Source organism: Phyllopteryx taeniolatus, chromosome 7 (genome assembly GCF_024500385.1).
Source record: "Phyllopteryx taeniolatus isolate TA_2022b chromosome 7, UOR_Ptae_1.2, whole genome shotgun sequence".
NCBI lineage: Eukaryota > Metazoa > Chordata > Actinopteri > Syngnathiformes > Syngnathidae > Phyllopteryx > Phyllopteryx taeniolatus.
In genome coordinates this window covers 19,897,982-19,970,070 of record NC_084508.1, presented here as the reverse complement: position 1 = coordinate 19,970,070, position 72,089 = coordinate 19,897,982, and the positions used below count along the sequence as shown (strand labels likewise).

General features: G+C 40.8%; 1 long non-coding RNA gene across 1 annotated transcript; it reads right to left on the bottom strand.

Moving 5' to 3' along the window:
* Window positions 1-24,952: 24,952 nt before the first annotated feature.
* LOC133480971 (uncharacterized) lies at window positions 24,953-67,559 on the bottom strand. Its single transcript, XR_009789410.1, has 6 exons — window positions 65,998-67,559; window positions 65,512-65,569; window positions 62,263-62,327; window positions 31,277-31,396; window positions 30,842-30,936; window positions 24,953-25,389 (listed from the first exon to the last, which is right to left on the bottom strand). It is a non-coding gene; the product is annotated as an uncharacterized LOC133480971 (long non-coding RNA).
* Between the last annotated feature and the right edge of the window lie 4,530 nt (window positions 67,560-72,089).

The window sequence follows — 72,089 nt, the reverse complement described above, 5'->3', positions numbered from 1 at the left end:
GGAATTTCCAGTATATGAGAGAGTAGTTCTGTTTGAAAAAGGAATGAGAGAAGTATTGGAAATTTATAGCACTTTGGGGTCAGAGAACACAACATTTGAGAGCAGCTCCTCTGACTCCTCATTGTACTTTACAGTCTGATAGCATGTGTCATCCCTTCACTGGTACACACAAGGACCAAGATAGACACATACACCCAGTCACATAATATTGCCGGGTAAAGGGCAAATACATAAATATAGACATAATACAATGTACAAGAGCAGCTTTTAACTTTACGACCAGGGCATTCATTGCCAGAGGAACCTCAGAAGTTATCATATCAATTCGACCTTTCTTATATAGCACTTTCACAACAACCACAGCTGTAACAAAGCACTGTACATGAAACATAAAATAAAATAAATAAAACAATAATACAATCATAAATACCGGTAACTAAATAAAATATTATTTTCTGATTAAAATATACAAGAGCTCCCTTTACATTGGCATTTAGCAAACATGAGGTGAAAAATTGTCTCTTGTTGTTTGTGTGAAGAAAATGTTACTCTAACCTAAGTGAAATAAAAAATATGGAGTCAGAAACTGCAAAAAGATAGAGACGAGATGGTTCATCATAAGCTACTGCTCCCCCCCCTTACTCCCACTGCAGTCCGACGTGACTCACTAATATTTTACCCACGATTATGGGTAAAATGGCTTAAGGGATATATTCTAGAAGTGTCTTGATGGCAGCTTTTTACAGAGGCAAAAGCGGTTGCTAATATATATATATATATATATATATATATATACACACTGCCTCACAGTTCTGAGGACCGGGGTTCAAATCCCGGCCCTGGCTGTGTGGAGTTTGCATGTTCTCCCCGTGCCTGCGGGGGTTTTCTCTGGGTACTCCGGTTTCCTCCCACATCCCCAAAACATGCGTGGTAGGTTAATTGAAGACCCTAAATTGCCCGTAGTTGTGAATGTGAGTGCGAATGGTTGTTTGTTTATATGTGCCCTGCGATTGGTTGGCGACCATTTCAGGGTGTACTCCACCTCTCGCCCAAAGATAGCTGGGATAGGCTCTAGCATGCCTACGACTCTAGTGAGGGTAAGCGGTATGGAAAATGGATGAATGTACGGGTGTGTGTGTATATATATATATATATATATATATATATACACACACACGCACGCACGCACGCATGCACACACACACACACACACACACACACTGGCAAATCCCCGCCTGTGTGGAGTTTGCATGTTCTCCCTGTGCCTGGGTGGGTTTTTTCCGGACACTCCGGTTTCCTCCCACATCCCAAAAACATGCGTGGTAGGTTGATTGAGGACTCTACATTGCCCGTAGATGTGAATGTGAGTTTTTTTATACGTGCCCTGCGATTAGCTGGCGACCAGTTCAGGGTGTACCCCGCCTCTTGCCCGAAGATAGTTGGGATAGGAGAGCAGACAGAGTTTACTGAAGGAGCCTTTTGTCCGGCGACCAAAGACAAGTTCATACAAAGTAGTGGGAGGGCAAAGAACAGACAGTGGCTGTCCTCTGTCATTAGACACACTCACAGACACACAAGACTTGCCCAGCGCTGTATTGCATGTCACAACACTTTCCTTTCAAACACCCATATTTCCTCCTATGACAGCTGTTATACCACTCACTCATACATGCACACGAACACGCACACACACACACACACACACGCACGCACACACATCAGTGTGAATATTACATAGGGGAACTAAAGAAGTTAATGACCAAGGAAAAAGGTAGATAAGAACTTTCCCAGGTGTACATCTGTAAACTGTCAAAACTTAATTTCCCACTTAAAGTAACTGTAAAAATAGCAAGCCTTGGTCAGACACTGTTGCATAGAACAAAAGGTGTACAATTTCACATTGTGGAAAAAAATTTTTTTTAAACATACATGATAATTGATTTTCATATGTTGGAACAAAGTTGGAATCAGATTAAGATCCCCCTCTCCATTACATCCTGTGAGTGAGACAGTTCCCTGGAGACAAGCTCTCTCATAGCTCTTGCTGCTCTTCATACTGTAGCATCCCAGGAATTTTAATCTCCCCTCTTGCCTGGTAATGCAGTGTCCTGGCACCTCATCTCTCCAGAGAAAAGCACACATAGCGATCGAAATACTTCAGGATGGCTTCACTAGCCCCCGTCCTTCGCTTTCTTTCTCACGTTTTACTACCGTGCTTTTTTTTTCAATTTACCACTGTGTTATATCTTTTTAGCTACTCTGTAACACTATATTTCCTTCAATGTGGGCACACACAGTGTACGAGTGTTGTTTTATAATTCAAACTCAAATTATACTGCAAGAGATTATTACCCATAGCCTGAGTTTTCACACAAAAATCCTGTATGTAGGAATGCATGACGCGCATTTGCACCAAGAATTTGTTAGAAGACCTTTGCATTATTAGCCACCTTTGATTGAGTTTATGCTTCATCTAAAATGAATGATACCTTCATTGAGTTTGCTAGCAAACGTTGCGAGAACGGAGGCACTGATGCATCTGTCTGTTGAAGTGAAAAGTCTAGTCCTGAAGGTGGAGTATGCATTTATTTTTATTTTTTTTTATTTAAGAATCCACTACCCCCGAGGAAGAACAACCTATCAGAGACAGAATAAGTGATGCAGCCGTGCAGCCGTGCAACCCACACACCCGCAGTCTCACACTTGTTTAATTGGGCTTCAGAAGCTTTGTTTAAATTATCACAGATTATTCACCTCCAGGTAGCAACACAATGTAAAAGAATGTACTGGACAGATCTCAAGACAAAAACAAGGGTAAATGTAAACATATGTGACAGTAGTGTACTACGGGGTTCAGACATCGCTGGGCTTCAAACACGCACCACCACCGTCCTTACCAGTTGGTAGCCAAGTGCGCTAACCGCTAGGCTAAAAGCCCAAGGTGTCAGCCTACAGGCCAATACCCTCTGTTTAAGACATTCGGGAGCATTTCTGCTCAACGGGTACGTTTATTACCTCTTTTTGATTTTTAAATGATCGCACATTACAGAAAAATAAAACTTTTAACCGATAACATTTAGTGTTTTGCAACACTCTATCATGTTTGTCTTGCTATCAATGTAGCAGCCGTCACTAACATCGGCTTTTTTCCACTGCATGTTCATACAGTGGACGTTTCGTGCATATTCACATTCGTGTCAGTGAGGGTTATGACTTTGGTTAGAGATTAGTGTGGGGGTGGGTGTGGGCGGAGTAATTAAGTTTTGATATGGGCGACGGCGGCAGTCACCCGGGTTGGTAATCTCCAAGGGGCGCACCACCAACACCCCCACCCCGTTAACAGTTTTTTTGCCCGTTAAGAAGATGTCCACCCCCGTTGATTTGTGATTGTACAATGAATGACTGTTTGCATTGCAAAAATTTTTCGTCAGCTACCTTCACTACCCCTCCCGCCCCCGTCCGTCGAGGAGAAACCTGGGGGCCGATTTATGGCCATCACACAGGGCGGCATTCAAGCAAGCACCGTTACTGAATGACATATTGAGAAAGCCGTGCAATCCTGGTCTTTAAGGCCACTAAGTGATCGGGAGCTATAATGGGTGTTTGGTGACTGTTTAGTGAACTTGTATACCAATACTGAGCTTTGAATAGTTTTTGCCTTTATGTCAGCAATGGGAGCAGTAAAAATTCTGAATCACAACTTTTAAATTAGATATAGTCCAATAAAAACAATACAACAACATTGCATTTGGCCTCAGCCCACATCTGTTGAAAATGTCACCTCTTTAAAAGCTCAAATTAAAGCCCTCTTTCCAGTTTGGTTCGGCACAGTTAAACTTGGAACTACCCACCTCCATTTGACATAGCTGTTTCCCCATTACAAAAGAGGACGGCTTCAATCGTGCGGGAAATTGGTCTGGCATCACTCGTGAAAATGCAGTTAACGCATCATGAGGGCTTTTTTATACTTTAGCTCAACTGTATGTTCTAAACATATTCTTATAATATGAAAAATATTGCAATCGCGTTCCAATAAATGAAACGCAAGCTCACTTTACTACAAGTTACGGCAGCAGACAGCACACTGTGCAGATCATCGACTCTTAATTTGAAACTTGCATAATATAACAATATAACGCATTGACATACACTGCTAATGTGGTGTTTTTAAACTGCCGAATACAAGTAAAAACATTACGTTCCACACACACAAATGACAATCGGCTATTTGGTCTGATTTAAACAAATCCTGTATTCCAGTTATATAAGTATCTGCATCGCCGTGTAAACTACGCTCATTGTAGACTGGCCTTTGGTCTATTTACATCTTTATGTAAATTGGTATAAGAAAATGAATGTCTCTGCGTAAGTCTGTTGGCCACAGCAAGGAGACACATTTCATTTGAGAAAAGGCTCCTGTCAGCAACAAAACAGATTGCCATTCTAAAGTGGAGACTGTGAAGCAGCAATGACGAATCTGCTCAACAAATGAGCGGCCAGGAGTGGTTTTTGTTACCCATACTGTATCAGTACAGCCCCCTTGGAATCCCAGCTGTGTGGGTACCAGAAATCATACCTTGTGTCTGTATTTGAATGGGGAAACATGTCTGTGTAGTGAAAAAAGGGCACACTATCGTTGTGAGCATTGTTTTTTCCAGTGCCATCTTGAGTTTAGGATCTACATAAGGTTAGTTTGGATAATTGATTTTTTTTAAGGGCCATGGATGCCTGTGCTTCATTTTGGATGGATTAAAAAAATATTTAATTTCACTATGTGAATTCCATACCTGTTTTAAATCTATTTGACAAGCACATAATTGTGGCACAACAAGGAGTGAGACGTGGGAATTTTACTTGTGAAGGCCAATACATTCATGCTAAACTGTCATTGCACATGTAAACACAAAGATACCAAAGTCAGATCAAATCACACAATCGCCCTGCAGCCGACCTTCATACATCGAGTCACGCACTTGGCTTCAGAAGCACATCCACATTGCATCTATTCAACAGACACAGTCAACATTAATTTCTCTAACACATACAGGTAAATTGAATCCCTCATATTATTAGTATTAAATTGTAATAAAGAGATGTGAGTGATTGTCTTAGCATGGAGAAATTTATAATCACAAAAAGTAAATTAAACGGGATGATTAATAATTGCATGAATGTGTGTGTGTATGATGTCACTTGGTTCCTCAACAAATGAATCCTTGCAGCAAGATAGACTCAGAGCTGTAAGGGATGAACATGTACTCTTAGAATTAGGGTATTGGTTCATAATTAATTTTCTGTCTTTAGGGGCATGAAAATATTGATCGCTATTTCTCACGGTATAGTATTGATTCACCAACACCAGACATAGATATCGTCGTCGACTTGTCTGCCCTCGTACGTATTTGCGATGGAGCACTTAATGACAATTTTTGTTTATTGTGTTGTGCGTTTCAGTATTTTCCTCCATGTAGTATCAACACTGCACCACCAATCTACATTTGGCTTATCCCACTACTAGCTACTCTGTTTCAGTGTAAAATATGAAAATATTTCATTGATAACATTATGACTTTGTGAAAAGTGCAAGTTTTACTAAACAATGATTGAAAGGTACGTGAAAAATAAAACGGAGACACACGCCTTACACGTCCTCTACATCCATCCTCTTTTAAGTTCATCTTTGCTGAAACGTTTTGAAATATTATATTTGTTTGCATGCTTAATGTGCTTCCTCAGTTACATAGATACAGTGTAACCTCGATTTAACGGATATCAGAAGTAACCAACTGTCTTGAATGAACCATGTGTCCAAAAATAGTTTCCAGATGTCACTTAAACTGCCGTTGATGAAGTCTGTTAGAATTGGTCGAAGTTTACTGGCGCTGTGGCGCAATATAGGCAGAGACTGAGCACACGTATTTCCGGGTCTCAGATACAGTATGCGGTACAAATTGACTAGATTCAACCAATAGACGTGCCTCCCCGTGTCAACATGGTGGCCATGTTGAATGTGGCGACATTTCATCAAAGGCCTTACATTGACATTTGGCGTCCATGTTGAATGTGGCACATTTCCAAGCATGTATTGATGTGGCGACCATGATGGCAGAAGTTCTATCTATTGTTGCATAGAGGTCTGCGCGGAGAGAGAGAGAGTGGTATGGAGGTGGTGTTAACTTTTAGAAGAATACAAAACACTCGTCTCTGGAGTCTGGAACATGCTATTTTCGATACAGTGTCAGTTTTTTTTTTTTTTTTGTCAAGCTGTTCGTCTATGGCCACTGATTTGGAAATAGAAAGCACACTAATTTCTTGACTGCGCCTCGACTCGCCTATGGGTACATCAACTAGGCCGCCAAGTCAAAACGTATTACAGTAATTGGTGGATGTCTGGTTAGCACATCGGCCTCACAGTTCTGATGAACTGAGGTTCAATCCCTCTCCCGGCCTGTGTGGAGTTTGCATGTTATCCCCGTGCCTGCGTGGGTTTTCTCCAGGCACTCCGGTTTTCTTCCACATCCCCAAAACATGCATGGTAGGTTTATTGAAGACTCTAAATTGCCCGTAGGTGTGAATGTGAGTGCAAATGATTGTTTGTTCATATGTGCCCTGCAATTGGCTGGCGACCAGTTCAGGGTGTACCCCGCCTCTCGCCCGAAGAGAGCTGGGATAGGCTCCAGCACGCCCGCGACCATAGAGAGGATAAGCGTTAAAGAAAATAGATGGATGGACGTTTTGACTGCGTTAAAATGCATCTTTGTGTTATTATGGTACAGACAGGGATTAATAGTTAAAGTGATGTCGTTTGTAGTCGTTTATAGTTAAATTGGTGTCGGTTTTAGTCGTGCGTCTGCTGCTGCTCTTGGTGGCTTACTCAGAATAGTTAATGTGTTGTAGCATACTAATACCACTTGAGGGCAGTAGTAGTGGGATTGAGGTCAGTAGTTGTGTGAATACCAGCAGATCCATGTGATGGATATACTGCGTAAAATGCGCAATGATGTCATCAATTCAAATAGAATCGAGCCGGTTCCCACTGATTCTTGAAAGCCCATTCCTAATGTCAATAATGTCTAAATCAAAGTTTGGATGAAACTTTTCAAAAGTTTTCAAGCTTTTTTCTATATTTAATTACGATAACCTTGTACTATACTGGGCATTTTAGGCCATGACAAAATTAGAAAACAATAATTTTGTACTGTACAATTATATAGTTGCATATCGCCACAAAAAAATAATAAAATAAACAGTGCTTCAACATAACTGACAATTGGCAATAACAGACAACCATCCTCCTCTATTAGTTCCATTGTACTGTGATGCCACGTACATTCCTTGCAATATGCTGTATCTAATGTCACATAACAGCTGTATTGCAATCATTTGGATTGGTGAAAATAAAATAAAAATCATAATTTTGTATCACAAGTTACTGTGTGTAGATGTCTTCATTTGGCCATCGTTAAATATTGTAGCAATGTGATGTCGAAATTTAACTGCAGCTTCAGTTCATATGAAATGAATTCTATTGTTTCTGTTTATATATTGGTTTTTGTTCTGTTGCTGCCCCCTATCCACCTGAAGGTTTGACTATGAAGCGGGTGTTAACTTATTACTAATTAATTGTTGCTTTTAATTCAGTTTGTCTTGCCTTTTTTTTAAAAAAATAGTGCTTGAGAAGACTTAGGCATGTTGCTGTCAAAAGACAAATTCAGAGACAAAGTCGAATTGTACAATGTAATCGTGAATAACTTTTGAAGATGTATTTTGGGGAGTTTTGCACAATGTTAACTACCGTAAATACGTTGTTGGAGCATGTACTTGTCTTCTAAACTCCAAAACCTGAAGGTACATACAAGAGTACGAGACCAAATTGCAAACTTATTGAGTTCACAGAAAAGCTGATGACATAGTGCCACTATGTCCTGCCAACAGAAAAAAATAAGTCAAGATAAGACTGCCCTTAGCTTCAGGAAGGAGGGCATCTTGCACATGCATAACCTCAGGCTTAAGAGCACTCTTCCTCAACGATTGCTGTTTAATCCATCTTGAGAGCAGTTCCTGGGCCAGAGCTGGCATTTAGGGTTAACAAGGAATATGGCACTTATGTGTGTACAAAGGTTTTAGTTCAATCTTAGAGTTTGTGGTGTGTGGAAAAGGTAATCACAGTATAAATCGATTGGTCCAAATACAAGACTGAGACATTTGTAGCAAGTTGCTGATTTATTTATTGGTTTCTGTATTCTGAATACATTTTGTTGTGTTAACTATTCACATTGAGCAACCCAATCATTGTGAGAATGAGTATTGAGTGTGGGAAGACTCCAAATGGTCTATCACAAAGATATGCACAAAAGACTCCCCCGTTCATCTTATCTCAACGAGAGGCTGGAAATAGAAAAGCAATGTGATTCCCCTTGTGTGCTCTCAGCTCGATGACACATCAACACTCGTCAAACACTGAAGCAAGCGGCTCTTCTTGAGGCTTGCTCGTTTCCCACCTCCTTCATTAGTATGCATCCAACTAATGTTTATTATATTTTTCTACTTCTTTTTAGTAGGGAGGAGTGAAAGCTCAAACATATTCCCATTGGGTAGTGTATCAGTGCATTAAATTTTAATACTGTGAGGAGAAAATGGCACTAAAACTATACTTGAAAGTTGAGCAACAAAATTACTTAAACATTTCAGATAATTACATTTTGTCTCAGAAGAACTAGTGCATGTCTCTGTATTTTGGCATGAATTGTTTGAAATTTTATCCAGGGGAAAGAAAATGTCCTCCACTTCTTGAATGACCCTGTTATGGCCCTTGAATTCTTCTACAAACCCCAATTCCAATGAAGTTGGGACGTTGTATAAAACGTATAAAAAAAAAAGAATACAATGATTTAAAATAACTTTTCAAATTTATATTCAATTGAATACACTGCAAAAACAAGATATTTAATTGATGCACGGTATTGTGTTTTTGTTTTTTTTTTGCAAATATTCTGTCGTTTTGAATTTGATGCCTGCAACACATTCCAAAGAAACTGGGACAGGTGCAACAAAAGACTGGGAAAGTTGAGGAATACTCAAAAAACACCCCTTTGGAATATTCCACAGGTGTACAGGGTAATTAGAAACAGGTGATTGTCATGATTTTGTATAAAGTTCTAGATGTCCCGCGACCCTTGTGGGGATAAGCGGCTCAGAAAATGGATGGATGGATGAGTTCTAGATGACAGAGGCTTGCATAAACTCACACACAAAACACAACCACGAGTGGAATTTTATAGAATATTTAATGAAATCTACGAGGGATCGATAGGGAAGCACACAAAGGGGTCTAAATAAATAAAGAAAATAACACTAATAATGATGCAAAGAAGAAAAATAGGCATACGAAAAGGGAAATAGAAAACCGTGTGTTGGACTAAAGTTGAAAAGAGAGAGAGAGCACAAAGTTAGGATTTGGTGTGAAGCTAGTAATTTCCCCCAAATTATTAGGCACTAAGATTGGACACTCTGGCAAACACTGGTGTGTTACTCACAAACGTAGAGCAGCTGGTGGGTGGTGGGGGTCTGTCTCAGCCGTCTTGGGAAGCACGGAGACAGGTTTGGTGGAATGAGAAAAAGGACACAGAAAAATGGAACAAAACAAGAGAGGCGGAAGAAGAAGAATTGTTGTTCGTCACGCCTCGTTGGGAGAATATGACAGTCTCTCTTCCTGCCTTTTCAGGGACTCGCTAGCAATTTCAGAGCGATCACGCTTGGCTGGAAGCATACCTGGTACTTTAGTAGCACCTGCTCTGATCGCCTAGCGGTGGCCGATGGAGGGGCTGGGAAGCCGAGTCTCCATCCCCAAGGCCCGCGGTTACCGAGCCGTGTGCCCAAACAAAGAAAGGAGAGGGGGGAGGGGTGGCTGAGGCCAGTCCGTGGCTGGCGAGGTAAGCCAGCCAAGACACGAAGAGAGAAAAAAACACAAGAGAGAGCAAGAAGCCGGGAGTCAGGAGTTAAATACCCCGGGGTCGTGTCGGAGAGGACTGATGACCAGACAAGACCACACCCATCATCTTGAATCTACTCTACAATTTTGACCCATAATTAAAAACAGTTATTAATAGAAAATACCCTCAACTTTGTACTCTCTTTACTCATAGGTCAAGCATATCGGATGACTGTTTATACTTTAGTCTTGGCAAATCAACTGCTTATGGTTCAAATCACATTTCATGCTGCTTGGAGTCAAAATCAAGACAAACAGTTCTGAAGAGTTCACAGCTGCGCTTGTAAAGTTGACACACTGACACAGACATCAAGGCATACATTTGGAATATTTCTGCAGAGTTCGTAAAATATCAAAACAGACATTTATCCTTGGTTAACAAACAACGGAATGGAAGTTCATGGGTTGCAGTACTCTCAAACGCCAGTGGGTGGAGCCTTGCATGCACGTTTGAATATTAAGCAAATAGTTTGTTGCTGTATTTGCATTCCATCGTTGATCGGTTCCTTTTGGGCTGCTGTCAGTTCAAACGAAGACAAGGACTCTGATGACTGCAAACCAAGATTTCGAGGGGACCTGCTAATTACTTTCGGCTCCAGTAGGCGTCTTCTTGTGGTAGTCTCACAGCACGGCCGCTCCGAAGAATGCAGTTTATCAAGGTGGGGGGAGTTTCTGGCAACTGGGTCAGAGTCACTCTACACAGTTTGTCGCTACATCTACAAGCGCTGCATATTTTCCATCTCAGACATGGTGTGCACACAATTAAATTATGAAATCCATTGTTCTCAATAATCTGTCAACAAAGTTCAATAGACCACTGCAACGCGCTACTGTAGTTTTGACGTCACTTCCGGTCTGCAACTCATAATTAGTTCACCCAACATGGTGTCCCCCTTACGGTGATTAATTATTCTGTTTAATTCTTATTCCACGAACGCAAAGGTATTAATCAAAGTACCGTGTTTTGTCTAGTACCGGCACATGCAGTGTATTCTTGCATTCAATTTTGGGGGGGGTTTAGTTCTCCTTTATCGATACAGACAGATGGAAAAGATGGATCTGCACCAAATAGTGTTGATTTTATACAAACAAATTTATGTTTATTATATGGGACAAACTGCTACATTAGCGAGTGGCTAACAATTTCACAAACAAACCGCCACTAATTTGGGTTGTTTTTGTTGTGATGGCCAAGAGTAAAGGGTTTTTTTGTGTCTGTGCGGCTTGGGTTAAATCAGGGGGAATAAAATCATCAGTGGTCACAATCTTCAGTCGGTGATGAGTACCTATTAATGTGAATAATCAGGACTACTACTGAAGGGTAGGCCTACGTATGTTTATCTTTCCAATACTTTCACTTTGAGATGCAGATTTGGAGGCATTTTCTCCACCCTCTCATACCGCCTACAGTGGTATCCTGCTTCGAAATGCCCCTAAGGGGCATGCTATGAATATAAATGTAAAATTACTAAAAGGCTGACAGGGTGGTATGCCTTAGATTTATGCAGATCATTCTCACGTAGCTTATTAAATAAGCATAGCAGCAGGTTGACTTCAAGTAGACTGTTTCCACGTTATAGTCTAGTAATGTGTCAGTCGCGAACAATCCGGTTCTTAGAGCCAACTATTTGGAGTGAACAATGATAGCCAGATTTGTTGTTATTTCTTGTTTCTTTTCTGTTAAAGCTGTATGTGATTGGGCAAGATGTATGGCCACACTAAGCAGAAGGGGGAAATGGGAGGTGACAGGCATGCAGCAAAGTAAGCACACAAACTGGGGGCAGAATGTAGACTTTGCAAAATTCAAATTTCATAACGAGCAGGTTTCACAAACAACCTACATTAGGCAGACAAGAACTGTTCACCCATTACTTCAGTGACAGGAGAAAAGGTAAGCAGGGCCAATGAACATGCAAGTGTGTCAACTGTTGCTGATCCTACAACAGTTCAACAAAACAAAAAAATATTACATCTTTTTGAGGGTACTTTTGTGTTTGTATTTGTTTTTTACAGTTTATTTTGTGCAACACTAGGATTACAGTATGTGAATTAATAAAGCAATATGAATAACACACATTTGATATAATGTATTTTTTTAATTTAGTAACTATGTACACGTAATTTGCTAATATAATAAATTAAATCAAACAAAAAAAGTTGAGGAACCACTTGGGACTCGAAAAAGCGGGTCTTTTAGGGAGCTGAGCTAAAGAACAGCTCTTGAAATAGTGCAGAAGTTCTGTTCACTACAGTATTATGCAGGACTGACTTGGACTCAAAATAAAATGTATTTATACTCTTCTTTAAAAAAACATATTCACTGATTCATTCCAAGAAAATGTTAATGGCTTCTGTGTACTGAAAAGGTTGATTCATTTGCTTGTTTTATTGTTTTTGTATTGGCCCCTTACAAGTATGGAATTATCTACAAAAGTACAAACAATTTAAGGTTTTGTTAGTTCATGGATTGTTATGCATGTAAAAAAAAGTCACTACTATGCATAATTTTTTCCACAGTGGCATTCAAATGATACTTACACATACAAATAATAGACTGTATGACACTCAAAAGTGTAACATTTTGCTCAGTATTTTTGCATTTGATATTCAAAATGGATTTTACTGAGGGGTTTTAGTTACATAAAAAACATCACCGTCATACAAACTACCATTCTTTCTGGCTTTACTCATCTCAAAGATGTGACATATTTACCTTGTGTTCTAATGATTTTTAAACTGAGAAACTATACCTTAGCAGAAACCTTACAAAGGGTTGTTATTATTGAAGAGTGCATTAAACAGCCTCTGTCGGTAATGTTGATTAAAATGTGTCTCGAAATTTTAACATTTGCCATAAATTTAGAATGTTTGCAGACATTACTCAACATTGTGTCCACTAAATGAATATTTTTCTTGATGTAGCTATTTTAACTATATGGAAAGTGAGATGTTTTTGAATGATATAAAGTTACATTTGTGTATAAAACTTCACCACAAAGGTTATAAAACTGCTCATTTGACAGCAAATTGGTTATTAATGGGCCTCAATTCAAGAAAGAGAAACATTATGTGAGAAGTATATTTGAATGTAAAACTAAGATTACTTTCTTAAATTAATCAAATAGAAACGTTAGAACTGATGAGAAAAACAAAACACATGGGTGAATTCCAATAATGATGAATAATTGAGCTGGAAATGACATTTTAAAACTTGAATTGCATCCACTTTGTCTGCAGATTGCTTAACAAGGATTACTTAAAGCCTGAAATCAACCCTATTTCTGTAATAATGATATTAAATTTTTTTGGATATGGGACAAATTCCTGGTATTGAGACTCAAGACTTTAAATATATTGTGTGGAAAGAATCATTAATCCATAAAGCAAGAAACAAGTGTGTCAGATTGAATACTTTCAAAACTCTCAGTGCTTTATAACAGTAGGCAGCAGACATTAAAACACTGGGCAACCAGGTGTAGAGAAGTGGACTCAACAAGTAAATTATGATGAATGGCTCACATTTTTCAGTTCAGTTATTTATTTCATTTTTTTCATTTTCAACACTGCTTATCCTGGTCAGGGTCACAGGGCGCTGGAGCCTATCCCAGCAGACTTCGGGCGAAAGGCGGACTACACCCTGAACTGGTCGCCAGTCAGTCATAGGGCACATATAGACACGGACAACCATTCGCACCCACATTCACACCGTCACTGAGTGGGAACTGAACCCACACTGCCCGCACCAAAGTCAGGCGAGTGTACCACTACACCATCAGTGACTAGTTATTTATTTACAGTGGAAAATGTCTGGTATGTCTTTTGGAGTATTGGAGAAAGACCCATGCAAGCATTTATCAAGGAGGATAATCCCGCAATGGATATTAAGTTTTTTTATCCAGCTTCAGTATACATTTATAAAAAACAAGTATATTAAAAGAATATTCACATTTAAATGATTCTCGTTTATATATTGTATGCTGTGACTGTTTGGGTATACAAATGAACGTTATACACAACGTACTAAAACATGACATTTTCTGCGCATGCCATTATTCTGTATAATTTAGACACAAGGCAGGTTTTGTTTTTGATTAGGGGGTATAGCTGCAAAAGTTGTTTGTAGAAAACAGTTTGATAATTAAGTTTATATTTAGGTACTTTTACAATATGAAGTCACACTGAACTATTTACCTCATGCAATGACACATACTGTATATTCCGAATACTTTTTTTTTTTCTTCAGAAAATGGAACTATAGATTCCAAAGCCAACTCATGCACTGACTTGATGAGAGTTGAGCTGGAACAATTCAGTTGTTGATCCTCCTCCTTGAGCTGGCATTTACTCTATGGAGAGGTTGTCCTGCATGGTGGTGGTGTGTGGGGTGTGTGTGTGTGGGGGGGGGGAGTGTCAGCAAAAGGGGGATTAGCTGGAATACCATCCCGCCCGTCTATCCTCCACATGAGGACCAGACCTGAAGGTCCGAAGATCCTGCCAATTAACCTGTCACTCACTGCGCTGTCTTTTTTTCTCCCTTCCAGAGACAGAATGGCTTTCATTGGTGAAAGGACATAAACCCCCATTGCCTCCCCTCCCAAACAGTCTAGCATGTCTTTGCATATATCCAGAATTCTTTCACATATACATTCCATGATCCTGTTGTAGAAATGATCACAACGTCATGTGGTTTTACTTGTTTTTAGGCGGCAGACACAAAGTCATAATCACTCTCAAAAATTCTGTGAGTTTACTCATCGATTTAAAACAGCATATTGGTCCAGACAACATTAGTGGTATGTGTTCAGTATCCACATTAACAACTACATCACAACGCTCAAGCGAATTGTAAATTTACTGTACTGCCACTGTGTACCGGAGCGATGCATTCCTTTTGTACATTAAATTAGTGAGCAAGACTTATACTGCCGAAAGATGGCTTTGACCTGGGAAGACACACTTTTGGAGTGTATTTGAGGCCATTTTTGCAGGTGTGTGTGAACAGCAAACATTTTGCTCACATTTAATAACACTACACACCATAGGTTTACATTCTATTCGCCAATTTCAGGTGTGAGATGATGGAGAGGGAAAACAAATCAATTAAGAACTTTCTTCTAGAACTATGGCTTGTAATTAATTCTGAATTAATTCACTTTGTAATTAACCGCCTATCATCAAGGTCTTCCACAGCAGCTCAGTGCTACTTAATATCCCATACAATGATAAGCAATATAAATCATCTGCCAAGCTATGTGTTTTTCACAACACTTTTCTGTTTGCTCAGATGCCAACTAAACCTGCCTCCCACAGTTAACAGCATAAGCTTTGATGACTCTCGTTAGTGCTTTCTTTCGTCTCTCATTTGCATAAACTTGACTTGCTTACGATACTACTTTGGCAGAACCTTTTGAGCGCACCAGTGATTTCTGTTTTACTCATCGCTTTTAATGTGTTGATTTTTTTGGCCATTTTCTGTTCATTAAGCATTACTTAACCCCATCCACTGTATCGTGATCAAACATAATATGAGAAATGGGATATTATGGTACTGTATGCTATGTAGGGTCTCATTTGTTTCGTCAGTAATGCTGAATGGCACTGTGCAGCACCAGTACACTCTTCTGTAGTATACAGTATACTTTATGAAGTAGTCATCAATGTAATATTTTGTTAGACCACCTCTAGCTTTGGTTGTATTGTATTGTAAATGCACATTTTCAATAAATGTATGCCATGCCATTGCTCCACCCCCGTTTTTTTAGAAGCATAGGATGGAAGTAACTATATGAACTGGGACAAATGTCAGTAGTAGGCAAAAGGCATGATGTGCCTATCCAATATCCTTTCTCACTACAATGAGACATTCATTCATCTAGTAAATCTGAAGTAATCAGACCACATGACCCTTTTTGTCTCTATGGAATAGAACCCTTTACTCCCAGTTAGCCCCACCTTAAGTGTCTTTCTTTCTGGTCACAGTCCTTTAAGTTTTCCCAATTGTTTATGTGTTGAAATGGTCTTTCTCTAATAAACATAGAAGTGAGCTCTTGTGATTACCATATGATTGGCAGAATTTTTAATAGACCTCTAATCAGTTACAAATCATTTGAGATGTTTTTTCTCACCAGACTAGATCAAGCAGTACATATATAAAACAACAACAACAATCTTCTTCTTTTCCTTTCGGCTTGTCCCGTTAGGGGTCGCCACAGCGCGTCATCCTTTTCCATGAGAGCCTATCTCCTGCATCCTCCTCTCGAACACCAACTGCCATCATGTCTTCCCTCACGACATCCATCAACCTTCTCTTTGGTCTTCCTCTAGCTCTCTTGCCTGGCAGCTCCATCCTCATCATCCTTCTACCAATATACTCACTCTCTCTCCTCTGGACGTGTCCAAACCATTGAAGTCTGCTCTCTCTAACTTTGTCTCCAAAACATCGAACCTTGGCTGTCCCTCTGATGAGCTCATTTCTAATTTTATCCAACCTGGTCACTCCGAGAGCGAACCTCAACATCTTCATTTCCGCCACCTCCAGCTCTGCTTCCTGTTTTCTCTTCAGTGCCACTGTCTCTAATCCATACATCATGGCTGGCCTCACCACTGTTTTATAAACTTTGCCCTTCATCCTAGCAGAGACTCTTCTGTCACATAACACACCAGACACCTTCCTCCACCCGTTCCAACCTGCTTGGACCCGTTTCTTCACTTCCTGACCACACTCACCATTGCTCTGGACGGTTGACCCCAAGTATTTAAAGTCCTCTACCCTTGCCATCTCTTCTCCCTGTAGCCTCATTTTCCCCCCACCACCCCTCTCATTCATGCACATATATTCTGTTTTACTTCGGCTAATCTTCATTCCTCTTCTTTCCAGTGCATGCCTCCATCTTTCTAACTGTTCCTCCAGCTGCTCCCTGCTTTCACTGCAGATCACAATGTCATCTGCAAACATCATGGTCCACGGGGATTCCAGTCTAACCTCATCTGTCAGCCTATCCATCACCACTGCAAAAAGGAAGGGGCTCAGGGCTGATCCCTGATGCAGTCCCACGTCCACCTTAAATTCTTCTGTCACACCGACAGCACACCTCACCGCTGTTCTGCTGCCCTCGTACATGTCCTGTATTATTCTAACATACTTCTCTGCCACTCCAGACTTCCGCATGCAGTACCACAGTTCCTCTCTGGGTACTCTGTCATAGGCTTTCTCTAGATCTACAAAGACACAATGTAGCTCCTTCTGACCTTCTCTGTACTTTTCCATCAACATCCTCAAGGCAAATAATGCATCTGTGGTACTCTTTCTAGGCATGAAACCATACTGTTGCTCGCAAATACTCACTTCTGTCCTGAGTCTAGCCTCCACTACTCTTTCCCATAACTTCATTGTGTGGCTCATCAACTTTATTCCTCTATAGTTGCCACAGCTCTGCACATCACCTTTGTTCTTAAAAATGGGCACCAGTACACTTTTCCTCCATTCCTCAGGCATCTTCTCACGCACTAGAATTCTATTGAACAAGCTGGTCAAAACCTCCACAGCCACCTCTCCTAGATGCTTCCATACCTCCACAGGAATGTCATCAGGACCAACTGCCTTTCCATTTTTCATTCTCTTTAATGCCTTTCTAACTTCCCCCTTACTAATCATTGCCACTTCCTGGTCCACCACACTTGCCTCTTCTACTCTCCCTTCTCTATCATTTTCCTCATTCATCAACTCCTCGAAGTATTCTTTCCATCTACCTAGCACACTGCTGGCACCAGTCAACATATTTCCATCTCTATCCTTAATCACCCTAACCTGCTGCACATCCTTCCCATCTCTATCCCTCTGTCTGGCCAGCCTGTATAGATCCTTTTCTCCTTCTTTAGTGTCCAACCTGCCATACATGTCATCATATGCCTCTTGTTTTGCCTTTGCCACCTCTACCTTTGCCCTGTGTCGCATCTCAATGTATTCCTTTCGCCTCTCCTCGGTCCTCTCAGTGTCCCACTTCTTCTTAGCTAACCGTTTTCCTTGTATGATTTCCTGTACTGTGAGGTTCCACCACCAAGTCTCCTTCTCTCCTTTCCTGCCAGAAGATACACCAAGTACTCTCCTGCCTGCTTCTCTGATCACCTTGGCTGCAGTGGTCCAGTCTTCTGGAAGCTCTTCCCGTCCACCGAGAGCCTGTATCACCTCTTCCCGAAAAGCTGCACAACACTCGTCCTGTCTCAGCTTCCACCACATGGTTCTCTTCTCTGCCTTTGTCTTCCTAATTTTCCTCCCCACCACCAGAGTCATCTTACACACCACCATCCTATGCTGTCTAGCCACACTCTCCCCTACCACTACCTTACAGTTGGTAACCTCCTTCAGATTACATCGTCTGCACAAGATGTAATCCACCTGTGTGCTTCTACCTCCGCTCTTGTAGGTCACCCTATGTTCGTGCCTCTTCTGGAAAAAAGTGTTCACTACAGCCATTTGCATCGTTGTTGCAAAGTCTACCACCATCTGTCCCTCCAAGTTCCTTTCCTGGATACCGTACTTACCCATCACTTCTTCATCACCCTTATTACCTTCACCAACATGTCCATTACAAACTGCACCAATTACGACTCTCTCTCTGTCTGGGATGCTCAGAACTACATCATCTAGCTCCTTCCAGAATTTCTCTTTCACCTCTAGGTCACATCCTACCTGTGGGGCATAGCCACTAATCACATTACACATAACACCCTCAATTTCAAATTTCAGCCTCATCACTCGATCTGATACTCTTTTCACCTCCAAGACATTCTTAGCCAACTCTTCTTTTAAAATAACCCCGACTCCATTTCTCTTCCCATCTACACCATGGTAAAATAATTTAAACCCTGCCCCTAAACTTCTAGCCTTACTGCCTTTCCACCTGGTCTCCTGGACACACAATATATCAACCTTTCTCCTAATCATCATGTCAACCAAGTCCCGGGATTTTCCTGTCATAGTCCCAACATTCAAAGTCCCCACATTCAGTTCTAGGCTCTGTGTTTTCCTCTTCTCTTTCTGCCGAAGAACCCGCTTTCCACCTCTTCTTCTTCTTCTTCTTTGACTTCGACTTCGACCCACAGTAGCTGAATTTCCAACAGCGCCCTGCAGGTTGACGGCGCCAGTGGCGGACGTTGTTAACCCGGGCCACGACCGATCCGGTATGGAATTATTTGGATGAACGCTCATATTTGTTTGGCAAGGTTTTAAGCCGGATGCCCTTCCTGACGCAACCCTCTGCATTTATCCGGGCTTGGGACCGGCCTACAGTTTGCACTGACTTGTGCCCCCCATAGGGCTGCATTAAAACAACAACAACAATGTGCCTCCTTTTTGTTGTTCTGTTAAAAACCTGATGTATGGACCGTTTAATTGCACGTTGCATGCATTTTGTTAAGCAATTTTCTTCACATTACAAGGCCCTAGTTGACCTTTAGTTCTCTTCAAACATCAGCCTCGTTTCACTCTCACAGGAAGTCCTACAGGAGAACTCCTTCCCAACCAGTCAGGCGTTTGCACTGTTTGCTGTGTGTATGCTGACCTCACCTAAGCAAGTTGAAGCTGTAATATAATTTCATATTGATTTCTTGTTGACCTCCCATGAAGCAGTCATCATTCTGTAATGTGCGCCAACATCGTCCTAATGAAATCAATAGCCCTCCTGCCAAGGAGAGGTCCAATAAGACTCTCTGGGAACTCAATGCTATTACTAGACAATTATCGGGAACAATTTAGGGTGACTAACAGGACCACCATGGCCTTGGCTGGTAATGAACCATATAAACAGATAAAGTCTACTATATTCCAGGAAGCCTAGCCAATGATTGTTTGGCATGCTTTACAGCTGTTTTACTTTGTTACTTAAAGAAAAAGAAAAAGAAAAAGAAAAAGAAAATCATCTTTATTTGCCAAGTATGTCCAAAAAAAAACACACAAGGAGACAAATTCCTTGTGTGTTTTTTGGACATACTTGGTAAATAAAAATTATTCTGTTTATGATTCTGAAATTGTTTAACGGTTTAGCAGACGGATGTATAATTCATACCTTCATACCCACTTATAGAGTTTACATATTTAGAGTTTTGGCACAATTCATTTCGTGAATATGGGATGTTTGAACACAGATTAATGTTTTTACCGAACATTCAGAGGGTTTGGATATACTGTACGCAAATATCTGTCAAATCTGATTTGAGAACTTTTACAAGGGAGAAATAAAATGCACATTTAAATGATATAATGCTATTGGTGAGCGTCACTAAATCTGTTTGTATGACTTGTTTATTGCTTTCCAATAATATGGGTGAGACATCCCCTATAGGTGCATGTAAGGACAGGTGGTGGAAGGGACTTGATGTGTTTAGGTGAAAACCAATATTGTTCAATCTCTCCTTACACTTAATATATTGCTGAATAAATAAGGGTTCTATTTTGCCTGAGTACATAAATGAGAAACCGCAAATGTAGCCTACAACTGCACTCCACTGCTTAATGTGATGATATTGCCCACAGTTATTGCAATATCTGGCAAAACACTGTCACCTCTTCTTCACTTGCTCTGTTTCAACATTTACAGTGGCGCCCCAGGACTGTGTGCGATGTCCTTTAACACGCTTAACACCCACCATCTATTTGGACAGTATCGCTGGCCACCAATAACAACACTGTAGCCAAACTTGTCAAGGTGACTTTTGTTCATTGGACCTGATTAGCCCTGTAGTACCAGCTAAGCCAATGTTGACTGTTGGGCTTGATTTTCTCTTCGCAGTTCAATAATGAAGAGGGAGTTTGGAGGTTCGTACAACATTGAAAAACATGTTTAAACTGTATAGAACATGTGACTTTAATGATGCAGCTTGGTTTAGTCACATTATTAGTCATATTATATATAATATTCAGTATATAGTAGGCAATACATATTGATATTTTAATGTATATTATTGATATTGTGATAGAGCATTGGGGCCATAATTGGAATAAAGAAAAAAACAAAAACAAAGTATAATACATGAAAAAGAAAGAAAACCCATTGACAATTTGGAAAGTATAACTTAGAGTTTATATAAATGAAATGGGAATAAATGCAAGGCGGCCCGGTGCATAACTAGTGAGCACATCTGCCTCACAGTTCAGAGGACTGGGGTTCAAATCCCGGCCTCGCCTGTGTGGAGTTACCATGTTCTCCCCCGTGCCTGCGTGGGTTTTCTCCGGGTACTCCGGTTTTCTCCCACATTCCAAAAACATGCATACAGGCAGGTCATTTAACAATACTCATAGGCATATAGTCTTCCTAATCTGTGAAAAACAAGTGTAATAAAGTTCTATCCCGATGTTCTTCTCTTTTTTCAAACTTACAGAAACATGTAGCTCCATGCATCGCACCACACTGACCCGAAGAGGCCAAGGGAAACTTCTAATCGCAGTTTCTGGCAGGGGGTATTTTAGCATAACACCTGGAAAATTTGTATGCGCTCTTTCCCAGAATTTATTGCTATAGTTAAAATTACTGTAATACGTTTCGGCTTGGCGGCATGGTGGACGTCTGGTTAGCACATCTGCCTCACAGTTCTGAGGACCGGGGTTTAAATCCCAGCCTCTCCTGTGTGGAGTTTGCATGTTCTCCCCGTGCCTGCGTGGGTTTTCTCCGGGCACGCCGGTTTCCTCCCACATCCCCAAAACATGCATGATAGGTTGATTGGAAACTCTAAATTGTCCGGAGGTGTGAATGTGAGTGTGAATGATTGTTTGTTTCTGTGTGCTCTGCAATTGGCTGGTGACCAGTTCAGGGTGTACCCCACCTCTCGCCCGAGTGGGCTGGGATTGGCTCCAGCACGCCCGCGACCCTAGTGAGGATAAGTGGTACAGGAAATGGATGGATGGATCGATGGGAAAAAAATGCAGGCTAAATTGTTTCTTTGGTACTATTCTGTCTGGTGTAGTGTTCAATGATAAATATCTCAACATATCTCAAAGCTACATTACAACCTCCACAATTCCTTATTTAGTTTGTAGTAACATATTTTCAATGTTACGATACAGTAGTTTAGCTTCCAGGCTTTGCAAAAAGACAAATTTAAAGCACCCAGTCTCTCCTACTTAAGGATGCACTGCACTATTTGTAAGAACTAAAGTCAAACATGTCTTTACTGTCATTTGAATGTAAGTCGGTTCAGTCGAAAGTCTTTTAAAAGTGAGACACAGTGTCTCATCAGATATCAGCAGGATAGCATGATGTGACCTCAAAGGCTATAAGATGTCTTCAGCAGGAGCTCAGGGAGGAAGTAGGGGAAAAAATCTTATGGGTCTCATTATGAGATAAAGACAGACTTTGAGCCCCCAAGGGTTTGGAGTGCTGGAATCTATGCAAACAATAGGAAGAAAAATGTGGCTTACCAGCAGCACACATGATGTAGTTAATATACACTACAAAGCATATAGAATAAAAAAATTGTATGGCAGTATATATTAAAGCATATGTTAATTGTTTTGTATTAGAATGTACTTTGTATGCGTGTGCAGTCGTGTCAACACCTCACGGTATAGACAAAGTGGGGCGCCATGTTGCAGCAGCCTGACGAATTAAATGGCTTTAAAATGAACAATAGCAGAGAACTGGCATGGCTGACCAAGTCTGATAACATATTTTACATGTCGGTCACAGTCACGGGTGCTTTAAACATAACCCGACGCAGGTTCACAATTCACAGCCATTGCACCAGAATACTCCAGATTTGCAATGGAGGGTGGTGATAGAAAACATGAGACAGCGAGGACACAGGACAAAGAGGGAATGGAAAGCAAGCACTTGAGTGGGGAGGGCGGGGGGCTTGGGGGGCGGTGTTGAGGGTGGAGGGACGCGGGTGAAAGAGCTGGTGTGAAAAATGAAAAGCACAACTCGTGGTGACAGTGGAAGCACTAAGGAGGAAGAGGTAAACATCTGCACTCTTGATGAGTTCCCTCTAAAGACAGAAAGACTATCTGTGGTAAATTCCTGTCTACATTACAATGCAGTCAATGCAAAAACAGCTACAGGCAAAACCCAAGCTTGTCCATGTGCATTTGTGACGTGTATTAAATTTATATGTACATGCACATTCAGGATTGCAATTCTAAGCATGTTTTAATGTATATGCTGTACAATATACTGTATTATATAACACCAGCTGCTATCTCTTTCTCCTGCACAGCAACATATTAGTACACATATTCCTACAATGAATTTCAGAATTTTAAGTAAATAACCTTCAAAAGTAAGTAGTTCTGTTGTTGTGTTGAGTATCCATCCATCCATCCATTTTCTGAGCCGCTTCTCCTCACTAGGGTCGCGGGCGTGCTAGAGCCTATCCCAGCTGTCATCGGGCAGGAGGCGGGGTACACCCTGAACTGGTTGCCAGCCAATCGCAGGGCACATAGAAACTAACAACCATTCGCACTCACAGTCATGCCTACGGGCAATTTAGAGTCTCCAATTAATGCATGTTTTTGGGATGTGGGAGGAAACCGGAGTGCCCGGAGAAAACCCACGCAGGCACGGGGAGAACATGCAAACTCCACACAGGCGGGGACGGGGATTGAACCCCGCACCTCAGAACTGTGAGGCTGACGCTCTAACCAGTCGGCCACCGTGCCGCCGTGTTGAGTATCTTGAGTGCCCAATCCTAAATTACACATAGTGTTAGAGCACACCATCAATTAAAATGTTGTTGTCCAATTGAATAGTTACATGTTACTAAAAGTGATGCATATTAATAAATCAGAGTTGATCATATGGAAAGCGACAGTCAACCATGAGAGAGACAGACATTTACAAGGCCACGTGTATAGAACACCATTTAAAATGGGCCAGATAGGAGATAAACCCGTCGCTCTCTCCCATGGTAATGAGCCACCACTCCATTGTCTGAATGCACACATACATATACAATATACACACACACACGCACACACACACACGCGCGCGCACACACACACACACACACGTGCACACACAGACACACACACGCACGCGCAAACACGCACACAAACCACCTTCGCGAACACAGAGGGGCTGGACTGCCTTTTGGCGTTATTTTTCCATTTTAGAGTTTAAAACCAGTGGAATAAAATATTAATTATTGGATTTAAGATAACAAGACCATTTCCTCACCTTGCATTGTTCCACGCTCATCCTTTTTCATACCTGTAATGAATGTTTAAAATGTTGTGTGGTGTGGAGAACATTACTATTTTCCATGTGACATTTGTGGTGTGGGGTGAAACATATCTGGTTCAGTTAACAACAGATTTGATGTTAGACATTCAAGTTTGCAGCAATACAGTCAGTAGTGGCGTTCATGTAAAGTTCTTAAAATATTAACTCCCAGTTGAGTCACAGACTGTCTTATGAACCCATGTCTGTAGTGTCGTTCCGTCGCCCGTGGGTGTCGCTTTTGCCTGTTCCAACTCCCAAGTGGTGGAACTCAACAGGGTGGAGGCGCCTTTGTTGGTGGAATCCTTCGACTGGTAGGGAGTTAATTAACTTAGTGTCCGGGGGCGAACTCGGCATCCTTGGGTCTCCGCTTTGAAGCGCCAGGCAGCTGTGACTCACTTAGCGTCGGCATGGCAAAGCAAATGTCTTGTTTTTGATAGTTTATGTCGGCTGATTCGTTTAATGTCTGCGTGTGACGCTGCGTCTTGCTAGCAGTTATCGTCTACCTCAGCGGGGAGCGGCGGTAGTGCGAGGCTGGGGTGCCGGGTGGCATCTTTTGCATGGTATGTCCGCTACACAAGTAAGTGGAAGAGTTGGGAAATATAGTAGCTCATGGTCTGAAAACAGATCCAAATTCTGTATGTACGTCTAAGACAAAGAAGTATCACAATATCCTATTCAGTTAAAAATTGTATTTTATATAGTTATATACTTTATACAAAATGTGTTGTACAGAGGAAACTAAAAGGTCCAACATTACCCATTTTGGGACACAAGTCCTATTGGTTTGGATGTTTAAACATTGTTTACTATATGATATAATAGAAAGACAAATTGGTGACGAGGTCAACCTGTTGCTGTCATAAAATGGTTATTAACGACAAAAGCAATTTTTACACAAGTATGATTTTTATCATTCTTAGTAGTAAAGTGTAAAAGTAACCACTGTGAATTGTCACGATACAAAGTCAGATGGGAGATGGATTGGACCCAAGAGCAGAGTGAGGCAGAGGGTGTAGATTTAGAATGGTTGGTTGCAGGTTGGCTCTGGGTAAGGATATCCAAGGCGAGGTGGTGGATCGTCGGCAACAAGGAGCGACCAGAAAGCGGGAACGGGAGCAGGTGAGGCAGCTTGGCGGTGTGGCTGGTGTAGTCAGCAAGACGAGGAAAGTACGTAAGGAAGACTGGAGACTGAGAAAAACACAATCGGGTGAGTACAGATGCCGGTCGTGGGATAGTTACTTTCATTCTACAAAATCTGGAAGTACGAGAGTCGGCCAGTGAGTCACAAACAAATGTCAATACTCAGGTGTAGGCTGCAGGATTTGACAGGCTTTAAATGCAGGCAGTAATTAGCGATGCTTGAAGACAGGTGTGCGGCCCAGGTGATGCTGATCGGTGGGGAGAGAGAGAGAGGGAGAGAGAGCGAGAGAGAGAGACAAAGGGCAAGGCGCCACCCAAGCTCCAAAGGAGGAACTGCTGGGCATGGATCATCACAGTGAATAATAAAAATAAAAAAACATGTTCTTACAGGTGACGTGTCTGAATTTTTTCATGTCAATATGAAACGTACAATTCCGATTTTTTTTTTCATATCCGACCGAAGCCTCTTTTGTATGTGGATATACTGTAAATCAGAACTGCATCAAATATGGGTACAGTCTGGATGCTCAGGTCGTGCGCATCCGACCTGTATGTCTTCAAAAGGCAACAAATGTCACAATTGTTCTCCAGAACAGATAACTGCAAAAAGCAATGTCGGACAAAGGAGCAGGAAACTGGTAAATATCAGAAAATATTGGCCGCGGTTGCACAAAATCCTTGAAATTTCGACCACAAATGCATCAGGACTGACACCTACACGAGGGCAAATAATTACTTCCGTAAAACACACTGTGTCTCCTGTTTTTGCGACGTCTTATTTTATGGGCATGTGTGTCACTTCACGGACTCATTCCATCCGCATTAGAAGTCGCTTTTGTTTTTGTATTGTGAACGATTACTGGTACATAAAAAGATTGGTTTGAACAAAATATCCAAATTGAGCATCATTCCCTCCAGTACTCTAATACACTGTATAAGGGGAATATGGAAACCTTTTGAGATCTGTAACATGAACTAGGGAAAAAGTTGTAGTCATTATAGATTTAAAAACATTTAAGGACACCAGTTCCTTGTAAGTACTTTTGCAACAGATTCCAGGCTGTGGGTGCAGATTACCCAAAAGCCATTCTCCCAATTTCTGTCTGAGCTTTGGGAACAGAGAGCATACAGAGGTCCTGAGAATGCAACGAATACTTTCTGTCTGATAAAAACACACAGATAGGGGCGAAGCAGATCAAGAATCACCTTATAAATAAAGGTCTACCAGTGAGTGAGAGATAACATAGTTGATGTCTTTGCCCTGCAGCTCAAAAGAGGTCAGAGCAATGTTGTATTCTCAACAGCATAGAGCAGTATGTAGTTAGTTGCACACTTAAACATTGTCTGTATCCAGTGGTCACTTGGTGAGAAAAGGGTTGGGGGGGGGTTAAACAGATACATCCTCTTTTGTTTTTCAAGTGGGTTCTCATGAAACTGCTCAGTCAGCAGCGGGAAAGTCTTGTGCATTCATGAATTATATTACATATTTATGTTTGAAGACCGCTGCATAAACTCTAACTAAATAAGTCTTTGACTGAAGCTGTAAAGGAATATCCAATTGCAGTGGTTAGCATAGAAAATGTTTTTTTTATTGTAAATTGAAAAAAAAGTAATTTGATAACTGAATATTTATGACAAACATTTTAGTGTCTACATACCATTTAAAAGAGATACATTAAAGGTGACATTGATATACATGATTCAGCCACAGTGGACCACGTTACAAACCCCCCCCCCAAAAAAAAACTCAAAAACAAAACACAATTACTGAGTGCATATTGCTACATGACAGTTCATCCACATTAAAGTAAAGATACACTGTGCGTGTCATCAAACTTTATTCTATTTCCAGTGTATTCTCAGCTGTACTCATAAGTTGTTTTTAAACTGAGCACATGAAGCAGAGACTTGATCACTGTGTTTGAAAGAAAACAGGGCCACTGGAACGTGAGGCCATGGCTCCCCCTATAGTTCACCGAAAGCAGGCTACAGTAAGTTGTGTAGCACCGGAGTAGGCCTCCCTCCTGGGCCTTGCTTCCTCTGTGTGTTGTGCTCCCTTATAGGAATGCCTTATCTGTCATGCTTGCTCCAGACATCAGCACTTTGTAAACTCAAGTTTTGGCACGCATGAAAGGTACACAAATACATCTCACCATACTAGATAGAGCTTACATTTTGAGCTGAGCACAAACATGCACACAAGGAATACACGAGGGCATTTGAGGAATGGATTGTTTGATCCTCTGTCAGCAACAATCTGGCTGCAGAAAAAAAAGGTGCAAAAGTGTTGTGGGAAGGAGATCAGAGTCTATTTCTGTTTCGAACAAGAAGCAACTTTTACCGCCCCCCTGACCACCTTAGATTGGTCATACAGTAGAACCTCAACTCTTGAATGCCTTAAAGTTCACAAAATGAGCAAACAGTGATTTGAAGAGTAGATTCACATGAATCTTCCGTGAAGTAAGCAGACTCGCATTCAAAACAGTAGACTCCGGTGCAGTTGAAGAACTTTTGTCCAGTATTACCGAGTACCAGTTGGAGACGATCGCCATTAACCATGTAGACTACTGAGCATAATTGTCACTTCTATTAAGTGATGTTAAGGTTATATTTAGTTTTGTCTACTTCCTGTTTTGGGTTCCCATTCTTAATTGGATTCTCATACAAAATCAGGTTATATTTAGTGTTGTCTACTTCCTGTTTTGGGTTCCCATTCTTTATTGGATTCTCATACAAAATCAACCTGCTTTTTATGAACAGATATTTGCATTTGAACGAAGTCTGTCCTCTCATTTGACAAGGAGTAGCAAGTTCATCTTTAAACTGCAACGTTAGCATCTCGTGCTAACCAGTAGCTAGCCAGGTGTCAACTGACCACCGTATTTTATTTTATACTTATGTGGAAGTTAAGGTTTATCTTTTTATATCACCATCTTCATGAACGTATCATTTTTGGAATGGTTAATTACCCAGAGCCAACCTGCAACCAACAGTTAATATTAAAATGTAACAACAAACATATTGCATGTAACATTTATAAGATGACAATTTTGATGCTGGAACAAAATGATTCCAAATCGTATTTATTTCAGGGAACAGATTGTGTTTGACTTTGGAGGTTCTACTGTAGATACGACTAAATATATAGGGTGTTGGCTTGAGCTCTTAGGAGATAGTCAGAGCTGTCATCATGAATTTGCTGATCGTGATACTGGAAATTTGGTGCTCAAAATTCAAATATTCCCTCACCAGACCCTTGGTAATACAATGTAAAAAGAGGTTATTCAAACCTGAGTGGAATTTGAACCATATGTTGGAAAGCTTGGGGCTTTTATCTTATCCCTACTCAGGTATTCCCCCATCCACAAAATCAGGTCAAAAGGTTAGGTCGATTGCCGTCAAGACCCGCGCCCCCTCCCGATAATTCTTTTACAGAGCTACCTCCTTTCACAATTAAAGAAAAGGCGAACCCGGTTTTGTGCTTACTTCATCAGCTCCATGCATCCCTCCTAAAAATATCGTAAGAGAAATTATAGTTTTAACTGGCTGGAGGAATTGGAGGGCTCTAAACCTACCTTTGGCACCTGATTAAAACTCAACAGGCATTTTTTAGAGGCATATTTAGGGGGAGGTGCGACATGGAAATGAAATGTATTCATAAATTACTGGTTAAAGTCATTAGATTAGACCGTGTGTCTTGTGCGGCAACAGGCCTATGCATAACGCACCAGCCTGACTTTTTTTTTTCCCAGTCAGGCCGTGATTCGATGTTGCAGATTAGGTTCCACGTAATCATAATAATCACACCATTCTTTCTTCATATTTTAAATGTCTTAGTGATAAATAAACCTTCCATCCATCTATTTTCTGTACCGCTTTATCCTCACTAGGGTCACGGGTGTGCTGGAGCCTATCCCAGCTATCTTCGGGAGAGAGGTGGGCTACACCATGAACTGGTCGCCAGCCAATCCCAGGGCGATAAATAACCTAATATTAGTATTTCTTAACACAAACATAGCTACTATGATAAAATGAAATGCAAATACAACAAAATCTTTGTTTTTAGAGATCCGTTTCTCAAGTGGGATGGCACAAGCATCTTGATTGGTGGCCACGGCCACCTTTGGCCTGCCCATGGTGACGGGTGTGTCCAAAACCAGGAAGATGATATGCATCTGTGAGCTAGTAGCTTTGGTAGCTACACCGGCGGCAGTTTTTGCGAGAGGCACAGGCACAACTTTCATCTCCTCTATTTGGCAACCTGCTGTTGCTGAAGCATTGCTGTCGCAGAGGATGTGGAGGCTACAGCAGCCCCTCCAGAGAACATGGCTGTGATTTTTTAAATTGTATTTATTTTTTTTGCAGCATTTACAATGAAATTCTCAAATCTCTTTGCTTGCAACGGTTGTGCACCCAGTTTCTTTTGCCCGCGGTTATCACCAACAGATCCTGTATTTAATCACATCTTTTGCCACACCAGCCAAGTGACGATGATCCATACAGTCACGCGTGGATCACTCTACATGCATGCAAAACTGTCATTGCACCTCACTTAAAGGGAATGAGTGAAATAAGCCACTTTTGGCAGAGAATAAAGTCGGCTGTGTTTACGCCCACTGGCGCAGACAGGCCCTTTTGTTAAATACACCTGTGGCGCGTGTCTGCGAGATTATGACAACCTGTTCTAACCCACCCAGAGTTAAACGACGCGCTGCACCGGATTTGCACTAGTCAGGAAAATAGAGCCCGTAGAGTTGTTCCCTGTGGTGCAGCTATAACAGCTTCTATACACTGCTGTGAATATGGCTCTTAGCTTGTCCATCCACCCAGAAGAATAATTGTGAGGTCATGCCTTTATGGACCTTGTTGTGTGCACTGGAACAGTCATACTAGAACAGAAATTTAAGGCATATGATTGTCCAAAATGTCTAAGGGGTAAGGGACAGCAAGGAATATTGTGGTTAGTAAGTCTGCCTCACATTCAGGAAATCTGGGTCAAAGTGCTGTTGGAACATAGCGTATGCAAGTCCTCCCCGTGCTCGGGTGGGTTTACACATGGTTTAAAAATGGTTGTCTGTCTGTAAGTGCCCTGCGATTGACTGGCGACCAGTTCATGGTTTACTCTTGTCCAAAGTCAGCTGGGAAAGGCTCCTGCTCACCAGTGTCCCTGATGAGGACCATTGGCAGCCTATAGAAAATGGATGGCACCTGCTTATTAATTAATATTTTTTCCACATACTCTGCTATATTACCTAAGACACAATTCAAAAGTGCACACACTTTTTCACAGATGTGTTCCTTTTTTTAGTAACCAGGCACATAAAGAGTGGGAAAGACCAAACAGAAATATGAACATGAAAAGAACAAGATCAGGCATCCGCTATTTTTTCCAGACCGAAAAACCAGAACGAGCAAGGAATTAATTCAACAGTTATATCAATACATGAGCGAGATAGAGAGCAGAGTTTCCTATGAGTGGAGCAGAATTTACCGCTCTTACGCTTCATCAGTGTGCTGCAGGGCTGGCTGTAAATCTGCAGATTGATCAAACTGTAGAGCCAAGGGGATCCAAAGCCTTATCTCCCAGTAAGGGTTCTGCAAAGTCGAAAAGTGTGAGTGTGAGTGATGGCGGTAGCTATTGAGCTTCCGCTTGGAAACCTTCGCCATACAACACTAGTACACACGGCTTGCTTATTTCACATGTTTCAGCATGGTATAATTCCGAAAAGTGGAAATGTAAAATTGTCAGTACAGAGTTAGTTGGTTTTGAACACTTGAAGGATATATTCAAAAGGCATTTTTTGTCTTCTTACCTGCAGTGAAAAAATGACCTCATCCTGTTCAAATCCATACCATTATGTCCACCACACCTGACACTTGTGCCAAAAAAGATATAAACCATCTACTACAACGTGAGTCGCTGAGGGAGGATTACCTTTATTGGCTATCTGAAGCCTGAAGGCTCAGCATACAGGGAATCTACTGTATCTGTATGGGAGGGTGTCTCCCTAGTTAACAGCAGTCTTTGCCTTCAGTATCACACAGGGAGGTGGATCTAGAAGGAGGGAAGGAGGTCACAGGTTGGAAGAATAGAAACCTGCAGTCTGCTCCCCCAAGGCTATGCTACTGCAAACCGTACTTGTTAGTGGAGAAGAGTTCCATTTTAAGAACCCAAAATAGCTCAGACCAATGGAAGTAAGATAAGGTGTGTGTGGGGGGGGGGGGGGGGGGGGGGGGGAGAGAAAAGGGCGCATTCGGGGCATGTGTGAGTGTGTTATCAAGACTACTGTAAATCCATAACTTAATAAAAACTATATATAACACATTATCCATAACTGAAAATGCGGTAATAGAAACCGCACTCGAGGCCAGGCATCACAGTATATGATGATAATCTGTTTTAATTTCTCATGTCAAGCCAATCTGTTTCTTCACTCAATTTTGCAACTTCTATTTTGTTTCGCTATATGCATTAAATGGGAAAATTTAGTAGTATAAAAGCAATTTATATAATTTTATACCTCCAGCAAAGTTGCACTAAGAAAACAATTACCCTAAAATACAGTAACACTACAGCCAATATACATTAATAATTCCAGAATTTTTTCTGGAACGTTCAGTAGTCTTTACTTTCTTTAGTGCTGGTTACAATCAAACATGGCATGAAACCATAACATCCTGATCTGAGTTATATTTAGTTTTATATGGACAGATACTATATCATTGGTTTCTATAGTAACTGTATAGTAAATCTGCATTTTTCTCACAATTCTTACCTGAATAGTACACTTTTCACTATTCACTATTTTATAATGTAAATAATGTCTCATGGGGTTTAAAAAGCTTAAGTCTTCTTGGCCATCATTTTGAATATTTTGATATTGTTTTTGCATTTCCTGTGTTTGCGATGATTATTAAATGTATTGCTAAAAGTAATGAATAATGTCTATAAAATCAGTGTCGTTTATACAGTATACGGATACAGTATGTACCTTTTTTCATTACCCTTCTTTCTTTGGATTTCTAGTCATCTATTGTGCTGTACACTATTAAGGGGATTCTGTGATCTAGTGATCACTGGCTATAAAACAAAAAAATGAGCAGAACACCCTGTTGAAGAATATTCCAATTGAAGGCAATTGTCAAACCCATCAAATATGGATTGCTACTTGTGGGCAATGAACATTATCTCATAGCCACCCACTGTTGTTCTCATTGCTAACATCTTCCCCAAATCAGCATGCTTCTAATGGACTGATGTTTCCTTCTTGTGGTTGAAAGGTGACTGTAACTCTTTCCAGATGTATCACTGTAAATAATGGATTGTTGCATAGTGTGAGGAAAACTGAACAAGGAGAAACAAAGAGCTGGAAGATGAGCTCACTTTTCAATTTGTTGGCTATAAATAAAAAACACATGCAGGGAAACTGTAGGATTCTCTTTCTATATCGTTGCCATAAATCAACAATTCTGAGGACAGATGCATAGATGTACTGTATTTCCTAAGCAGAGGGAGCAGGAGGGAGACTGGAACTTGAGAAGAGAAAACCCAGGCCAGGATTTTCTAATGGATAAGATTCTCCAACATCATGCTTCTCTGCTTCCCCACTCCTCCTCCCTCCCTTAAAGAGGACCTGCCAGGAGTCTGCTGACTCCTTATACAGTATCTTCTCAAATATCTTAGTCTAAATCGCTAGCCTGTTTCCTGCACAGCACATGATGAAACATGTCACAGTTGGACTTGTGCTTGATTTAAAAGTTGTGGGATTTTCTTGACCATTGAGATAAATGAGCGTGTCATTCACATAAAAGCAAGCAATTTTCTCACAAATTGTCTCCCAAACTTTCTCAGGGCCCATACCCCACACTTATGATATGCAGACATCCACCGGTCTGAGGGTAATCTCAGTTTGAGGTCTCAGATGTCTGGGCCATCTGCTAGAAAAGGGAGTAATTCGTGTCAGAATGAAGTATGAAATCATTGAGAGGGAGGGGGACAGAACTAAAGTATTGCAGACTTTGGTGGAGATCTGTAGACAAATTTGCACGTGCTGTCCGGGCTTGACAGGCTTCCTATAATCTTTGGCCTGATAAAGTGATTGTACATACGTCACTTTTTCCTATCTGTTATGTCCTCTATAGTCTGTATCTCATAATATTCCTGTTTTCAAAGAAATATTGCAGAAAACCATTTGTCAAAGAAGAAACTCTGGGCATTCACTGGCAGCACATCAGAGGGAAGAAAAGACATGACACAACGATAAACAGAAGAGGTTAAATATTATGACTGATGGCTTTTTTGGCTGTGTGCATGCGTCAGTTGGCACCCCATGTTACCCTTTACTGGATTTCAGGCAATTTAGGACCTGTTATTTTGTCACACCGCATTGCTTAGCTCCAGTATTTTAGATTTTGTCTGTTTTCGTCGGTTTGGTTTGTGGGAGAAAGAGAATGTTTCTGTTTGGTGGAGTTCAAATACTTTTTCTTTCTCTACAGAAAAGAACGTCGCAGCTAAGGACCGCAGACGTGTGCGCTCAAGGAAAACATGGGGGCAGTTGAAAAGAAAACGTAATCTTTCACACCGTTGTGGGGGAAAATGCAGTAATTTTCAATTCCCAACATGTATTGTTCAAAAACACATGGCTTGTGGGAGCAGTACAAGTAATCAGAGAACAAATCCTGAATTAGAGTGGTAACCCACAATAATAAAGAGTTAATGTCAGTATTCATCTTCTCAAAATACGTTTTCCACTACCTCAATGGTTCTCAAACTTCTTTTCACCGAGTAACACCTAAAAATAGCGCTTGGCACTCCAAGTATCACCATAATAACAAACATTAAGATGTAATAGCGCAGCAGGCGCAACTGTTCATCAAAAACCAGGCTGAGGTTTTATTCCTGAAAAGTATATTTTATAGTTTTTACAGTTTGCAGATTAAGATTCAGCTAAAATACAAGAAAATGAAAACCTGTACTTAAATAATGATTCAATTAAAATTGATTCCATGTTTAAGTTACATAAGAATTAGAACTAAATAAATGTTTGAAAACATTGCTTGTAAATGATTAAATGCAAATGAATTGCACTTATAAGTTAAATACAACTGAAGTGTACAAAAAATATACTGCACTGGATTAAATAAATAAATAAATAAATAAATAAGCCACTGTTACGTTATGCAGTGTTTTAACATCCATCCATCCATCCATTTTCTGAGCCTCTTCTTCTCACTAGGGTCGTGGGCGTGCTGGAGCCTATCCCAGCTGTCATCGGGCAGGAGGCGGGGTACACCCTGAACTGGTTGCCAGCCAATCGCAGGGCACATACAAACAAACAACCAGTCGCACTCACAGTCACACCTACGGGCAATTTAGAGTCTGTGTTTTAACATTTAATTCAGTAATTTGTTTACATACCACTTGAGGAAGTTGGCGTACCACTGTGGGTACTCGGACCACACTTTGAGAATCACTGTCCTCGCGCTTAAATCATAGCCTGGCAGCTAAGACAATCGTTATTTGAAGTAGAAAAAATTTAATGATATGCAGTACACGATGATAGGAAATTTAGTTGGACGATAGATTGTCCCACATATTGGGCATCGAGAATCAATTGGAAGCGGGAAGCGGGACTAACATTAAAATTAAAACAATTCGGTTTCTAGTTTCGATGCCTGCAGTTCGCCGAGCCGAAAAAGAACACATCAACGAAACCAACGAAGAAGTGGCAAAAAACAACAAAGTGCCGAAAACCAACGAAGAAGCGTGCCACCGCAATCAAAAGTGTGTCTTTCACTTTGTTAGAATAAATGACAAGTCACCTCAGTGCTACACTTGCAATTATATTATATTGTGCAAAGGAGGCTTCATCATGTGTCGAAGTAATAGCGTGCTGTTTTTGACGTGCTCTGAAACAGCACGCTGAACATAAGTGAAGTCGTGATCGGATGAGTGAAAAAAAATGTCTACAGTAATGCTAACACTGAGGCAGCTCAGTTAAACTGTGATGTTATGTAAACTGTTATGTTTTGTTTTTTGTATAAATGGACATGCAAGTTTGTTGTGTTGCCTGACTTGCCACCACTTGGGAACAAATTTGACATACTTACTCGTCCGTATTGATGCGCTCACCTTGCTCATTCAGTTTACGGGCGAAATATACCCACAGCGGGTTTGATTTTTGGCTGTGTAATGGTCCTCTTTTTCCTCTTAATTTTGCCTACATTACCATGTGTTGGCCCTCACGAGGCTCACATGCTGCATGTCTGTGTATGAAATGAGCAGATCAAAAGAGACTAGATTACTGACAAGAGGGAACAAACGCGCCCAGGTGCTTACCGATGCACAGAGTGAACCCTACAGTCATCTATTCTCTTTGGAAGCAGGAGAGGTGGAAAACAAACACACGTGCTGCTTATGGCAAAATAGCAAGGTTGGCAAATTATTAAGTTCATTTTCATTTGTCATGCGATTAAGTGATTTAGTATCATCCCAGGCTTATTAGTCGTAGTTGTCGTAGATATCAGCGGTATAGCAGCAATCAGAATCAAAATCAGAATCATCTTTATTTGCCAAGTATGTCCAAAAAACACACAAGGAATTTGTCTCCGGTAGTTGGAGCCGCTCTAGTACGAAAACAGACGGGGGATGTTGGTGTTAAAATCGGGTTGCGGGTTGAGTCAAATGTTATTTTTAGTATATGCCACGAGCAGTCATAAAGTGGATGGTGGCCTGCAAATAGCTGGCGGGCCTGACTTTAGACACCCCTGTGCAACAGTTTATAGTAAGTTTACACACAGTCAGGGCAGCACGGTGACCGACTGGTTAGCACATCTGCCTCACAGTTCTGAGGATCGTGGTTCAAATCCTGGCCCCGCCTGTGTGGAGTTTGCATGTTCTCCCCGTGGCTGCGTGGGTTTTCTCCGGGCACTCCAGTTTCCTCCCACATCCCAAAAAAATGCAGGGTAGGTTAATTGAAGACTCTAAATTGCCCGTAGGGGTGAATGTGAGTGCGAATGGTTGTTTGTTTGTATGTGCGCTGCGATTGGCTGGCGACCAATTTAGGGTGTACCCCACCTCTCGACCGAAGATCGCTGGGATAGGCTCCAGCACGCCCGCGACCCTAGTGAGGATAAGCGGAACAGAAGACGAATGAATGACACACAGTCAGTTTACACATAGTCAATGAATTACTCGACCAGTTGGACTACTTAATACTTAATCTTACCAAAGGGGCGACGGTTAGATCAGGGTAATAAATTATGGCAGCTATAAATCATCAAAAGGAAAACGAAACATTACAGTAGTTGTAGTAGAAGTAGTAGTGATCAAAATGTAAAGTGTCTGTTTTATGCAAATTATTTGACTGAAACCGAGCACTGGTAACCCACACTACCTCACTGTTCAGGTGTAACAATACTTTGCGCCAATGAATGCAGTGCATCTTTTTTGGCAGTCATTCTCTGCCATTAAACATAAAGTATCCCCAAAAAGAAAAGCTACTGGCATGCCTTAAGCAGTTATGATTATGGTTAAGTGAGTAGAGAAACAAAAAGGTTTTACAAACACAACATCTAAATTTACACTGCCCATTCATTTGAGGGATGATCAAAGCTTGCACATTTTTAATAGGTGTGGAAGGTAAGTGACAAGCTCGCGGAAGCACACACTGTCACAGTGTAGCCTTAGGTAGTTTTACAGTTTTTTTTCTACTTATGATGTGAATCTCTTCATGATTTTGGAAACATTTCCACCTCACACAAAAGGAAAAAAGAAGCAAAATATAACATGCTGCAATCACTGAGAAGTCTTTGTTCTGGTGTGATCCAATTTCTTTTTCATTTATTTTTTTACCTCCATCGAAGAGGAAAATCGCTTTTATCCGTAATGATTCAACTGTAAGTCTCTTATCAGCATTAAGCTAAACAAATGTTCCCTGAGTGGTTCTGAAGGTTGCTGTTGACCGGACCATTGTAAAATGGCAATTTCATCAAAAAGGACTTGCTATGGAAAATACTTCTTGCAGTCTGGGGAACCCAATTTTCTACACACACACAATGTTTTTTTTTTTTTCTTTTCTTTGTTTTTTTTTTTTAACGGCCGTTTCCTTGTTCCTGAGTCATGGTGCTGCGTTTGGAACCCTTTCAATGACTTAAAAGTTACTTGTCCACAGGATCACCTTTTAGGATAATCTTATTAAACATAAGATGGTCTGGTGTTTGACGTCCTTGGTAGGGAAGGGTCAAAATCGGGATTGGCTTTATATTAGCATCGGGTTTAAGACAAAAGACGAGAGAAACGTGTAAGTAAGACAAATAAAAAAGACTACTTAGGTACTGTTGCGCAGATTGCGTTATTCAACCGCTTTTTTAAATTACATTTAAAAAACTTTCACTAGATGCCCATTTGAAAAAGCATGTTTGTAGTATAATTGATGAGCTATCTTAATTTCATTCCAAAACTACTGTAAGTTTGTAACCTATGTAAATAACTGTTCTGTTGGTAGATTGAAACCCCCCAAGTAGGGAGTAAGGACAGAAATAGACTAATGCGTAACAGTTCCTACTTTTTCACGTCTGCAATGAAGGTATGTCTTTGATTTTCTGAGAGCAGAAATGAAAGTCCAAAGTAGCCAGATGGTTCTGTGGCAACATCCTAACTCTCTCACTTTCAGCACCTCACATTTGCACTCTGCTCCCCTTCACATGTCACTTTTTGATATGCAGGGATGAGAGCCATAGCAGGCAGAAGTTTGGCTCAGTGAGATACTGTATTTGCTTTATCATTGATTTCCTTAATCCAAAAACTCTTCATGGATAAAAGCTTGCCAAACTCCCCGAGATCAGTTCCTTCTCAAGGCGTTTTGCCCATACGTCGTTCATCAAGGTCTGCAGATGGTTGAAAAACAGTTTGGTAACATTTACTTGCACTTGACAGAAAGATGTTCACCTATGAGCCCTACAACAGTAGGGGATCTACATCTTACAGCAACAATTTGAATCTTGTTCGTATTGATGAGTGCTGCCTTTCTTTGGAAATCCATTTTTATCAAAACTGCAATTCATTAAAGACAGATTAGCTGCGTTCGAGCAAAACATTTTGGGAGTTATCTACTTTATTTCAACAGCACAAAACTACAGTTTAGTAGAACACGTAGTTGTCTGAACGCACGACATAGTTTTAAAACATTTATCAAAAATAATGTGCCCCAATTATAACCACTTTAAAGATCGTAAAATAGACTGTATAGACAAAAGTATTGAGACATGACATCAAGTGAACTTGAAAGAACAATAAGGTTCAAAGACCCTCCATTCTTCTGGGAATATTTTCTACAAGATTTTGGAGTGTGTTTGTGTTTCATCCAGAAAAACATTTCTAAGGTCAGGAGTCAGTAATGTTGGATAAGAGGGTCTTTGTCAATCTCTGTTCTAGTCTATCCTTAAGGTCATCCAAATCAAACTTATCCAGCCGTGGAAAATATTTACAGTGCTTTAATTAGGATTGTAACAGTTAAAAGGATTAGGTGCAGAATTAAGGTAATTAGAGCTTTAAGTAATGATGTTACTTCTCGATACTTGGAGTGCACAAGAAACTAAACGCAAATATACATGTTGTCCACTTGACAAATGTAATTGAACATGTGATATGCACAATACTAGAGCTTACTGCTAAGCTCCCTTATGGTGTTTTGATTAGCAAATTATTACCAGCATCCCATTTTGTTTAAATAGAACTTCACATAAGCCCATTTATTTGAAAGAGAAATAGTTGTATAGTTCTTATAATAATATAATATGACATCTTGGTCAACTACTTATTTTTAATAATTATGGTCAACACAAAATGTGCTTTTTAATTGAGTGTTGAGATCCTTATCAACCATAGTTACTGTACAAGTTAGGGTTAGGCTGGCTTCAAATTATACTATAACTAAAAGATAAGGTATAAACTATCTACAGTAAAAATATATATATATATTGCCATAGTACAATTTTATTTTAAAAAATGTGCATGTCATACATTGTAAAACTTTTCATTGTCATATAGTGCTCTATAAATTTATTTATTGATGTCAGTCTCGTGCAATTTACCTTTTTCCCTTATTCACTATTTTCTGCATGTAACTCCTAATTCATGCTGCACGAGTTTCTTATATTGAGTATAGATGTACTGTATGTGTGTACCAGTGGCGTGCAAAGCTCCGGTGCCGCCCTGGGCGAAGACATGACATCATCAACGCGGAGGAGGGGGCTGATACAACTTGTATGCACCTGAAAACAGATCGTCGACGGAGGCCCACCAAAGCCCATTTGGACCGTTTGGATCGCCACGTTCACCCCCTCCTCTTTGCACACCACCAGTGTGTACCGCTTGTTCGTATTCCTATTGTATATTACTCAAAACACCTACAAAGTCCAAATCCATTGTCCATATCTGTAAGACTGCATCTATTTCAGTGGCATTGGAGGCAGCAGGACAGGCCTGGCAAACAGCAACATATCCTCAGCAGATGATAAAGGATATATATATATATATAGATACAAGGAGTAGGATAATCTGGCTGTTGACCTAGTGAATGATACAAGGCAAGATAAAAAGGAGATTATCCACACATTGTTGAGCTGGGACCACAATTTAGTACGTGTGTCTATACATTTGTGTGAGTGCTCATTTTGTATTTGGATGCATCTGATGTGTCAGTATAGTGACCTGCAGGTGATACTTTGTGTAACAGTACTGTGAGATATGGATGAGGTATTATCTGGATTTCCCAAGTAAGGTTATAACGTCTGCGATTGACTGGCGACTAGTCCAGGGTCACCCAAAGTCAGCAGGGATAGACTCACTCATGACCCTAAAGAGGACAATTGATATATAAATAATAATAATAATAAAGTAGGGCTGGATTATCAGGTGATGGTTGACAATTAATTTAGTTGCTTTTGAGCCCTTGCCTGATGGGCTTCCCAGGTTCAACACATTGGCTGAAATTCAAATGATCATACTGGCATGAAGCTAGAGGGCGGAGTCAGTTTCAGCAGTGAGCAGTGGATCAACTAGAGTAGAGACTAATCATTCTTAGCTTTGGCAATGCATTTAAGTTGAATAGAAGCATTGTGATACTGTCGCTAATTTCAATAAAAATACATTATTTCAAACCAATGCTTAAGATTTTACAAACTGAACTATGCCCTCTTTTATACTGTACACATGTGGAGCACTCTTGCTTTGGAATAGGTGCCACACACACATGCACAACCACACTCCAATAAACTTAAAGTTTATATTCAGGAGGCATTTATTCCATCCAAATGTAAAATAAGCAGCCCTCTCATGGTCATCCTGAGGCAGCAGTGTAGAGGTGCAACTTAAAAATGAGAAGTGCTTTATTAGGAAGACTCAGATTGATTTCCTGTCAAAAGGCATCCATGCTGATTAGATCGATGTAGACTTGGTGGAAGGTTGAAATGGAGAAAGCTGCAGAACAGTGAACTTTCTCTTTCCCTCCTTGGAGTTGTCTCTCATTGCCTTTGGCTGCAGAGAGCTAACAGACTATACTGACTATTCTCTTAAGTAATTACCAGTAGGTGTCTATCCATATTTAATCAAGACCCACTATAAAATTAAGACATAGCCCTTCTGTGGATGCATAATGGATAGTTCTCACCGAACATGGCTGATACATACTTACTGGGTCAGTAAGTTGACAGCTTCTGGAGGAAACCCTTTAACCCATCCATCCATCCATTTTCTGAGCTGCTTCTCCTCACTAGGGTCGCGGGCGTGCTGGAGCCTATCCCAGCTGTCATTGGGCAGGAGGCGGGGTACACCCTGAACTGGTTGCCAGCCAATCGCAGGGCACATATATACAAACAACCATCCGCACTCACATTCATACCTACGGGCAATTTAGAGTCTCCAATTAATGCATGTTTTTGGGATGTGGGAGGAAACCGGAGTGCCCGGAGAAAACCCACGCAGGCACGGGGAGAACATGCAAACTCCACACAGGCGGGGCCGGGAATTGAACCCGAGTCCTCAGAACTGTGAGGCTGACGCTCTAACCAGTCGGCCACCATGCCGCCACCCTTTAACCCCCGCCTCCCAAATCAGAGTAAGATATGGATGGGCTACGACTGCTTTTTAATGAGTGAAAAAGGTAATTTAGGTCTCCTTGCCTCCCAGAGGAGTTGATTTTATCTACTTAATTCTGGGACTCATAAACCCAGGTAAGCATTGTCACAATTTGATCATGTGTTATACTATCAGGGAATCTTATTAACACATTCACTGCCATTGACTGCTTTAGAAGTCAAATATCCATTTTAACTGGGAAGGCTGGCAGTGAATGAGTTAACTATGACTTTAAAGGAAGAGTTAGCAGGTGCACATCCAAGTAAGTGAATGCCCAAGTTTAGGCCTGTTCATATGTCACTTGAAATGATTAAGGAAGGTCTATACCACTGGCACAAAAGTAATTAATTGCATCTTTTTAGTGCAATTTAAATTGTAAAGTGTGTCATCCAAACTTTATTGAAGCCTTACAAGATGTCCTTCTGTAAAAAAAAACAAAAAAAAAAAAAACTACTGTGTGCAGCTACACACTGTGAAATATTGAAACAAGATTTACAGCAGGAACCCATATATCTCTCCATAAAAGCCCAATGAAAGATAGGACATTATGTCACCTCAAATAATAACTAAAATCTGTGGCAAAGGAAGTGGACAACCCCACTATCACTTTATGAGGTCTGGCAGATCCAAAACCGCAAAAGGAAATATTTCTGACAGCCGCATGATCAGTGGCTTGTGGGAAAACAAGTAACAGACTGCAACAAGCAGTTTCACTCAAGAGGAGTGAACAATGTTAGCTGTACATATGACAGGTTGAACAATACCTAGAGAAATTGTAATAGGCAAAACTATATGGGCAGTAGCAGCTTTGGAACCTGAGAGTCATGATACAAACAAATTTCAACTATTTGTTGGCGAGATGATAGTCTGCTTTCCAACTGCTGTCGAAGTGTCTTTCAGAAAGGCAGCAAACCCACACCCAGAGGTGCAGTACTGTTTGCACACCCCTTGAATCTGACTTCACACACCTTGCAAGCCCGCATGCTTGTGATCTAATCATCTGTGTGGTGTGCAGCAAAAATAGACAGCAAAGTTTAAGTGGAATTTTACCTCCAGCTCCAAATGTTGGATCTGGTTAAGTTGGATCATTGTTAAGCATCTCCACCGTTATCTTGATTTAAACAACTGTTATTGTGTTTGTCCTTGGCCATTGAGACCCCCCTCCACAAAGTTGCACAGAAATCCTACGGCATACTATACCTATGAACCTTTTTACATTAGCATGCTAATAAACCAATCAACATCAATTAAAACAAATCATCTTACCATGTGCTTTTTGGAGGGAAAAAAATGAAGCACAAAAATCTAATGATTCTGTAATTTGTTGTATTTATTTTTGTTTAGTGCATAACCAGTTTCATGCCTATGTTAGCTTATCCACACAGATTTTGACTGTTGCTTCACTGTATATCAAAGCGGGGAGGGAAACTTCAAATGACATTGCAGAAACATCAAAATTCATCTATAATAGAGATGAAAATACAAAGCTTTGGAGCGAGTAATTGGATAAAACTTTGCAGCACGTGGAGCTTCTCAGGCCTCACTTCGCTTCATGATAATTGAAAGATGGGGGCGCAAAGACTACATTACAAAAACAGGATTAGCAAAACGCCAGTGCTGAGTGCTACATTCACTCTCGTTACACTTATTGGAGCAGCAACAGGCCTCTGGTTACGGCACACTGACTCGCTTGCCCCCCCTCTTAATCAACTTCTTCGCTCTCAATTGCATTTGCAGTGGATTATAATAAATGTGCTTCACTCTTCACACGATTAAAGTTTCACATATAAGGCCATGATAAGCTTCAGTTCTACAACAGTGTCTTTAGTTTGAAGCCAAAATTTGACAGTTCAATAATATTCAACAAACCCTGACGGCAGTTTATTTTTCCCCTCTTGTCATATCAAATGAGACTTGTGTATTATGTTGTTGTTCATTAAAAATGTTAACTTGTATATCTGGAATACCTGAGCAGTGTATTATGGGAATAGTTGATGTAAATATATTGTCAAAGATATATTAACTCAAGGCTATTTCATTTATTTTCCAGCATGTTTTCATGCTTAAAATAATGGCACTTCAAGATAATCTACGAATGACTATATCTCGCCGTATTTTTATTGAGGACTTTAAAGACGCACAATGAATTCCATACCGGATCGGTCGTGACCCGGGTTAACAACGTCCGCCACCGGCGCCGTCAACCTGCAGGCCACCGGTGGAAATTCAGGTACTGTGGGTCAAAGAAGAAGAGGTGGAAAGCAGGTTCTTCGGCAGAAAGAGAAGAGGAAAGCACAGAGCCTAGAACTGAATGTGGGGGCTTTGAATGTTGGGACTATGACAGAAAAATCTCAGGAGTTGGTTGACATGATGATTAGGAGAAAAGTTGATATATTGTTTGTTCAGGAGATCAGGTGGAAAGGCAGTAAGGCTAGAAGTTTAGGGGCAGGGTTTAAATTATTTTACCATGGTGTGGATGGGAAGAGAAAGGGAGTCTGGGTTATTTTAAAAGAGTTGACTAAGAATGTCTTGGAGGTGAAAAGAGTATCAGATCGAGTGATGAGGCTGAAACTTGAAATTGAGGGTGTTCTGTGTAATGTGATTAGTGGCTATGCCCCACAGGTAGGATGTGACTTAGAGGTGAAAGAGAAATTCTGGAAGGATCTAGACGAAGTAGTTCTGAGCATCCCAGAAAGAGTGAGTCGTGATGGGTGCAGATTGTAATGGACATGTTGGTGAAGGAAATAGGGGTGATGAAGAAGTGATGGGTAAGTACGGCATCCAGTAAAGGAACTTGGAGGGACAGATGGTGGTAGACTCTGCAAAAAGGATGCAAATGGCTGTAGTGGACACATTTTTCCAGAAAAGGCAGGAACATAGAGTGACGATGTAATCTGAAGGAGGTTACCAACTGTAAGGTAGTGGTAGGGGAGAGTGTGGCTAGACAGCATAGGATGGTGGTTTGTGGAGGAAGATTAGGAAGAAAAAGGCAGAGCAGAGAACCATGTGGTGGAAGCTGAGACAGGACCAGTGTTGTGCAGCTTTTTGGGAAGAGGTGAGACAGGCTCTCGGTGGACAGGAGGAGCTTCCAGAATACTGGACCAATGCAGCCAAGGTGATCAGAGAGGCAAGCAGGAGAGTACTTGGTGCATCTTCTGGCAGGAAAGAAGAGTAGGAGACTTGGTGGTGGAACCTCACAGTACAGGAAACCATACAAGGAAAAAGGTTACCTAAGAAGAAGTGGGACATTGAGAGGACCGAGGAGAGGTGAAAGGAATACATTGAGATGCGACATAGGGCAAAGGTGGAGGTGGCAGAGGCCAAACAAGAGGCATATGATGACATGTATGCCAGGTTGGACACTAAAGAAGGAGAAAATGATCTATACAGGTTGGCCAGACAGAGGGATAGAGATGGGAAGTGGCAATGATTAGTAAGGGGGAAGTTAGAAAGGCATTAAAGAGGATGAAAAATGGAAAGGCAGTTGGTCCTGATGACATTCCTGTGGAGGTATGGAAGCATCTCGGCGAGGTGGCTGAATAATAATAAATAATAAATTGAGTAATCAAAAAGGAGTCAAAGTTTTTGATATCCTCTTTGACATGCTTATGTGCTTCTATTTGAATTCAAAAGATTTATTACAAATACCACATACAACATTTACGCATGAACCTTTATCTCACAGGGCTGTGTGTAGGTTACTGTATGAACACATTTGTTATGAGTTCTAAAAATACATGGTATTAACCTTGTGGGGTGATCATAGTCAGCCAGATGTCCTCCCATCACCCTTGAGAGAGCAGCGTCACCCATGATCGCAGCGATTCTCTCCTCGAATGAGGTGAGGCCCTCCGCGCTAGTTCTTCCGCCTTTTTTTGGCCACACTTTGGCCGTGGGCAGCTGTCCTCCGCTTCACATCCATCTTAATGTCTGACCATTTCTTTTTTAGTTCAGCGTGTGCGCACTATTCTGTCTCCACAGCATTGACAGCCGCACACGCGCTGTCCCATTCACTCCTCTTTCGAGTGTTGTTAACGCCGTAGGACAGCGTGCCAAAGATGATTTTCTTGCGTGCCTCCACTTCATTGAGCAACTTCACATTCAGAAAAAATATTTTTCTTCATTACCTTGCTCATTTTCCAGGTGGTGATCAGTTGACAGCTCTGCCCCTCTCTTCACCCGAGTGTCCAATACATGCAGCCGCAAGTCCGATGACACGACCACAAAGTTGATCATCGAACTGCGACCTCGGGTGTCCTGGTGCCAAGTGCACGTGTGGACACCTTTATGCCTGAACTTGGTGTTCGTTATGGACAATCCGTGGTGAGCACATAATTCCAAACACAGAACACCTCTCGGGTTCTGATCGTGTGGGGGAGGGGGGATGGGGGGGGGTTGTCGTTCCTTCCCATCACGCCCTTCCAGGTCTCACTGTCGTTGCCCACGTGAGCATTGAAGTCCCCCAGCTCGTTTGAGCGGTGCGTCTAATTTGGAATAGATGCACAATAAAAGCGATGTAATTAATTGTTAAACAATTAAATAGCATTCGCTAACTATGGTGTCACGTAACTTTAAAAGTACTTGGGAATGTGCGTAGAAGCAGTAATTGAATAGAACAAAATTGTTGTCAAATTTTGGGTACAAATTAATTCGATCAAATTAAAATTGCTGCGTGAGATTTAGCAATTTAATTTCGGATTTAAAACAATTGCAAAGGCATTTAGGTGGAGTGAGAAAAATCAGCTTGTCAACTAAATTTTAAACTAATTTAACTAATCAATTTATTTAGCTTTGATAAATAAATCAAATTTAGGATTTAGTTAAACAAATTGACTTGACTGTGTGTGATGCTATCACTGCAAGTCAATTCAATTTAACGCAAGTTAGGACATTAGCTAATTAACATAAGTTTTATTTAACTTTGGTAGAAGTTAAATGTACTTATAGTTAGGCGTGTGAATTAATTAGTTGCTTGTATGGCTTCCAATGATGTTAGTTTTGGCAGAGAAGGAAGGGCAAAACAAACAAAAAAAAATTTCCCCCCCAAAAAAAGATCATTGAAAAAATTCATGGAAACAAGTCCATCCATCCATCCATTCTCTGATCCGCTTCTCCTCACAAGGGTCGCGGGAGTGCTGGAGCCTATCTCAGCTATCATCGGGCAGGAGGCGGGGTACACCCTGAACCGGTCGCCAGCCAATCGCAGAGCACATAGAAACAAACAACCATTCGCACTCACATTCACACCTACGGACAATTTAGAGTCTTCATAAATCAATTTAAAAAACACAGATAATAATAGAAATCCTCAGATGTAAGAAGAATTGTTAACATTTTCATTTTACAGGAATCTTCGTCCTTGACTCTCTAAATATTGGACATGTAAACATTTTTCACACCCTGAAGTCTCTCTTGACTCTGTACAATTAATAGAGCAGGCCAAATAACTACAGTGTAGTTGATTTGTCCTCTGCAATGCATGTAGCGGTGCACTGAGAGAAAAGGCTTAATTTACTAATAACGATGCCCATAGTCCATATAGTAAGCTGATTGAGCAGTGTCAAGCGAAGTCAAGAAGTGGACTTGGAGTGACAGGGCTAGGAAAGAAGGTCTAAATTTACAAGCCAGAGGATTTAGACACCCCATATCAGCCATTAATCCGTCTCCTATCCTTGCTTTTTTTTTTCTCCTGAATGGAATGCTCACCCATTAGTACACATAGGCCATCCTCATTATAAGCCTTTAGAGTTGTATTTCCAATAAGGAAAAAAATGACCATAGTGAATTAATAATAGTGTCTAAAAAGATGACCATTCTTCTCAGTGAATACTAACATCACAAAAGTGATGTTAATCAAGTGTTAGTGAAGTTTTACTTTTTCTACCTCTGCCAGTCAAATTAAAAAACATGAAACAAAACCAAACCCTGATCAGGTTTTGTTGGAAAGCATAAGAGCACCCTCTGGCATTGTTTTAGCCAAACTTGCAAAAATGGCCTCTTTGTAGTCCAGCTACGTTCTCTTTCAAAGACTTTGTTCAAGTTTTGAATTTCAGGGTTGTATAAAAAAAGAACTTGTAGTTGTCATAGTTACTAAGAAAAGGTTTCTTTCACAGGGTCAGTTACACAGACAAAGGCCAATGAATTTGCACCCCAAAAACATTTCAACAGTATCAAATAAGGGAATGTGAAGAGATTCAGTTAGGGCCTATAATTACAACCAAACAACCCCCGCAACTATATTTTCACTGTTAATTGAGTAGTTGTTTGCCAGAAAATAATCTCTAAAGAATGTGTACACAACAGTCCTGAAAGATGTTACAAATGAAAGATTCAATTTAATCCTCTCCTTCCGAAAACATTAACCCTTCAGATCAGGACAGTTGTATGAGTTGTGTGTCTGTGTGCAGGAGCAAGTGAAATTTCTTCTTCCGACCTGAATGAGCAGGCAGCAAGTGTGCATGTAAGAAAATACTAGCCAAAAATACAGTAGGGAAGTGTCAAGATGGACATAAGACATGCAAGATTGCTTCTAAGTACTTTCATGGTCGTTTCCTAAAAACACAATAGTGTTCAGTGTTGCAATTTTATGCTACACGGAAAAGCCCACCGCTACCTGTGTTCCAGGTGTAACCTGGTCTCCTAACAAGCCATGAACAGCTGCCCCGCTAATCCTATTAATTAACCTGGAGACCGGCAACTGGCTAGGGTTACATCGAACATGGCGTGTCTATCCTTTATCCCGGCGCGTCAGTCTATGCAATCTTCTAAATCAGAGTAACTCAATCTGGGACTTCCACCCGTCACTTTAGCCAAAAAGGAACTGTCATGACAAGGGAGTCAGATCTTTTCTTATGTCTGCCACAATTGGTGTTGTACCCTTCATCCAACAAGTTCTTCCCATTTACCTGCATCAACAACCCTTTTTCCCACTTCGAGAAATGCTGTGCACCATCTGCTTTACCTTTGACTCAAGTCTATATTCCAACCACAAATGTAGTGGTGGAATTATGTGGGACAGGTATTACACTGTGATTTATTTATTCAAGATTAAAACCAGACCAGTGCCTGGATCCTGTCATGAGATTTGACTGCTCATCGTTCAAACCATAGTACTACAGATCAGGGCACTTACAGTACATAAAATAGGGTCATGTCCCTACTGACAACACCCATTCATATTGATCTCTCGAATATCATCTTCAAAAGGCACCCTGTGGTTCTTATGAAACATGCTGAAAAACAGCAGAACAATAGAAGAACAATGAAAGTACACACAAAGCCAGTCCCCCCCCCATGCCAGAATATGTGTCTGGTTATTCCTATCTCTTTGCCTTTAGGCAGCAGCAATTCACCACAAAACCTGAGCCATTGCTTCAGTTCCACAGATGCTGGGATAGCGCCAATGAGGCAGATTGGAAGACAATGGAGTATAGCTGAACGAGGCTGCAGGTGAAAAAGTGTTGTGGGAATGGCTGTTATAGAATGCACAAAGCAGCTTTGGTACGAGCCAGGTGATATAGATGTAACTTTTTTTACATTCTCCTTGTTACTTCAATTTCAGAAGTAAATTAAAAAGCAGTGCGGATGACTGGCTAGCACATATGCCTTAAAGTTCTGAGGACCCGGGTTCAAATCCAGCCTCGTAGGTGTGGATTTGGGATATTCTCCCTGTACCTGTGTGTTTTTTTCCCCCAGGTACTCCAGTTTCCTCCCACATCCAAAACATGCATAGTAGGTTAATTGAAGACTTCAAATTGCCCATCGGTGTGAATGTGAGTGCGAATGGTGGTTTGTTGATGTGCGCTGTGATTGGGTGGCGTCCATTTCAGGGCGTCCCCGCCTCTCGGCCAGAGTCAGATGGGATAGGCTCCAGCACCCCTGTGAACCTAGTGAGAATAAGTGGTATGGAAAATGGATGGATGCATGGATTATAAAGCAGGACCCTTTGCATTGGTTTTGAATCACAAAGCATTATAATCAAGTTGGTGATTTACTTGGAGAGATGATGCCCATTTTACAGTTTCTCACACCTTCACATTAAAAAAAACACACACCAATCTATCTCCAAGGCTGTGATGATATGGTTTATCAGTTTTTTTTTCAATTTGTTGAAGCTTTCTAGATTTGATATGTCGGATTAATCGGGGCAACTTCTATTTTGCCTGGTAACATGATTGTCACAGTTGGGTGTGGATCTTAAAGCAGACATGCTTCAGCAAAACAACTCAGCTGGGAGTTAAAAAGACATTTAAAACAAACAATACATGGGACAAGAACATTAGACAAGGACTTGAGTTTACATATCAGCCGCTAAGTAGACTCTGACTCAGCCTCACACGGCTGGGGAGAACAAGTTAGCATGTTGGGAGCGGATTGGATGACAGAAAAAACAAAGCACATTGATGAGAGCTGGAGAATCCAAATCAAGACTGCAAGTATAGGGCAAACAATCATTGATTGAAATGTATTAGTAAAGGAGTCAATAACATAAAACCATCTGAAGAGATTCCTTGCGATGTGTGAATGCTTACATCATCGTTGTAAGAACATGATGTAGAGGAGTACAATTTCGATCCATTTTGTGATCTGATGAGGGCGTTAAATGAGCTCTGTGATGGAAAGATAATTTGATAACAGTATAAGGGGCTGGCTATCGTATATATTGTACTACATGTTTAATCTCTGTTTGGACGGATGTTTTTTAACCTCTTTTGTAGTGTACCGGAGATAGAGGACCGACGATACCGCTGCCTAAACACTGGGCAATTAATTTATCACATCCTAAATCCAGGAGACCAGAGGCTAACTCTTTATACGAGGGCATTGAAAGCACCCCTCGACTGACAAATAGCAGCTGTTCGGTTAAGTAACATACTTCAATGACTGCCTCTCATTGGCTATATATATATATATATTTATATATATAGTATAAGTGAAAGACAGAAAGAGTGACATGCAGGGGTGGAAGCTTTGCAGTCACTTGTGGGTGAGTGGTAACAGGCTGGTCAGGAAGAATGTATTGAAATGAAAAGTGTTGTTCAGGTGCCAAAAATAAATGACATTGTAAGTTGTTCAAACAGTAATACCAACACCAACCCAGCCTGGATAGGGTTATGCCTTATTCTGAGTTAAGGATGCAAAAAAAACTATTTTAAAATGGGTATCAATAGCACTTCATAGAATCAGTGATTCTGGAAAAGACTGAAAGAGAGAATATTTTTGGCACTGTGCAAGTTCCACAAAAGGAAACAAATTATAAACATAAAAAAAATAATATGTCAATATCAAACTCACTGCAGTAAATTGCTATCTTTTTTTTTTCCTCCCAGACAAAACCACACTTTTCTGCTTAAATTGAACAGACTTACAAACAGAGGTTCCAGTTTCGATAATGCAGTTCATCCTTATCTGACCCCCTTTTAGCAAGCATATGCGGGCATTAAATCCTAATTATGCTCGTTGGGAGAAAAGTGAACCCCCTAAAAAGAGTAGGCAATGAGAACAGGTATCACAGTAGATAACAATTATTCGAGTCCATTTACATTTAGACTAGAGTTTTGCACCAATTTCCACGCATGGCCGCAGGTGCCAGACTGCTTGACGGAGTCTCACCGTTAGCAATAATGGTAATACACCATAAATGGAGAGCGGTTGAATTTTTTTTTATATTCAAGTGAAAGGAAAAAAATGTTGTGCCAATGGTTCATAATCACTAGCATTCTGAAGACCAAAAAAATCTCTCATATATTCCAGTTTTCTTCTGCAGTCTTTGGTTCATTGAAATAAAAGTTGGTGTTTGCCTCACTTTATTGTTTCCATGGCTTGTCGGGGTAGGGTTTATTTGTACAGGAAGTCCTCGAGTTACGCACTCGACCTACGACGTTTCGACTTTACAATGCCCGTGCCTCGTCCACCATTTTGTCCCAGCGCCATAGTGTTTTTGCTTAGCTAGTGCATAGTGCTTGTCTGTGTTTGTGCGGCGGGAGTATCATTGCCTTTTTTGCCCTCCTTTTTTCACACTCTCAGCAGTAATGGTAAGTACAGCATCTTATTTTTTTATTTTAATGTATTTTAGCTTCTTCATACAAAGTGTTAACCTTTCCTGCTACGGTCACCTGACCGTGGTCGGGAGACGCAGGGGTTAACTCCCTTCTCTCGTTGCACAGCTGAGCTGGGTGGCGGCAACAATAAAGGCACGAAGCACCGATTTGCTGCTTTAATGGCTTTATTAGCTTCTCTGCACATTCAACGTCAACGGGTCCTCCGCTAATCACAACTTTTCCCCGGTCGCCGTCACTACACTTGCTACTGTACACACTCGCACCGGCGCGCACTCCTTCCTCCTTCAAAGTTCCGCCGGACGACGCCTGCGCAGTACAAAACTCTACAAGGATACAAAACTAGGTCAAACAGATGTAGCTGTCAGAGGACATTTGTATAACAAAACCATCTGTTTTTTTAAATGAAATTGACACTTTTTTACTAGTCCATGCTATATTGTCACTCTATGGAGGTCTAAATAGACAAACTACAGGACCTTTAATTCACCAATACATTTTTATTAGTTTGTCAAGGCCCTCTTCTATTGCACACAAAGCAAGCTCCATCAATGTATGGTTAGAAGAGTTTGATGTTCAAGAACTTCAACCCGTTCCTATTGGACATTGGATATTGGACAATAACCGACCAACTGACTTCACAAATATATTTCAGGACGAATTATTTAAAAAATCTCAGACACACTCCAAAATGTTATTAAAGGTCATGAGGACAGTAAAAACTGTAAATGCTAAATACTTGGATACCAATTCCATTTTATTTAGGGCAGCATCCTAATGCCCCTCTCTTGACCAGTCAACACTGCAGCTCCATGCCTCTTTTGTCCATATATAGGATTAAAGCAAATCAGTGTATTTCCTTAAATGGAAAGTTCTTAGTTCGTCTAAAAGGCAGTCTCCTCTTTCCACTTGTTGTTTATAATGCTTTGCCCATAGAGGAAATACGATCCACAATCATTAATTTGAGAGTGTGTATCACAGCTACTCGGCTTTTATACAATGTTTTATGTTCACAAGTCAGATAGTCTTGTTCAATAAAAACACACATAGGCCAAAACACCTAGAGTGCATTTATCACCCCAGCCATCTAATATAGAAACAGACCTGCACTCAGGGAGAAGTATTACAGTCTGTGGCCATCTTGCTATAATATAGTAAATAATGTTTGCAATTTTTTTGTCAAAGCAATATTATGACATGGAGCCATTTTAGAAATGAAATTGTTCAAATGGGAACAGTGCCTCAGCACACCGACAAAAAGTTTAAATGTTTTACATTGTTTTTGTTTGTTTGTCTGTAAGCCCCATCACATAAATATCGAATTTCATTGATATCAACACCGTTATTAGCGTTGAATAGTGTCATCAACACAAAAGCATCATTGTTCTCAATCAAGAAAACCATAAGATAAAACCACCAGAACCGAATGCTTAGCTGACATGATGATGTCGTTGACAATGAACAGCAGCTTGATCCCATGGAAAAATTTATAGCGAGAATTACTAGATTTAAAGTAGAAAATGCCTTTGTTGCTGGCAGCCAGGGCAATCACATTTAGGCCACCATGAACAAAACAGGAGGAATGTGAAAAAAAACAGAGGGAACAGCAAAAAATACATGTGTATGCCATGTCAGATTTTTAAACGGTCAAAAAAATTGCTACAGTAGTCACGATGATGTTGAGAAACCCAGTGAGCTGTACGTAATGTAAAGTAATGTGCGTAAGAACACTCAGAGACTCAGACATACTCCGTAGTGGGACCTGCAGCATATGTATTCCGGTCCTTTCAAGTTTTGTCTGCTTTGGTTGTTGCATGTTTTTGTCCCTTTTTGCCACATTTTGTCACAGTTCCCACAGTAAGCTAGCGTGTATGGTAGCCATTTCGTCGCATCCAATTGCAGCATGTCTAGGTGTGTGACAGTTTATGGACCCGGTGGGATTCGGTGTGTTGTGTTCTGCTTCGGTCTGACACAGCGGGAACGTTCTGGGAAAGGGTATACTGTGTTCCCAGTGGCCACGGCAGCCCCATTTGCCTGAAACATAATGCACTGAGGGAAACCTAGGATGAGATGATGTCACCAAGATGAAATGCAAAATTATGTTAATATAATGGCAGTCATCTGGCGCGGTTTTCCCTGAGGCTCAAACCCATGTGACCAACGTCACCTGGCTTGACAGCTAACCACTGAACTAAAAGCTCAGGCCACCAACTCAGCGGCCACAACCCTTTTTTCAGGATTCCGAGGAGTCAGCCTTGAGTAATGTCCATTTTGCGCAACCTGCCATCTGTTGAATTAACATAACTCATTACTTGTTTGTCCCTGACGTCTTTTTGTTGCGCTTGTATTTTGATATTTACTTTAATTGGCACAAAAAGAGGGAAACTGAGAAATAGTTGAGTGAATAATAGTGCTGCGATTGTGCATGGTTTAAGAAATACCTATAGCCTAGACTGCATTTAAAATTATTATGCAAATGCCATTTCTCTCAGATTTTCCAAAATGTTCGATACAAAAAACATTCTGCATCATTTTCAAGTCATCAACTATAATTTGAATGTTTTCAAACAAACCTCAAAATAAGAACAATATATTTTTCAAACATAAAAACTTAAATAGCACTGTTTCAAATTATTATGCACAACAGTGTTTAAGACATTTTTTTATTGGTTTGAAAGAACTGATAATAGTAATTTGTTAAATTTGCAGTATTAGGAGGTCATATTTACTGAAATCAAATCTATTTCAAAAACATCTTACTGGTCAAGTTACAAGTTATGACCCCCTTATTTGATTATACTCTAACGGTTGGTTACTTGAAAATTATGTTGACTGTCATTTGTATTGATTATGAAGAAAAATCAGAGAAAAATATCATTTGCATAATAACTTGGAATGTAGTGTAATATTTTTTAACTCACAATACGTTAGTGGGAATGCTTGTCTCTCAGCATTCACACAATTACCCCCTTTGATTTGCATAATGTGATGGTGACGGGAAAGGTGTTACTGTTATCAGTGGCATGGGAGTACTGCCACTCGAGCCAGGATCATTTGTTTTAAGGGACACACTGGCTCCAGTGGAGCCTGCCTGGCCGTCTCCCCACCCATCAGTTGGATTGTGGCCCACCAGGGAGACTCTGCTGCCGCTTCATTTGACCACCTGCCCGTTTGTCCTGTTTGGATATTTGCTCATTCTTTGCTTGGACGCTGTTATTATCCCTGTGGGCTCTTACACTTCTATTTGGCTACCTGCCCTTACCACAGCTCGCTTGTGACCATAAAGATGGCTGCTCCATCCCCCCAGGTAATCAGGATTAGGATACCACTCACAGAAACAGTGCCTTCCCTGGTCGCTTGTTGATACAACGTCCAAAGGCTAGCAGCTCATCAGAATCAGAATCATCTTTATTTGCCAAGTATGTCCAAATGGTCATGTGCATTAAAAACTTCTGTCTATGAATTAAGGACACAACAGTGGAGAATATGTCGATATATTTGTTGAATATTTCAACAAGCCTTTCTTCCCCTTTACATTCTGACCCCTGCCCCAAGTCCACCATAAGCAGTAACCAGGAGCACTGTGTGTATACATCCACTAAATCAATTTGATTTGTCAGCTCCAGTAATTCCCCTCCAGTTAAGCCCCGTATTCTCATTGTCTGTGGACTTTGAAACTCTCAATCTGTCGAATAAATGTTTTATTCTTGCAGCTATAATTACATCCCATAACCTTGACTTCCAATTCTTCACCAAGAACCCCCCACACCCCCTCCCCATTCCCTGATGGCACTCATCCCACCCAGTTATTCAATTTTTAATGCTCTTGGAACTTCTTTCAAATGTGTTTTGAAATTATGTGCGCAAATCCGATTTTCTGTGTAATCGCTTATCAATTCCTGATCCAAATGTGTGTTTTCAATGTAGTTTCTGTCTGCTTCTGAGCTCAAATATGATAAGACCATTAAATTCTTCACTTTCATTTCTTCATAATGTTAATCCCTTTAACCCAGACTAAGTAATGCAGATTGAATATGTGTCATGAATTTATTACCTTGGATGCCCTTATTGTTGTATATGATACATTCTCTCAACTTTAGTTTGCATTTACAACTACCAGAGGTGGGATCAAGTCACACCTGCAGGTCTCGAGTCTTAACCTAAAGTCTCAAGCAAGACCCAAGTCATTTTGTCTTAGCAAGTCAAGCGAAATCACAGGTTATCTCAAGTCATCAAGTCCTGTGATAAGTCAAGACACCTTATTAATGCAGTTTTACCTGCAGCATATGATCTTCATAAAGAGAGATGACCAATCCCCTGCATGCATGCGGAACGTCACATGAACAAACAAAGAAAACGGGATTGCTGACTTCTTGTGTATGCTACGCTAACGAGCATGACTACTGTTTTGATTACGTGATTGTTTAAAACTGAAATTGCAAAAATTTTGTTTTCTGATGTCTTCAGACAAATGTTAAATACATGTATATCATTTATTTATACAAATATGATGTGATATATGTCAATACCACCAAAGCCTAAACAGCAAATATTTTGTGAAAAAAACCAAAAAAACATAGACGTTTAAAATTACTACGGTTGCTATGTCACGGCTTCCTTCACCATTCACCCGAACCAGGAGGAAGTGCTAAGACACAATTTGCTGTATGCGAAAGTAGGTTGCGCATACACTGGATTTGGTCAAACTGATAGCCAAATATTGTACTCAAGTCAGAGTACTGTTATTTTACAATAATGTGACTCGAGTAAAAGTAAAAAGTAGTCATCCAAATATTTACTTGAGTAAGAGTAAGATAGTACTCAATGAAAAAACTACTCAAGTAAAGGGTAATTTGTGAGTAACTTCTAATTTATTTATTTATTTTTAAATCAGAACATGAACATCAAATAAAATTAAAAAAACAATAATATATGGGTGTCGACAGACACCTGCCACCATTTCAATTTTTAAGTGCCCAAAAACCAACAACACATGCATTGGGCCCTATAGATACATTATTTGCTTTATTCAATTAAATGACTTCATGAAGAAGCTGTTTGCTTAACGGACTTAGTGATTGTGTGTGCGTGTGCGAGACCATAGGGATAGTGCAAATGTTGCTATATCCACTGCCAAAACAACAATAAAAACATCTGCAACTTACCGCAAGGTGTTTTCTCAAGTTAGAAGTGGGCTGAGATATCCACTTTTGGGCAGTGACAAAACTATGCTGCATGTTAAAGCTGTTGTTTTTCGTAGTCTGTAATGTAAAGACGCGTGCGGCTATCATGACTCTCTTTGATTTGCCCGCGAACCCCAATAGAAGACTTTCTGTGCGGACATGTGACTTTCTTGTGTCGTTTGATTTGTGATCTTGTATCAAACAACACTGTGTTAATCATGGTGGATTAGAGCAACGGCACCCGACGCAGAAATTGAAAACGAAACTCTAAAAATAGATTATGCATGCAATTATTGATAAATGAAAGTAGCGAGCAGCATGTAGATTATTGTAATGGAGTAAAAGTAATGTTCCTTCTTAACATAAATACTTGAGTAAAAGTAAAATGTATGCTTCATTAAAACTACTCTGACAAGTATCCAAAATGTTGCTTAGTAAGTGTAACGGAGTAAATGTAACGCGCTACTACCCACCTCTGCCGCTGTTACATTTCTTCCAGTCAAACTTGTTCACTGATTCCAATCTGTGTCATGTTGAGTTTCAATATGAAGAAAGGGTTTAAAAGTAGTGCTATAACTATCAAACTTCCTCACCACCATTTTGAATGATTATATTTTCTGACTTGAAGCTGATGCATTAGATGTAGTAACTGAGCCACATCTGTTTATATTTGTGTACTGGAATGCTTTTTGGTGCACTGGTTTTAATTTTGGCCATCTGTGCAAAAAAAAAAAAAAAAAAAAAAGGTACAAAGAAGGAATCATTAGCTTGACAAATTCAATCGCTTGCAAGTTTAGGACAGCACCGATCTTATTGTAACACAAATATTGACGATGAACCGACAACAGGGTTAAGAAGCATTACCTTTGGCTCATGTTAAGTGGGGTGAGGATTCAACATAATGCACATTTTTGCTTTACCATGTGTACAGCAGCTCTGGAAGTTTTTCTGCTTTGTCACAGCAAACAGTGACGTAATTCAGACAAATGGAACACAACGTATCACCATTCTGCCTTGTGAACTCCCTAAAGAGCTTAATTTGCATCATTCGTGCCCCCTCCCATGTTACTCGATACAAGATGCATCCTCCTGAGCCACAAACCTTTGTCCAACAAAATTTCCCAGTGACCCCCAGCCTTTATTTTTTGCACAAACACATGCTTCTTCTCTCCTCACCTCCCTTGTACTGATTATGGAGGGATTAAATTATAAGTCACCCTTTCTTCTCCTATGGAACAGTTAAGGGCCGGATTCCTCTCTTGCATGTCTGATCCTCTTATATAAAAACATTCACTGAGCTGTTTTAAAAATTCCTTCTATCCCATCCCTACTGCTGCTACTTAAGCCCACGTAGCTTTTGGAGTGCCAACAAGTTGTGCACATACTAGGCATAACCATAACCATAACCATGGTTCCAGTGGTTTTGTGTTGAATTTTGACTTGGATATCTAATGCTTCCTCTCCCTTATTTTTATCTTTTATAGCCCATTTAGTTAGTGCTGAATGGTTCAGCGGATAGGACGTCGGGAAAGATGGGGTGTAATAGCTAATATTTTTATGACTATTTAAGTACCTTTTGATTTTGTTATGATAATAAATTAGTTTTTAGTCATGCAATACTGTCTCTGAATACCAATACAATAACCTCCAGATGTGGAGTGTAATCAAAGCATGCTTCCCTTAACTTTAGGTAAGGTTTTACTTTAAAACTCAACAAAATATTTGTATGACAGAAACTGACACTTTCATATCTATCCACCATCATATAAATTACCATAACTTCATGTGACTTGACCATCCAGTCCTATTGTTAGAGCGGTATAGTTGGTGGGCCCATATTGCAAATCAAGCAAGGACATTGTAATACCAATCAATAAGAGGGGCTGTAGTCAATCTTATTAATAACCCTTTGCAATTTCAGAATTTATATTTTTGCAGCAGAGATGGAAGAGGAATGAGTGGGTGTACCAGAGCGAGCACGAAAAATTACCCAAGCAGTGAGTAAAGACGAGGAAAGAGGGAGGTGGAGGAGGCAGTTGCCATGGAGATGATGGTAATCCTGGACATGCTCCGACAGTATTTTGTTCTCCTCGATTTACAGGCATCCCAGATGTACACACGAAGCAAACAGAAAATTGTGTGGTTAATCTCCTATGCCTCACTGACCTCAGACAAATGTGTAGACACAAGGGCTTACAGTACATGTCAAATGAAGGCTGGGGGTGTCTCCAGAAGTGCTGCAATACATGTTTTTCAATTCAAATCATGATGCTGCAGATAAGTGCATTTTTTTAAATAAAGTGCAATAATAATAATAATATGAGTTGAAGCACCATGATGGTGTGATGGTTAGCACGTCTGCCTCACAGACGAGAGGTCTCGGGGTTCGACTCTTGTTTTAGCACCTTCACTGCACTGTCCATGCTTTCTCTGCGCTTGCGTGGGTTTCTCTTGGTAGTCCGGCTTCTACCCATATTCCAAAAATATGCATTTAGGTCAACTGAAACCTGAATTGTCCATTGTGAGAACTATATATATATATATATATATATATATATATATATATATATATATATATATATACTGTATATTGGAAAGAAAAGTGCTTGCTTTAGCAAAAGTTTCATTTTAGCGTACGATATAAGTTTGGGGTTTTTAAATGTATTCCACATGTAGTCAAATACAGGAAGTGACAGCCTGAATAAAATTATATACAGTATATGAACTAAATAATTTAGTGTAGGTTGCATTGATCTGTCAATTATTTTTCTTACTAATTTAATATAAAGATTTGGAAAGAAAATAAAAAATGGGCAGCTTTCACTTTGTCACCTGAACTAATGGGATTTACCAGCTACTTTCAGAGTTTTTATTACAGGTTATTCTGGAAGAGAAATCATCCCTTCCAGTCATTATTCTTTGCAATCTTTTGAGATGCAATCTTGGAATTTCAGTTTACAGACAAAAGTTTAATTTCTGTGTAGTTTGGGAGTAAAGCAGTACTGACAATGTCAAAAAACAATCAAATGCAAATACAAGTGTGTCCCTGTATGTGCCCTGCCTCATCAAATACTCCTACCCCCAGCTCGAAGCCCCCATCTTTTCATCACAATGTCTTTCAGGCCAGGCAGAATGAGACACACAAGGAGAAAGCAAAAGGGGGAGAAATGGAGAAACCCCACTGCATCCCAATCAGCCCAGCTCACTGAGGCAGAACGCTAGCTAAAGTACTGGAACTGAGATGGCCTCAGCTTCGCATCCTATTTCCAATTCACGGGCACTGCAGTCCAATGCCATTCAATACTAATAATAACAAATGAGGTAAAACTGGATGGTTATGTGTGACATGCTGAGCTTTTTCAATGTGTTGTGAAATTCTTGCAGACTGAGGGTATAAAATCAGCAGTTGTTAAGGGGACTGTGTGCTGATTAAGGGTAAAGCAACATTTTTTAAAAATCATTTGACAAATCTTGTGAGTGAGGCACGGTAAACGACTGGTTAGCATATCTGCCTCACAGTTCTGAGGTCCGGGGTTCTATCCCCGGCCCCGCCTGTGTGGAGTTTGCATGTTCTCCCCGTGCCTGCGTGGGTTTTCTCCAGGCACTCCGGTTTCCTCCCACATCCCAAAAACATGCATGATAGGTTAATTGACAACTCTTAATTGCCCGTAGGTGTGAATGTGAGTGCCAATGGTTGTTCGTTTATATGTGCCCTGCGATTGGCTGGCAACCAGTTCAGGGTGTACTCCGCCTCCTGCCCGATGACAGGTGGGATAGGCTCCAGCACGCCCTCGACCCTAGTGAGGAGAAGCGGCTCAGAAAACAACCAGCTGAGAGTGTTGATTTGGGCTCAACTAGTTTGCTGGCTAAAGTAGGGGATATCACAACAAAGCTCTTTGTAACCAGGTTGCGTGAACCTCAGATTTTTTTTTTTAGTTTGTTGGGATTTATTTTTTAAATAAAGCTGGAAAAACACACTTTCTTGGGTATTGTTAGTCATCAAAAGTTAATAAATAAATACGTTTTTCCTGTAATCTATCTAAGGAATTTAGTCAAATGCCCACATGACATTTAGAAAAACATCGTGAGACAAGACATTGTATTCCTATAAGGTACTATGATGGACTATGATGGACGCTCTAACCAGTCATCCACCGTGTCGTGGAAACATATGGTAAATGTTAATTTCTGGACTGAAGAAAGGGTACAAACATTTACCCTGGTGTCCAGTCATTCACTGGTCAGCATAAAGCTACTGTACAGTAGACAATTTCTGCACTTTTTTCACTTTGCATTGAATGTGACTACTGAATGTGCTCCTGATTTCTGTGACCATAACGTCTTTGGAATCTAGCCTGATTGCTCGCAAATAAGTAAACTATATGTGCAAGGCTCGCAGGTGTGTTTGCCAAATTGGCAGACTGGCCTGCACGGAGATGGGCATACCGACTCAACGAGGGTATGTCCTTTGACATCCGTGACAATTTGACTGAGTGAGTGACTGAAAGTTGGTCGAAGCTTATGCCTGCCCAGACCACATCTCACTTTTGGCACAAGGTAGACAGCTGGTCTAATGTGATTTTGGTGAATTTGGTTGAGGTGCAGGCACACATACGCCAGCTCTACGGATGTGTCAGATGTATTTCATTCATTAATATGGGAACAGCTTGTATCAAACCCTCTGAATTATTGCAGAAATAAATGCATTGAATACATTATAATAGTATCATCATTATTATGTTTCTTTAATCATTCCATGTACTGGACGGCACTCAGCTATTGGTTTCGGGGTGATGAATGAGGTCCGCGGACACATTTGAGTTGCCAGCGGCTTTTCATCAGCTCAATCTGTACTTAAAAAAGGTATACCGCTAAAATTCAGGGCTCCAGTCACGCAAAGATAGCTGGGTCTTCTATGGCATAAAGAGCCGTCTCCATTCATGACTATTTGCTCTGCTTTTAAAGCGGATGAAGGAAGTCGCTTCGATTGGACAGGATTTAAGTCGGCAGTGGTGACGCCCACACCAACCCAGACGCCCCATCTTCAATGCCCTGGGGGTATGCCATTCCATGAAATTTCCAGTCGGGTCTAGCCCACATCCTCGCGGTGTTACGCGAAGCGAAGCGCTGGTTTTGTGCTGGTCACGAAAGTAGAGCACTGTGTGAACGTCTGTCATTTCATTAAAGATGTATTTTAGACCTAAAATGGAATGTCATGAGACTCCTTTAAAATTGGATATTAAACACTCACTCACATTGCGTGTCAATGCTAGTAGCTTTGCCAGTCTCAAAGAAAAAAAAAGTGTTTCACGTGACACATCTCGGCGGGAGCGAAAGTGGTTAATCCTGTGAAATTTCAGAGTGCACAACTAGTGCCCCTCTTCACACACACAAGGCTTGCCCAAATGCAAACCAAGTGCACGGCAAATTGAAAATAAATTTCTAGGCAATTTTCACACAACGAAACGATGGTAATCTGGCCTCACGGCAGAGCACAAAGTGAGGATAAATCTCTTCTATAATCCTATTGTGTTTCACCTACCTGCTAACACTGGCTAAGGCTTGATTCTTCCATTTCCACCGCATTCCCCCTCCAATATTAAGCACCTGTTAGAACAAGTACGTTCACTCACTTTATTGTAGCAACTCGAAACACTGCCATTATAACAGTCTAAGTCCAAAATCCCCTCAATGCAACACCACTGACCTCTGTTGTGGGAGCTAGGAGGATAGTCTTCACTTTTTCACTCAAGGAAGATCTATTTCATATGTTCTAAGATTGGTGCTTTGAATGAAAATGTGAACTCATGTGTGCCGCAGACATTATATTGTTCTGTTGTTTTTAGTTGTGCGTTGAACCAAGCTGGAATAGATGTGTAGATTTATTGAAAAGCTAACTGGGGAGTAATAAAAATCACTGCCTAGTTCAAACCAGCCTAAATATCTGATACGAAAGAGCTGTGATCAAGATTACTGGTTAGAGATGAGACGAAGTTCATTTGTTTGGGACATTTAATTACATTATTTAATTATTATTTAATTACACACAATTTTCATCCAGTTTCTATTCATGCTTGTTTTTACAAGCACTTTGAAGTTGTTGTGTGAACCATATGATATTTGTCCTTTGCACACACAGCTTACATTTATGTTTGCTGTGCCACTGATTTTGATAATTTGATGATTACTGTATTCTGTCATTAAACTCTTCATTCTAATTCAGTCTGAACTGATGGTGATTTGTTAGGGTGTTTTTTTCTCTCCAGAAAATGTCATCTAATGTTAAACAAATTTAATTGGGAATTCTCTTTTCTGGTCATGTCACATTTTTTTGTGCCCACTTGTTACAAGGCAGAATTTTTCATTTGCAATAATTTGATAAAGTAAAGCATAAATCAGTGATGCTCATTATACTGTTACATCTGCCCCACACTGAAGAAAAGGGATGGGGAGACCAGCACCAGTGTGTCACCGCAGATTTGCCTGGCATGCTTTTTGAAACATACAGGAAGTAATAACGAACAAGCATTCCCCACTGTACAGAACTGAACAGTAACACCCATATGACCTCCTATGACCTTGAATCCACCCAACCTATTTCTCTGTGTGAAGTTGTGTTCCTTCAAGTGGCACAGGAGCTTAAAACAAGGTGCTGGATCAGTCTGGCAGGGGCAAGGCCAGGGCTGGCGCTGTTAGGAGCATCAGGTATAGTACTCCATCAATGTGTTGGTACTGATAATGCTGCAGCAGGCAGGGTTAAGCTGTGCTCGGCAAGGCTGCCAAGGCCCTAACCGTTGGGCTTGTTTAGCTTGCTGTATACTTAGCGTTGTCGAGATGACGTCTGGCTGAGGGAAAAGAGGGTTCTGATTTTGATTATGAATCACTTTCTTTGAGCCATGCAAGATATTTGTGGTGAGGATTGCAGTATTAGTACTGATTTTCATGTAATAAATATTGACATCTTTGGCTTATCACAATGATAAACCAAAGACAGAAAATTATGCCAAAATAAACTACACAAAGGTAAGAATAACTAAACCTTTTACCTTTTTATCGTTTTTGTTGTAATTGCATGAAAATGAACTATGCTCAAATGTTACTTATCATACAGGTTTGTATGCAGTTTAAGGTTTTGTAATGACAAAGGTTTGATGACAACTCGTTAATTCCATCTATTTTATTAGTTTTCAGTGTGGAAATTCCATTCTAAATCTGATCAAATTGACCCGCAATTAATCAATGATGAAGTCAACTTATATAGACTCCAGCTTACCCACGATCCGAGGGAAGACAAGCACTATAGAAAATTAATGGGTTGATGATCAAATTGTATGTTAGCCATTTCACAGGTCTTGCCAGTGAAGAAGTTTTTTTGTTTGTTTGTTTGCGTTTTTTTCTGTTTAATGGGTGTATCGAACAAACACAAATTTCAGGGTTGCTGTTAAAAAGATATTGACTGTACCAAATTCTGGTCTTTTTGATTTTATGTAAAGAAATCCATTTGAGAGCCACAATAAATTAGATGGTCTCTCGGCACGAAGTGGTTGAGATATCTGACTTTTCTGCAGCTGTCATGAGATTCCAAGCCAGTTGTCACCTGAGGCCAAATGGATAAGCTCTCGCCCTGCAGTGATCTTGAGCAGAATAAGCGGTTATGTGTTGAGCAAATAATCAAATAAAAGACAAAGCCATAGCAAAAACGTTCTATATACATGTTACTCAGTGCATTGTAAAGTTATCATTGACCAAAATAAAAATTCCGAAAACTGTTTTCAATGGCTTCACTAAGCTTCAGTGCTTTCAGGCCTGTGTCCCAGATTAGAGGCATCCTCTGTGAGCATTTCACGACTGATCATGTCATCATAAGCTTGATGCCTTTGATCTGTTCCAACTCCAAATGAAGTATGCTTTTTCGGTGCTGTGTATTCCTTTGCTTGAAGGTTAGCTGACACCACTAGTTCCCACATTCGTGGGTATATAAAAGTATAATAAGACTTTGTGGACAATACTATTCATCCAACTTTGGTAAAAGTCCTCTTTGTTCCAGCATGACTGTGCCCCAGTGCACAGAGTAAAGTCCACTGCCATTATGGTTAAGGGTTAGAGACTTTGAAACAAACTTTGGACTTGTTTTTCCTACCCATTGGTAGTCCCTGGACTGGATAGTTTTTGTCAAAGAGAGAGCAGTCAAGTGGAGCGATAAGAGCTGCGGGTATTACAAAACGATGGCCAGCGTATCAATTTATTTGTATATAATAACTTCCCAGTCATCAGAATAGCCTTTAGTTGCTATAATTGTAACATTTCAAAGTGAACAGATGATTGCTACATAATTCAAATGATATTTTCCGCTTTTCGATATCTGAAGTCGACGTCTTTAGAAGTAATTGTCTATGGAGACTAGTTCTGTCTTTCATTTCCCGTCTTTATTGATGGAATACTGGTTTAGCACATTTTGTAAAGACAGCTGACTGATCTTTGAAGCCACACAACAAAACAGTATCTTTGGTAACAAATAGTGCTGGAGGCTACAAATATGTTTCACTTAAAAGCTCTCAATATATTTACCTTCAAATACAAAGGTGTTGATGGTTCTGGGTTAGAAATTCAGTTCAGACCTTTCTGGATGACATTTCCATGTTCTCCCTGTGCTTGCATGGGTTTTACTCCTGTTTTCATTTTCATTTTTTACCCCATATTCCAGAAACATGCGTGTTCGGTTAATTAACAATTGGTTCTTTGTCTATGTGCTTTGCGAATGAGTGCTGACCCAGCGTAGGCTATGCCTCACCTTTCACCCCAAATGAGCTGGGTTCCAGTTATGTGCCAGCCCTCCCCTGCCCTGATCCCTGAAAACAGAAAAGGACATAAATATGTGTCAGAAAATGAAAATTCAGCTTCACCAAGGAAACACATCAATTGGTTAGTGGTGCCTGCTAACTGACTTATAAGGGTAGCCAACTGTAAACACACTTGAAGTCCCACTGACTGCAAAAAACTACTGACACTGTGCCCAACGACCATGTCACGTATGGGGAGTAGCTGGATCTAAGAGCAGGCGGAGGCAGATGTAAAATGGCGAACAGTTTATTGAGGAAAGTAATTGCGGTGTTCCTAGGTGGGTTGGCAGCCAGTGGTTTGGACAGGTGGTAGGCAGTGGTGAGGATAGGTGGCTGGCTTGGCGCCAGGAATGACGTGAATCAGGAACACGGGGGAAAACACTGAGAACAAGAAGACACAGGAGTCAAAAAAGGGAACGAGGAATAGAGTGACTTACGTGAGGTAAATGGGCCGTGGTACCGCTGGAAGGCGAGGATTTCCTGGAACAGGTAGACTTATATACTGATGATGAGGCTGATTGGAGAGAGGTGCTGAAAATAGAGAGGTGAGGGGGAAGAGAGAGAGGATGCAATAATGGAACTGCAGGGCAGTATATGACAGTACCCCCCCTCTCAACGGCGTCCTGCCAGGCTTCCCCGGGTGAGCCGCATCGAAGTCGCCCAAAAGCGTATGATTGAGTGTAATCTTCCGGGAAAGTCACTGATGGTGTAGTGGTACACTCGCCTGACTTTGGTGCAGGCAGCATGGGTTCAGTTCCCACTCAGTGACGGTGTGAATGTGAGTGCGAATGGTTGTCCGTGTCTATATGTGCCCTGCGACTGACTGGCGACCAGTTCAGGGTGTAGTCCGCCTTTCGCCCGAAGTCAGCTGGGATAGGCTCCAGCGTCCCGCGACCCTAACCAGGATAAGCGGTGTTGAAAATTGATGTATGGATGGGCTTCTGGGAAATCCAATACCGCTCCTCCGACCCGTACCCTTCCTGGTCGACCAGTACTGGAATCCCCTCCCCCAAGGCCTCACGTCGAGAATGCGTGACACCGTGAAGGCCGAATGGTCGTCAATAATCCGAGGGGGTGGAGGGGGTTTGGCCGGAGGGTTTAGGGCGCAGGTGGAGACAGACTTGAGCAACGAGACGTGGAAGGTTGGGTGAATCTTTAAGGACTGTGGAAGCTTCAACTGGACGAAAGTGGGATTGATGATTTTGGTAATTGGGAAAGGGCCAATGAAACGGGTAGTGAGTTTACGGGATTCAGTTTGAAGCAGGAGGTCATGAGAAGAAAGCCTGACAGATTGGCCCACCTTGTATTCGGGCGTCGGGGAGTGATGACGGTCCGCGAGCTGTTTATTGCGGACCGGGTCAACGCTGCTCGGACATCTTTCCACACTGCCTGGATTCTCTGGAGATGATCCTTGACTGTGGGGACTGCCACTGTCTGCTCCGGTTCTTTGAATAATGGCCGTTGGTAACCAAAGCAAGACACTGAATGACTGGGCGTACATGGAGGCGGTGTTCTTCGGGTGAGCGGGAGAAAATGACGATGTCATCAAGGGACAAACACAAACCGGTTGAGCATGTCACGGAGGACGTCAGTAATAAATCTTTGGAAAACGCCAGGGGCGTTGGTTAAACCGAATGGCATGACCAGATAAGTGTCCGAGAGGGGTATTGAAGGCTGTCTTCCATTCGTCCCCCACTCGGATACGGATGAGGTGGTAGGCGTTTCGTAGATCCAATTTGGTGAATATCTGGGCATCACAGAGGGGTCAATGAGGGAAAGCGGATATTTATTCTTCATGGTGATATCATTGAGACCACGGTAGTCGATACATGGGCGGAGACACGAGGTTCTTTGTACAGGAGGTAGGGTCGCTCTGAGGCTGCGGGCTTGGAAGGCGTACTTACAGGTGGAAGTTTGGATAGAATCGTCGAGGAAAGGAGGGATACTTGTTGTGTGAGGGAGTGTAGGGATTCCATAAGTTCTTGGAGAGTCTTTTCTTGTCTTCCTATGTGGGACAGACCACTTTATTTGCCATACATTAATTATGTCTACATTCAAATTTTTAAATTAATTAGCAATTACAACTGAATTACACCATGTCCTGCATAATAAGCTTTAATTATTTCATTTAGAAATATTCTCATAGTTCAAATGTACTCTCGTAGCATAGCTCAGTGGGCGAAATAAAGTAACTCTCCTTTAGAATTTATCCGGCAATGAGATCGATAAATGCCAGCTGAGATGAGGGTTGGCTGACACTGCCAAACTCCAACTCCCATCACTTAGATACAACACTTTGGCTAATTGACTCACAGCTATGTCAGGTGCAGTGTCATTTGGAAGTCTGTTGTGACCTACATGGATATCAGATATTAGATAGCTTAGATGATCATTTCAGGATGTTTAACTGTGCCGTTATTTCAATTTAATACGCAGCGTTTGCGAGAATATACACTTTCATATATTGGAATTGAGGAAGCTGAAAAAAAGGAGGAAAAAATAGAAGCTGCTGAATATCATTTCCAGAGCTTTTCATTGAATTTCACTTTGTCTTGTAATGTGTAGTGGCAGTGTTAATGTGACCTCATTTAGAGGTTTTGAAACTGAGCCAGCAATGAAGTTAAAAAAGAAAGACAAGTGCGTCACATCACTGCACGATTGCGCAAAGACAAAACTGTCAGTGCTCATTGACCTTGGACAGAACATCCTGATTTATCTCTCCTTAATTATTGGCAACTTTCCACAGAATTGATGTTAATCACATTCCATCTTTGTGATATTCACCTTAGGTCATTCTCCTCTAGGGTTGTCCAATCGAGGAAAACAGCAAATGGACCATTTCTCATGTTACAATGGCAGTAATGCTCCATTTTTGGATTAAGCTGCTGAGGTCAAAGGTCACAAAATGGCTGTAATTGTATAAGCCAGATACTGTTAGAAACCCGTTAAGGCATGGCATCGTGTATATGACGAGGACCGTGCTGTGCATGTTTGCCCTTCAAGGCAGTAGAACATTTGTATTTATATATATATATATATATATATATATATATATATATATATATATATATATATATATATTTCCTTGCCTAATGTCTTTATTTACTCAACTTCAGAGCAGACCAGACATCCCATGGGTGTGTGGTTCATTTGATAATGTTATACTCATAGCACAGAAGCTTTTTTTTCATACAAATATTTACTGTAGCCTAATAATGACTTAACTATAGTGTTAGCCATAGAGACGTTGTTTGCTTTCATTCAAAATTGGGACAGTGTTGTAGGAACAGAACTGTCTTAAACAGAGGACGCTCTGTATTTGAGGAAATTAAACAACTAACTGCTAACAAACATCATTTGGAGTTCCTTCAATCAGGTCATTATACCAAACCAAACATGCTTTTATATATAACCCATGTAGGGCGGTGCGATTTACCATATGTTTGATTCTCTGTCTGTAATGAAAATGTCCAGACAAGGATACTGCACGCCCACTTGTCAGCACAGTGACTGTGAATCAATGCAAGCAAGGTCAAGAAAGACAGGACATCAGCAGGACATTCCTCCGTCGGATGAGAAAACTTTATGTCGTCACACTGCAATTCCCGAAACAGTCCAGCAAATTAGAAAGTTTTGATGGGTACAGTTTATGGTCTGTGTTAGTACTGTGTCATTAGCATTTACTGCCTGGTCCTAAAATGGCTGATTGAACATAAAAGTGAGTGTGGAAAAGTCATGTTTGGTACCAAATGACATCCCTAAGTTTTGTTTGATAGTTAAAAACGGATTAATGTCAAAGTGGCCGACTGAAAGCGCATAGCTTTCCAGAAGACAGCAAACTTGTAAATGAAAAGGAAAATTAGAACTACTCTACATACTTTGTCAGGGTGCGTGATGGAGGCAGGTGAGTCAAATGTAGGGTGTATGAGGCAAAGCAGGGGTGCAGGCGAAAGTCCATCCATCCATTTTCTATGCCCCTTATTCTCATTAGAGTCGCAGGTTAGCCGGAGCCGACCCCGGCTGATTTGGGCCGAGAGGCTGGGTCCACCTTTGACTGGTCGCTCGTCAAACACAGGGCCAGGCAAAACTCAAGGAGGTTTTGCCACAAATAATTAGTGAACACTGAAACGTCAGGATTTCAAATACCAAAATGAAATGATAAAGACATTACAAGCACAATAATTATTAAGAATACAGGGGACTCACCACAACTGGTAATAACTAGAAAAAGAATAAACAGGTGCATAATAATCCATCCATCCATCCATTTTCCGAGCCGCTTCTCCTCACAAGGGTCGCGGGCGTGCTGGAGCCAATCCCAGCTATCATCGGGCAGGAGGCGGGGTACACCCTGAACGGGTTGCCAGTCAATCGCAGGGCACATACAAACAAACAAACAAATTTGCACTCACAGTCACACCTATGGGCAATTTAGAGTTGTCAATTAACTTACCATGCATGTTTTTGGGATGTGGGAGGAAACCGGAGTGCCCGGAGAAAACCCACGCAGGCATGGGGAGAACATGCAAACTCCACAGAGGCGGGCCCGGGGATTGAACTACGGTCCTCAGAACTGTGAGGCAGACGCTCTAACCAGTCGTCCACCGTGCCCGCCATGTGATAATCAATATATTGTATTTATAAAAATGAATAGAAGCATGTGTCATAATGTAAATGTTTGTAAAACTTAGATATAACAAAAAACATCACAAAGAAGTGTGTTTCAGTGGATAGCCCCAATATTTTGTATCATAATATTTGATGTGTATCTATGGATACTAAAAACATTAAAATAAATTGCAGTATTTTTTTCCCATTACTAGTAAATTAGCATTGGAAAAAAATGCATTGGAGCTAAATGTAATCATTTAGCTCTGTAACCATGCAATTCTGGGCTATTTGCTGCATCTATGTTATAAGATGGCAGAGTTTTGGAAGTAAACAGCTTTCTTCTCACTTGACTTACAAAATGCTGTATTCTGCTGACATTATGTCGACAGATGACTCTTGACCTCAGCAGATTTTCAGAAGAGTTTCAGCATGCATCAAATAGTTAACTGTTTTACATTTTCTTTTGGTTGTCTTTTTGCAACAAAAAAACAGCATCATCAAAAGGTGCTGAGAACACAAGAAGAAAAAGACGCAATATGACTCCAGTTACCCATACACATTGTCATTTGATTTTTAAGTTTTAAGTAGTTAACTTCTTTAAACAGTTTAAAACAATTAACAAAATTAAGACTGTTAAAGCCAATCACTTATGCGCATTTGGACGACCATAATTCGTCATAAAGTTGTGACACAGTTATTAGCACGTTTTGCACATGTATATATTACGGTCAGTTAAGCATGTTAAAATGTTATTTTAGTTTCTATGAAGATGGCAGGTTGTCAGATTGAAAAAAAATAGTTACTGTTACTATTAAAAGTACATTGTGCTCTTTGGAAACACGTCTCTGATTTTACATAGTGTATGTGTTATGCATTGTATAGTATGTGCCAGGAAAGAATACCATCATCATCATCATCAATGATTGGAAAATCAGTACTTAGAACTCCATCAAATTTTACGTCAAGACAAGAAAACTAGGTATTTGGGACTAAAATCTGTTTGCATAACACTTAATTTTTCTCTTTTCATGAAATTATTTTTGTCCGTAGTACCAGTATATTACATTGCACATCCGTGTGTAATTGTTACTTTAGAAGTGTAGTGAGGTCAAAGCATGAATATCCTAAACAAGCAATATTGCCAAGGCAAGTGAGCTGGGCTCTCTTGGTTAATGTTTTCTCCCATCTCTGTAACAGAAGTAAAAGCAAGATGTAGTGTTTGGCTCACCCAGAGGAGAGCCACAAAAGAAGGGGGGAGGGATCAGGGTCAATTACCTGAACACAATTACTGAGACTAACAACTGCCATCCATCACTTGCATCCTCTCTCAGCACCAGACCAACGATCTCATCCCCACATTTTGGTTGGCCTTCCCACCAGATCGGCCAAACACTCTGTCATCCCGAAGAGGCCCCTCCTCTTTGCAATTGAAAACCTGAGTGGCATTTTTAAACAACCTGCTCCTCCTCATCCTCCTCCTTGTCTTCCTTTCACCTGCATGTCTCTCACTTGAACCACCCCTGCCTGTAGAGGTAAGCTACCCTTGACAGTGAAGGCTTCTCAAGGGGGAAAAGGCCTAACCTGCCAGGGTGTGTCAGTGGAGGCCGGTACAACATCTCACTACCAGGATATTAGGTCTGGAATTATGCCACGGCATATCATTGCCAGTGGAATAACTGACCAAATAGCTGAAAATGATAAGATAACAAGTTGGCTGAGATGAACAACTGCATTAGGTTCAGAGCAGTGTGCCATCAGATCCAGCAGTTGCTCTTGTTTCATCACTGAGCCAAGACTCAATTGACAGTGAAATTAGACTACATAAATTTCAATATCCCTTTTCCTGACAATTCTCCGTCCAGGGGCATGCTAACATTTTAGGCTCTATTTTCATAACCGCCGTAGGTTTAGACTGACG